General features: G+C 36.0%; 1 protein-coding gene across 2 annotated transcripts; it reads left to right on the top strand.

Moving 5' to 3' along the window:
* Window positions 1-35,575: 35,575 nt before the first annotated feature.
* On the top strand, window positions 35,576-70,173 carry PI15 (peptidase inhibitor 15). Of its 2 annotated transcripts, none has more exons than XM_082719813.1 (6): window positions 35,576-35,705; window positions 36,267-36,579; window positions 59,081-59,199; window positions 60,154-60,286; window positions 60,407-60,522; window positions 64,177-70,173. In XM_082719813.1, exons 2-6 carry the CDS (start codon window positions 36,307-36,309, stop codon window positions 64,310-64,312), a joined length of 777 nt encoding a protein of 258 aa, XP_082575939.1. In that variant the 5' UTR covers window positions 35,576-35,705; window positions 36,267-36,306; the 3' UTR covers window positions 64,313-70,173. The 2 variants fall into 2 exon arrangements, with proteins under 2 accessions (XP_082575939.1, XP_082575938.1); XM_082719812.1 differs by having other exon boundaries at window positions 36,239-36,579.
* Window positions 70,174-72,089: the final 1,916 nt, after the last annotated feature.

The following is a 72,089-nucleotide window of genomic DNA, read 5'->3' as shown; positions in this document are numbered from 1 at the left end:
TTATATGGAACCAGAAAAGACCCTAAATAGCCAGAGGAATGTTGAAAAAGAAGCCAAAGTTGGTGGCATCCCAATTCCAGACTTCAAGCTCTATTGCAAAGCTGTAATCCTCAAGACAGTACAGTAATGGCACAAAAACAGATACATAGATCAATGGAATGGAATAGCCCAGAAATGGACCCTTAACTCTATGGTCAACTAATCTTTGACAAAGCAGGAAAGAATGTCCAATGGAAAAAAGACAGCCTCTTCAACAAACTGTTGCAAGAATTGGACAGCCACAAGCAGAAGAATGAAACCGGACCATTTCCTACACCACACACAAAAATAGACTCAAAATGGATGAAAGACCTCAATGTGAGACAGGAATCCATCAAAATCCTTGAGGGGAATACAGGCAGCAACCTCTTTGACCTCAGCCACAGCTACTTCTTCCTAGAAACATCACCAAAGGCAAGGAAGCAAGGGCAAAAATGAACTATCAGGACTTCATCAAGATCAAAAGCTTTTGCACAGCAAAGGAAACAGTCAACAAACCTAAAACAACTGACAGAATGGGAGAAGATATTTGCAAATGATGTATCGGATAAAGGGCTAATATCCAGAATCTACAAAGAACTTACCAAACTCAACACCCAAAGAACAAATAATCCAATCAAGGAATGGGCAGAAGACATGAACAGATATTTCTGCAAAGAAGACATCCAAATGGCCGAAAGACACATGAAAAAGTGCTCCACATCACTCACCATCAGGGAAATACAAATCAAAACTACAGTGAGATACAACCACACTCCAGTCAGAATGACTAAAATTAACAAGTCAGGAATGACAGATGTTGGTGAGGATCTGAAGAAAGGGGAACCCTCCTAAACTGTTGATGGTGATGCAAGCTGGTACAGCCACTCTGAAAACAGTACGGAGGTTCCTCAAAAAGTTGAAAATAGAGCTACCCTAGGACCCACCAATAGCACTACTGGGTATTTACCCTAAAGATACAAATGTAGTGATCCAAAGGGGCATGTGCATACTCATGTTTATAGCAGCAATGTCCACAACTGCCAAACTATGGAAAGAACCTAGATGTTCATCAACAGATGAATGAATAAAGAGGTGGTATGTATATGTGATGGAATACTATGCAACCATCAAAAATTGAAATCTTGCCATTTGCAACAAGGTGGATGGAACTAGAGGGTATTATGCTAAACGAAATAAGTCAATCAGAGAAAGACAATTATCGTATGATGTCTCTAATATGAGGAATTTGAGAGTCAGGGCTGGGGGTTGTGGGTGATAAGGAGGGATAAAATAAAACAAGATGGTATCAGGAGGGAGAAAAACCATAAAAGACTTTAAATCTATGGAAAGAAAATGAGGATTCCTGCAGGGTGGGTGGGGAGGGATAGGGTGACTGGATTATGGACATTGGAGAGGGTATGTGCTATGGTGAGTGCTGTTAATTGTGTAAGACTGATAATTCACAGACCTGTACCCCTGAAGTAAATAATACATTATATGTTAATTTAAATTTTTTTTAAAGATTATATTGGGAAGAAAGAAATAGAATCTTAAAGAAAGCTAGAGGACCCCATGGAGGACCCTCCCACCATTGGAAAACAGGTGGGAGTAAGAGAGGCTGGGCTACAGCCAGGACCATAAATGAGGCTGTAAATGACAGCAGTACAGCTGCAACTGCCCAGAGCTGAACGGCCACCACTACCCACTTTTTATTATTCTGTATATTATGGAACCACTTCCAAAAAGGATTCATCTTTTGTTTTGTCAGCTCACTCGACAGAGTCCAGAGCAGGTACCTCTGACTGACTAAGGTAAGACTATGAATTCTATATCCTCCATGAGAAGGTGACTGTAAAAATAAAGATTCAGCATTTTCGGTTTTTTTGAGTGGGTAAAATTTGTCTCCCGCAAAGATTCATGAACTCTGAAAAACAATCTGAGGGTTTTGAAGGGGCGAGGGGTGGGAGGTTGGGGTACGAGGTGGTGGGTATTTTATTTTATTATTTTTTTTAAAGATTTTATTTATTTATTTGACAGACAAGAGATCACAAGTAGGCAGAGAGGCAGGCAGAGAGAGACAGAGAAGCAGGCTCCCTGCCGAGCAGAGAGCCCGATGTGGGGCTCGATCCCAGGACCCTGGGATCATGACCTGAGCCGAAGGCAGAGGATTTAACCCACTGAGCCACCCAGGTGCCCCATGGGTGGTGGGTATTTTAGAGGGCATGGATTGCATGGAGCACTGGGTGTGATGCAAAAATAATGAATACTGTTATGCTGAAAATAAAAAATAAATTTAAAAAAAAAGATTCATGAAGTGAGAAATTTACCATGTGTAGAAAGAGGGTTCAGATATTTGACAACCAGAACTTAAGGACTTAGGATCATAGACTTCTAGAAGAGAATCAAAAGAAAACGCCTCTACTTAGTTCAATTAAGAGTTTCCCTTCCAATCAGAAAGCTCTAGAACATAAATAATCTCATACTTAGCTTTGGTGAGTGCTGTGAAGTGTGTAAACCTGGTGATTCACAGACCTGTACCCCTGGGGATAAAAATATATGTTTATAAAAAATAAAAAGTTAAAAAATGACAAATAAAAAAAAAATAATCTCATAGCCTTTGCTTTAATTTTCAAATGATGAGGAAATTTTCACACAGCCATATAATATGTTCTATCCTTTACAATTCTTGTCCAAGGATTTATTTTGATTTCTGACTCCTGAAATAATTTTTTTGGTTTCCTTGACTATACAGTTTGCCTTTATATGGATGTGTTGTAGTTTCTAAATGTCCTGCTTATTCTTTGGCACTCAGACGTGACAACAGTATTCTCCACATAGGCTGGAAATGCAGAGACTATTTATTTCATTAACTTAACCTGAGCTTGTGTTGGCTCTTTTAGGCAACCATAGAATAATGACTCATAGTAAGCTAAAACATCTAGATGTTTTCATGTGAAGAGCTAGTCCTGTAACTGGTCTTTCAAACTTACTCATTTAAAAGAACAAACTGAGGTTTTTACATTTATCTTTCCTGCTTTCACTTTTTTTTTTTTTTTTAAGTACACTAGTCTGGTTTATTGAGGTAATTTGGGGTTTTAAGTATTTTATTGTTTATAATAGTAGGGTTTCTTTCCAGGATTTTTAATTTGTTTGGCACATCCTCTATATTTTCATACAGGTTATTGATGAAGTATTGAATGGGAAAAGATTGTAATAGAGCACTGTGACATTCCAATTTTTCCTCCAGATTGACACTGGGACATTGAGCAAAATTTTTTTTGAATCTCACTGCTCATCCATCTTGAAATAAAACTGGTCATGCCAATATCCTGCATAAAAATTGTCTCATGGCTTCTCCTTGCCTTTCACATGTAAATTACATCCTTCATATGGCTCATAGTCATGGCATTGTTTGGTCTTTCTTTCTTCACCTTTTTCTGGGGCCACTCCCCCTTATTTTTGTGTTTTAGCCACAAGGCATTGTATATGGAATATTCCTCCCCTGCTCTTTACCAGCTCAGTCTTTGGGTCTCAGCTGAAGCACATTTCCAAAGGAAGCCTTCTCTAGAACCATATATTTTATCAGTTTCCTATCTTAATTCTTTTTATGGAATAAAATTCCATTTCATTAAAAGTTCCTGTTTGCAATCATATACTTTTTAATATAATAATTTGATCTGCCCCCCCACAAGACTTAAGTTCTACAAGGACTTAGACACAGTCTGTGTTTGCTCGTGATTATTTGATCTTTGTCTGAAACATTACAGGTTCTAGAAAACATCTTGTTGGATGAGTGATAGAAACCCAACAAATAATGTGACCATTGATCCTACTGAAGCTGTGGGGTAGCAGATGAGTGGAACAGCTTTAGGAAGTAAATCCTCCAATTTTCTATCCTGTTTTATGACCTCTACCTCAGAGTCTCTTGTTCTTGGCACTGTTGTCATTTGGACTAGATAATTCTTTGTTGGGGGATTAGGAGCGTATCTTCATGCACTGTAAAATGTTTAGCCGCATCCCTGGCTTCTATACATTAAATTACTACAATGTCAACCCATCTAATTATAACAATGAAAAGTGTCTTCAGACATTGCCAAATGTCTTGGAATAGGTCAGGGGTAGAGGAGAACAATATCACCCTTGTTGAGAACACTGCTCTAACTGTAAGAACTTTAATAAATTGTCACAACAAGGACACATCATTTGTTTAATTGTAATTATAAAACATGTGTATGTGAAAGACTTTTACAAGCCATATAAATTAAGTGATACACTTCACTATTTCATTGGCAAGGAGGTAACCAGAAGTGTTCACTCACTATTACAACGATGAAAATTTCCATGACTACTCAAGTCCAAAAGGACCTTCCAATTCAGCCTCCTAGAAAATCACTAAATTTGACAGTTAGCAGAGAAATGTTTTATTTGAATTAGGATCCTATCTGTATTTCATTAAGTAAGCAGAATTTTCTAGGATGTTATATGAATCCAGAGGCTCCTTTAGAGAGTTAGATGACTAACAGCATGTTTGACATTGAGTTGCAGATTTTAGACTATGGTAGTCAGTCCTCAAGATGGCCTTCAACATCCCACACTGACTTGTGTGATCAAAAAACTAATCAGACTTCTGTGAAAATGAGGCAACTAAATGTTCTTTGGATATTCTGTTGGGGTGTGTGTGTGTGTGTGTGTGTGTGTGTGTGATTTGGGGAATGAGATGGTAAATGATATAAGGTCTGGAAGTATAATAGACTAAGGAGGGTTTTAAAATTTTTACAATATCCCCTCCCTTCAATTTTTCTTACCACTAGCTGAGCTAATGCAATCATAACATGATATTTATCACTCTATATGTTAGATATAATTGGGAAGCATCAGATTTTAATCAATAGATTCCCAGCCCTCATTATTGTGAGAGACAATATTTATTACATATTAAGCATTACAAAAGCATGTTGGCCATCCATGATTACATGTAGAAAGGAAATGATATGTATATGACAGAGGAACAAAAAGAGTTACTGGTAATATCCAGTTAAGCCAACTAAAAACCAGGAGCATTTTCATTATTTTACTTTCTGGCCTTTCCTGGAGGTATTCCTCATCAAGGGCAGCATTTTCTCACTGAAATAACAAGAGCAACAATGCTGGCACCATGATTTAATTATGTCTAATGCATTTAGTGAGTTTATTCTTCCAAGAAAAAGTTGGGAAGGTAGAAAATTTAGTGCCACCATTCTAACATATCCAATTATACTAACAAGGAAAAAAAATCTTACATCTTAAGTTTTAATCTTTGTGTTGATTGGCCATAGGCCATTAGAATGAACTCAGAGATGCATGTAATTTCTAGGCACAAATTTTGAATTTATATCCTGAATTTAAAGTACAGAGATTACAGAGAGAAGAAAACCAATCACTTCAAAAATAATAAGAGTTCTAGGTCTCCCTAGCATAGATAAAATATGGAATATTAGAAAAATTCATAAAGAGGCCTATAATTCAAGGCAAACATGAAGATAGCCATTGTCTTGGCAAATATTTTGCTTTATTAATTGGTCAATCCTTATCAAACCATTCCACAAGTCTTGGGGAAAAAGAAAAAAAAAAAACATCCATGCCAACATCCTCCTTTCAAATGTGAAAAGCTGAACAAAACCTTTAACCCTTTGCTACTAAAATAAACTGGCAAGGAGCTTTTGCACTTCCTGGATGATGCAGTATGTACTAAAACTGAAACAGACCCAATCAGATTCCTGTCAGAAAGGATAATTCCTAAATGTCCATCACACTAATCCTGGAAGTTAGTGGTGAGTTCATGACCTTTATCCAAAAGTCATGCTTGGTGATATTACCATAGTAATAATTGCTTAAAATCAAATCACTACTGTGAATACTTAAGTCATGATTCCATGGACTAGGAAACCAAACTAGTGAAGAAAATAGTTCTTCATACTTATTACATCAAAGAATACAGTTTTTGCTTTCACAGCAAAGAGAAGAGAAATTCTCTGTAATTGAGCCACACAAATTGTATTATAACCTAATTGATTGGTCCACTGGGAGAGAAAAAAAGCCAATTCCTCAAAGCAATAGAAATGATGGTTTTTAAAAATGGAATTGACTTGCTCACTAAACGGGTTAATTAAATAAACTTTCTCTTTTTCATTGTTAGAATGGTTTATAAGACCAAAGACCATGATATAGGGAGATACAAAGAAAAAAATTAAGAAAAAACATAATTTAATCAATGATATCATGCTTATTCTCCTGGTATACACCTGACCAACTATTTTTTGCTTTGGAATAATACTAGTAGTGAGCACACTGAAGTTATGGCAGAGGAAGGGAAAGAAATAAAAATGTTCATGTGGAAACCTTCCAGGAAAGTTTTTGCATCTTTTTGGGCTATTTCAACTAGTGTAACCTCTACAGTTATTTTCTTGGATAAATCTGGGACATTAAACAAAAGCAGTATCAATAATAATATTGAGCTCCTGCTTTGAAGTTTCCTGCCAGGTGGTTTATATAACATTTTATCCTGAAAATAAGTTAGGTGAACATCATTACCCAAATTTTACAGATAAGCAAAGTAAGGCTAAGAAGGTTAAAAAGCCTGCCCAACATCAGTAATTAGTAAGTAATGGAGCTAAGACTCAATACTAGATCATCTCATTATACAAGCTACACTACCTTGATCTGCTTTATTGAAATACACACACACACACGTTTATGTGCATATATGTATGTACATAGACATATTTATATATGTATAGATGTGTTCATGTATGTATATACATATATTTGTACATGCAGTTTTATGAACATAATGTTCTAAAGGCAGATGAGCGCTATAGCTCTGATGCTAATTTACCATATGATCTTTTATATCTTTGGTTTTTAGTTTCTTCAAGTTTTCAAAATTGGAATAACTTGTCACCAAATAATATTTAAACTATTTGAGATTGTTGGCTTAGAGTAACTGTCAAATTAGAGAACAAATCAAGGCCAATGGAAAAACACTCCCCAGGAAGGAGAAAAGTTTCTAAAAGCTGAGAAAAGGAGTCAAGGGGCCTGTGCATATTTCTATAGCCATGGCAGAAACTTTTGAATAGTAAAAGAAAAGATATCTCCGTTTCATTTGCTTTGTTCTGCATTGTTTAGTGTTAACAAAGCAGAGCTTGATGACAAAGGTCTTTCTGGCTGTACCCGTCTTTCCTTTCTCTACCAAATTTTTAGTAAAACCAATATCTTGGAAACCAGTCTGTGAAACTCAAAGGTCCTACTTAAAAATAAATGGACATAGTCACTAAATGTATTCAAGGAGGGTCCTTGAATGTATTTACTTATGATGATGCTTTCTAAAGCATTAGAAAGAAACTCTTTACACTGAGACCACCAAGGCATTCTGTTTTCTAAAGGCAAGCAGTCTTGACATTTGTCTTTATTTCCCTATTCTCAGTTGAGATGAAATCCAGACACTTGGGGGCTTGGGAAAATACTCTGTGTGGTTTGTTTTGATACATGCTGCTCTAGGATTCTGTTGCCAGCCTGTAAAGCTGTCCCCTTCCTTCCCCCACCTTTATCCCTCCCCATGCATGTACACGGTGACCAGAGAGCCAAATACTATGAGCCAAAAGTATTTTCAATAGAAATACCAGGAAAATGTTGTTTCTAGTGGCATAGAAAAATCAAATAGAATGAAGGCCAACTTTATGGCAATCTCAAATCTAGACCTCTGAAGAAGGAAGGTGTAAGCACAGCAGAGTACAGTAGGAAGAACATTCCTGCTTTCCAACAGGAAAAGTATAAGGTAATGTCTCTTTCCATGTTTTTAAAATGAAGTATGTCACATTTAATATTTTAAAAATGAATACCTTCAAAGAAACATATCAGAAATCATATTGTCATGAATAAATATGTGAATATTTTAACCTCTTTGTCCAAAAACCAGTTACTATTTGCCTGTTTATATGAGGTATTACTGCAGGTATAGAGGGGTTACTCCTTTCTGCTCTATAGGATCATCCTATTATTGTGTCTCTGGGTACACATGTGACTTTTCTATTAGATAAGGCTTCATTCGAGACAAAGAAGGGCCCATTCCACTTACTGTTTCCCTAACCCAAAACATTTTCATCGGTTTTTAAAGCCCCAGATTCCAGGGATTTACCATCAAGTAAGAGAATTAAATATCTGTGTTAATGAGCTTTAAACTAGTTATAAAATATTGACCCATGTTAGTGGTGTGGTCTATCTGTGATATTGCGGTTCAGATATGGATGCTCCACTGGGGATCATGGGGGATCAGGAAATGTTCAAAAGGAAGGGATGCTTACACTGGCACTCAGAGAAACAGGTGGGATGTCCACAGGTATAAGAAGCATTAATAAGAAACTGGAATAAGGGGGCACCTGGGTGGCTCAGTGGGTTAGGCCTCTGCTTTCGGCTCAGGTCATGATCTCAGGGTCCTGGGATCGAGCCCCGCATCGGGCTCTCTGCTCAGCAGGGAGCCTGCTTCCCCCTCTCTCTCTCTGCCTGCCTCTCTGCCTACCTGTGATCTTTCTATCAAATAAATAAAAATCTTTAAAAAAAAAAAAAAGAAACTGGAATAAGGAAAGGGAAGAGGAAATGGAAAATTAACCCTGTTCTGTGAGATGAACTCTTCATCAAGTTCAATTCTAAGCATGATTTGAAGGGGCATGTTATAGGGCAATAACCAGTGTTTAAATCAGATGGATACAGCTTTTAAGCCTGGCATGAGCTCTTAGATACACTGTTTACCCTTTGTGAGTTGACATCTCTGGCTATATAATGAGATTTTGGGTACTCTGTTAACTTATTATATCCCCGCTGCCTTCAATATTGCTTTTTATAGAGAAAGAACGTAAAAATAAATATTTAGTGAATGGACGGTCATCAAGGCAACAAAAATTAAATAAGAGAACACAGAAGTGCCAAGTACATCATATGCACTCAATAAATATTGGTTCTGTAGCTTTCTCCTTTCTCTTTGCTGTTCAGAAAACTTTGTTGTCTTTGCATGGCCTAATCAAGCTTTCATTTACCTTTCCAAATGCATTTCCTATTATTTGTCTATAAAGAGCTTACATTTCCACTAAGTATATCAGGCGTGTTTACAGTTACCTGTATATTATCTATATATTTATTAACTTAAATATCCCCTTTCCCATATTATTCTTTTCCTTCATTATCCATATGTCTAAAAACTTGCCAATCTTTAAAGGTTCACCTGAGACACCAGGATCACAAAGAATTCCCTGATTCTTGAAAGCCAGGTAAATCTTTCTTTTCTCAGAAATTCCTTAGCAGTGTACATTTTCCTTTGTGACATGTAATATTTACACATCTGAAATATGAGGAAAAAAACTGCCAAATTCATTCCAGTGGAAGATTTTAGCATGTTTTTTTTTAAAAGATTTTATTTATTAATTTGACAGACAGAGATCACAAGTAGGCAGAGAGAGAGGAAGGGAAGCAGGTTCCCCGATGAGCAGAGAGCCCGATGCAGGGCTTGATCCCAGGACCCTGGGACCATGACCTGAGCCAAAGGTAGAGGCTTCAACCCACTTAGTCATCCAGGCACCCCTTTAGCATGTATTTTTAATCTACTACTGATCAAGGAGCAAAAATTGACACAGAATCCAGCCTCCTGGAGTAGGGGATTAGCAAACCCAGGAACCAACAAGGCTCAAGTTGTCTTCATCCCCTAAGAGGAATGAGCTTGTTAGTCAGGACCACAAGATAAGAACTGTGCCCTGAGTCAAAAGTGGAGTGGAAAGAAGTCATTCAGAATCCTGAGACCTAGGGATAGAGCTGGAAACTAGAATTCATCATCATGGGCAACAAGATCTAATTTCAAGACCCATTAGATACGGAATGTGAGTTCTTATATATGTACTACTCCAGTCTGGAATGCATATGGGTCCATAGACAGAACTGAAAACTAGAGCCTACTGAGGGGACCTGGCTAGGGAAAGAAAGGAAACATGGCAGGGGCTAGCAATGCAGAGAAGGGAGTGAAGAGGGGAAAGAGTCTTAGGAAGGTCGAAGATAACGAAATATGTGTAACAGACTCTCCTCTCCTAAAACTAAAAGTCCACAATTTCTAGAAATTAAGAAGTTAGAGAACTGTTTTTGATCCTATATTTTATTGCTTTATTATTTAAATAAAATACTCCTGGCTGTGAATTCAAACAGAAAAGCTGGGTCTTTCCCCTAGTATTGTTATAATCATTTTTAAGCACAATATTAAGAGATAGAATAAGATAAACAATGTTTTTTGAACAGATGTTTTTTGCTACTCTGCCTGGGAACAGCTGATATATATGAAGGTCTAGTCTAAGACCCAGTTCAAAAATAATATTTTAGTTGGACCAAGTACTCTTGTGATTTACACCTAACATTGCCCTTAACTCTGACTAAAAGCCAAATTTTAGGAACCAAAAGAAAACTAGTGTAATTTCCTGGTTCTGAGAAGCATTGAAAAGCTTACAAGGACACTAATCTAAGATCCAAGAGAACTTTCCCATCTTGTCGTCAGATGTCTGTGGGTTGATAAACTCTGGTTGCGACTCTTTAAAATCTATGGCCAAAGTTTCCCATGTGCATTGCTAATCCACTTATGATAAGTAACTCAGCTAAAAGACTGTATTATTTATCCCCTTTTATGAATCCTTTGTGCCTTTTTAGTAACTCAGAAGAAGTTGAGCAAGCTAGATTTTGAAAATATTAAACAATTCCTACTCTTCTTGATTCCCTATTTTCTCTGATTCCTTGAGGTTTCATGTACTTTCCTGGAATACTAGACTCTATTCTATACTTTACAGGCTATAGTTTCTCTTTGGTTTTCTCTCTGAATTCTCTTCCTAATTTCAAGGTTTGTTCTTTGAAAGCTTCTGCAACCACCATTTTCTCAAATTTTCACTTTCAACTCAGATACATGAACTTACTGGGCAGATTTTTATTTCTTTTCTTTTTTTTAAGATTTTATTTATTTATTTGACAGACAGAGATTAAAAGTAGGCAGAGAGGCAGGCAGAGAGAGAGAGGAGGAAGCAAGCTCTCTACGGAGCAGAGAGCCTGATGTGGGGCTCGATCCCAGGATCCTGATATCATGACTTGAGCTGAAGGCAACTTTAACCCACTGAGTCACCCAGATGCCCCTGGGTATATTTTTCTATGTGAAAATCTGAGATCTTTATTTTGGCTTATCCTATTTAGGAAGCAAATATTCATTGTAACTAATTGCATAAGAAACAAAATTGAGAAAATAAGCCTTTTACCCCCCCAAATCCCCAAAACAAAGAACAAGTGTAAATAATTAACTCACTGCAAAGAGACAGTCTTCTCTTTACCTTATTACTTTTTCAAGGAGATAAGTAAGAAATTAACAATTTTTTAACAATACAAGTAACTACAATAATTTTTGTACTAGTCACTGTTTAGATTAGCTATACTATCTCTCATTTCTATTATGTATGCCAGAATTAAATATATTGCATTATGTCTCTGAGGAAATATATGATTCTCCCTTCAGGAAAATTGATGTACATCTTCAACTCTTTCTGAATCACATGTATTTGAGGAAAGTATTTCTTAGAGAATTCTTAAAGTTGCTGAATTGACTTTGGAATAGGAAGAAGTACACCCTTCCCCCAAGTGCTCCCAGAATGCTGTGTCAGAAGTGTGAAAAGAAAGTCAACTGAAGGGGAAAAAGAGGGAAAGAGACAGGGAAATGGTTGGAAGAGTCAGATGCAGGATACATTTTAATGCTCACATAACATACTGATGATAACCACACATGAGTCTATGTTATTAGAACATCAGTTTAAGCAAGTGTAGCATTGATCTTTCCTATATTTCATTAGGGTTTTTTGTTTTGTTCTTTTTTAAGAGTTGAATCATCTGGTTATTCAGGTACGAAAATGGTTTGGAATGTGAGGAAATATTTATTGGCCAACCATTTATTTTCTCATAGTCATTTATTCTTGTAGTCTCTATATTACATTTTTTTAAAAAATTCAATTTTGATTTTCCTAAATCAGTTTGGTCTTCAGAATCCATAGAAAACAACTCATGAACTGATCAACTTGATGCATCTAAACAACTGTGATAAGCTTGATTATATATATATATATATATATATATATATAGTGATTTTTGAGGCAAGTTTGGTCGCCTGGTCATTATGTTTGCTTTTTAGACACTGAACTCATTACTATCATAGATTCTGTTGAATATAATGACCATCAATTCTTTAAAAGATCTTATGTTTCATTTAGACCATATTGTAAAGTTGGTGAAATTATTCCTTATAAATTATAAATGTTTATCCTTAATGTTTTATTTCTAATCCCCTACAGAATTAACCTTACACAGAAATTTCGGACTAAATTAATTGTAAATGTTCCCAGTACTTCACAATTTATTTATATATTTTTTAAGCTGGTAATAATTATTTATCAAACACGTAATGTTGACCAGTAGGTTTTCCAGGACAACCAGTATAGTGTGACCTTGCCATTTTCTGTGTTTGTGATCACAAACAAAAAAACACAGTTGGGAGATGCAGCTTCCCAATAGCAGAGATTTAAGATTAGTGGTATCCAGAGTTCTAAAGATGGTTTGGAATACATTTACAGGCAAGGTTCTCATACTTATCTAAAACATATCAAAACAGTCCCTTTTTTGGCCTCAAAAAAGACCTAGCCATCTAAAAAAGTTTTGAAGTTATACTCAATCCAGCAGAGCATAATCAAAAAAAGGACTGGACTTGGAGTCAAAAGAATTTGGCTGGAATCCCAGCTTCAAATTTATTAGCTTATTTAATCTTTGACAAGTTAATTTACCTTTTGAAACCTTAGTATATTGGAATATAAAATTAGGATAATACTACTTACCTTAAAGTGTGATTTTCCGAGTGTACCTTGTTGATAAACCTAGCCTGTATTCGACGCTCAATATACATGTTAGATCAGTCTTAGTCTGATGCTAAATTGACACAATGGAAATATCCAGTAAGACTGATAATAGGCAATCTCATTTTTTATGTACTATGATTCTTTACTTTGAGTCATCTGGAATATTAAATTTCATAAAAATAAACATATCCCAGATTATTTTTATTCCAAAATTAACATTATTCATGTTTGATTTGTAGAATTAAGGATGATCAACATTGATCTGATCTTTATCTAAATCCATGGGTTTCAGATAGATGACTAATTACCTCTAGTGTTCTAAACATTTCCATTACCTTTTCCAGAATTCTAGAAGCTTTTAAGTAATCTTTGTTTCTTATATCTATGTTGTTGAAAGAAAAAAATGGACCAGTCTTATTAATAAGATAATTATATGAAATCATAAAGTGAGAACCATGATTTGTCACATTGCTAACAGCCAGATAGCATTTGGCCAGTTTTATTTATTGAGACAGAAAAGAAGGAATAGACATTTTAAAAGACCATAGTTCCAGGCCTACATAAGAAGCAAATGGGAAAATTTTACTAACTTGATATCTATTCAGATATTTGTGTTTTCCTCTCTATGCATTTCACCCTGCTCTTCCTTCTTTGTCTCAAAAATTTCAATATCACTCCTCTGTACTAAAAGAAGAATAATTATAAGGAAGCCAATTAACCAAACTCCAAATATTGTTCAATGTTATTACTCTCTGCCCTCCTCCCTTTTGCTAATTTTCAGTTTCTTCTAATGCTTCAATAATAAATACACAGACAATCCTACACTGCGTTGACTTTAGAGCATATGCTTCTTTCAAATTCTTTATTTTCACTTATGTTCATTCCTTAGGGCCACTCAACTTTGGGCCTTCATTGGTTTACTCTTTTTACAGAATGGACTAAATCTTTTGCTATTAGTACCATGTGAGTGTCAGAGACAACAAAATTAAGAATATGTGGTTTTATCAATCTGTTTAGTCTGATAGAGAAATTAAAACACATTACACAAAAAGCCTTGTGTATTTGTCAGGATTCTTCAGAGAAACAAAACCAATAGTGTGTGTGTGTGTGTGTGTGTGTGTGTGTGTCTGTCTGTACACTTAGCATTTGGTCTCATGTTTTTGTGTATTACTGCATTATTATTTCATGTTTGTTAGTTTTGTTCCTCTTAAATGCAATGTCTATGTATTATACTTAATAATATACATAAATACTTAATAAAAGTCTAGTTTAAGTGGTGAAAATGCTCACTCTACTTTTTCAATATAAAATATCAGAGACTTTTCCAAAGATAATTTCAGACTTTTGGACTGTGGTACTTGTGTTATTTTAAACTTTTTAGTATTCTGCTCCCAAAATATAATACTTTAGCGGGAAATGACCTACAGTATCTGTGTATATAGCTCATGAGTCAGGGAAGGCATGAGGTAATTTCCCAGTGGAGGGAGAACAAGACTAAATATCCACATCTGGGATTTAGTTAGTAAATGAAAGAGAGAAGAAAGGTGGGAAAAACAACTACACACCTTATACATTCTGCTTTCTATCCAAGGTGTCCAGATGAAATAGAGTGTTATATAGATATTCCCAACTTGTGGGAAATATCAGAGGTTTTATGATATATTTTATATCCTAAAACTTTTCTAAATGAACAATTTTCTAAAATGAATCAAAAGTATAAGCAATGCAGAAAAAATGGCATGAAATCCTGACTAATCAAACTTGTGGGACTAGGCTGAGGATTTCCCATTTAATTTGAAGGAGATAATTAGCAAGTGAACTTGAGTTCCTGGGCAATTACTGCATCATGAAAACCACCTGCTTTGGTAGGCTTGCTAAAGTATAAGATGAACCTTTTCACCCAACAAAGATCTTTCTACTAAACTGTCTAAACAAAATTCAAATATAACCTGCCTTTCCTGTTAAAAGTATGTGTGGTGAATCAATGAAACAAGATGGAATTGGGACAAACCATAAGTGACTCTTAATCTTACAAAACAAACTAAGGGTTGCTGGGGGGAGGGGGCTTGGGAGAAGTGGGTGGGATTATGGACATTGGGGAGGGTATGTGCTGTGGTGAGTGCTGTGAAGTGTGTAAACCTGGTGATTCACAGACCTGTATCCCTGGGGATAAAAATATATGTTTATAAAAAATTAAAAATTTAAAAAAAGTATGTGTGGTGGTTTTTGAAGTTTGTTCTAAGATATTCATTTTTTTTTTTAAAGATTGTATTTATTGACTTGACAGCAAAAGAGACACCCTAGGAGGGGAATACAAGCAGGGGGAGTGGGAGAAGAAGGCTCCCCGCTGAGCAGGGAGTCCAAAGCAGGTCTTGATCACTGGACCCTGGGATCATGACCTGAGCTGAAGGCAGACATTTAACTGACCGAGTCACCCAGGAGCCCCTCACGTTTTGTTTTAATAATAATTAATATTGGGGTGCCTGCATCAGTCATTTAAGTGTCCAACTCTTGATTTTGGCTCAGGTCATGATCTCAATCAGGGTTGTGAGATGGAGCCCCATTTCAGACTCCACACTTGATGCAGATTCTGCTTGTGATTCTCTCTATTCCCTTCCCTCTGCCCCTCCCCCCACTCATGCTCTAAATAAATAAATAAATAAAATCTTTAAAAAACAATAATAACTAATATTTTTGGTTATCTCTATTAGTATTACTTCTCTAGCTTGATAATTAAAGAACTATTATTGTTAGACACCCTTCACAATTTATGCATATGAGGTTCCGTGATTAGTAAATAGACTATTCAGTGAGCAGATTTTCCTTTTCCCATGCACTAATGAAGTAGTAATATAAATTTAAAGTTTAAATTATAAAATAAAAAGTCTAAAGTCTAAAGTTTAAAGTATAAAATTTAATTATTAATTTAATAATTTAATCACTAATTTAATAAATTAGTAATGATTTATTATTATAAATTATAAAAATTATAAATTATAAACTTGTATTTTTTAATTATAATAATAAATTAAAAATAAATTTAATTACTCATTTAATAATAAATTAGAAAGTTTAATTACATTAGTACATTGTACATATCTACTTTAGTACATAATACATTCCAGCATACATAGAACATATAATCCTCCTTTGTAATTATGTGGTGGGTATGTATGAGTTGATTAGGATAGACTGTAGACTGCAATAGTCAGCAATAAGATGAAGTGGTTTGATTGAGTAGAAATTCAGAAAGCTGTAAATAAGTGGTATGACCCATTTATTCTAAGTATCAAGAGCTATTTAAATTGCTTCCTTAATGGTCACTATACCATTGCGGACAACTTTTGCACTCACTTCAAAGTAGAAATATTTGCAGTTGTCCTTGTGCAGGGCCTGGGCTTTTCCTATAGCCTCTTGACAGTCACTTGGGTTAATCTTATTACCCAAAGACCACAAAATAAAATACCTTACAGTCTTTAACATTTACATAATGTATGAATTATTTCCTTTGGTTGCCTGAATCCTGGAAACTTTGAATATAATCTACACTGAAGTTATGAAGGCAATAGCCAGATCCTCTAATACTGTTCTTGGGCTTCTGAATCATTTTGGTCAGCTTTGTCCCAATCTGTCTAGAGAGAAATGCCCATCTACTTTTTAATCTCTATTTTAAAACTTCATACTTATTTTGTGGAACATCTGCATATCAAATTTACTTGTCACATATATATTCATAACAGAATCTTTCTACTCCTGAGAACTACTTTCAGTAGAACTACTTTCTACTCCTAAAATTGTTTGAAAATGTATGTTTGTCACAAGATCTTAACTCCAGAACCATATAGAACATACCCAAGCTTTTTAATCCCCTCCTATGGATCTAAGATTGCACTGGTAATTCCACTGGTAATTTCTCTTTATTTTGAAGAACTTTTTTTAGTACTGCTCATCGTGCAGGTTCACGAGTGCTGGATTTTCTCGTTTCTTTGATCTGAAAATGTCTTTATTTCCTCCTTTATATATGAAGGATGACTACATTAGATATAAAATTCTGGGTTGATAATCTTTTATTCCCAGCACTTATAAGATGTCATTTCTTATTTTTTGGTCTGTTAATATTGTTGCTTTCCCCTTTAAGTAATGTATTTCTTTCCTCTCTGGCTGCGTTTAAGGTTTTTCTCCTTAACTTTGTTTTTCATCAGTTGATGTTATGACTATGTGTGGTACTCTTAATATTGATCCTTCCTGGGGTCCTTTGATGTTGGAGTTCTTCGAATTCACATTCTCACATTTAGGTACCTTCCTTCAGATAATCAGTAGGATGTTCTTAGTCCAAAACTGTGTTCCAGAATTAGCCACAAAAGTAGCTTCATACTAATAAATAATAGTAACAATGAAAATACTAATAATTTTAAATTACTGAATAGGTAGAACTTAATATTTCTCTGGCTGGACATAATGCCATTCACAGCTCCATCCAAGGTCATTAGCTTTATTTTCCTGGCAACACTTTTTTTCCATACAATTTAAGGTCTTATTACATAACCTGTAGTCACAAAATGGGATGTTAGAGATTAAGATTTTTGACATGCAATTGACAAGATTCAAAATGTGACTCTGGGAATGGGGGTGGGGGATGTTGTAGAATATGGAATGAAGGTGAAATTTGCTAAAGTCACAGAGTATAGATACCAAGTTTAGTGAAGATTCTTTACAAAGTAAAAATTCTAGGACAACTCTATGAAATGTAGATTTCTAGTATGATATCCTCTAGTATGATAGCAGAAATTTGAACAGAAAGAGAGGCAATGCAAGTAGCAATTTCTCAGTGACTGAGAATGAGTTACCAGGAGGTCAGAACATGGTAGTGATGAAGGGAGAAGCCAAGCATTTTTTGTTTTTGAATCAAATAAACTTCTATCACTAGGTTTCAACAATTTCTTTATTAAGTGATTTACTCAAAGTATTTATTGGAAATCCTTTAAGAGTAATTTATTCTATTTTTCCTCCTTCTATAGACCATTTTCTTTGTCCTGTAATAATTCCCTTCTCTTCTATACTTAGCAAAGTTGCATTTTTTAAAATTTAAATTCAATTAGGCCAAGTATAGCACATCATTAGTACTTGATATAATTAATGTTCAATGATCAGTTGTTGAGTATATCACCCAGTGCTCATTATATCACATGCCCTTTTTAACGCCCATCACCCAGTTACCCTATCCCCTCACCCACCTCCTTTTCCACGACCCTCAGTTTGCTTCCCAGAGTCAAGTCTCATATGGTTTGTCTCCCTCACTGATTTTTTTCCCCATTCATTCCCCCCACCCCTATTGTCCTCTGCATTATTCCTTATGTCCCACATACGAGTGAAGCCATATAATAATTATGTTTCTCTGACTGACTTATTTCACTTAACATAATACCCTCCAGTTCCATCCATATCAATGTAACTGGTAGATATTCATCCTTTCTGATGGCAGAGTAATATTTCATTGTATATATGAACCACGTCAACTTTATCCATTCATCCATTGAGGCTTTATATCCATCTTGGATCCTTCCACATTTTGGCTATTGTGGACTTTGCTACTGTGAACATTGGGATGTTATGTGTATCACTATATCTGTATCTTTGAGGTAAATACCCAGTAGTACAATTGCTTCATTGTAGGTTAGCTCTTTTTTTAATGTCCCGAGGACCTGATTTCATGTTAAGTAGCATGGATATGCTGAGAATTTATGTGTGACTTTCATATCCAGTTCTAATCCAATAATCTGCTTTGTATTTTTTGTATACTGACACTATAGCAATCATTTATTTCCATCTGGTAGCATCCCATTCCACACTCTAGAACAACAATCAGCAATTTATTATTCACTAATCATTATTTGTTTTCCATCCATCTAGGTCCTAAATATGCTGTCTTCCCTTTAACTTATCACTAAATTTTCTTTAATTCCCTAACCTGAAAGGTATAAATTAACATCCTTCCTAAAATATTCCTAGTGTAAAATTCAGCATCATATGACATCAAACAGATTCTGATTACTCAAATTCATCTAGTTTCCTCTTAGCACCTTGGTCTCCATTTTCTCAGGTCACACTGTTTTGTCTAAAGCTCCCTTATTTTATTTTATTTATTTACTTATTTTTAGCGTGCATGACTTGAGGTTTTCTTCTATCCTTTTTCAGCCAGCATGTTCACTGATGCCTTCTTATTCATGCTCCATCTATAGATAAAAATAGAACAAACATCTGTGTTGATCGCCCCCATTTATTAGCATTATTAAGCATGCATTGCATGCAGCTTTTTTTGAGACAGATTTAAACTGAATTGAGTAGAGATGTTCCTTTGTCTGTTTTCCCAAGTAAAATGAGGTAGAATAATTTCCAAGATAATTTCAAGCTCTCACATATAATTGTTTAAGGTGACTGCAAAGTAAATTTCCTCTCTTTTTCTCTGAAAGTATAGTAATTTATCAGTTTTAATTTCATGCAAGCAAACTCAATAGCATCAGCTAAGTGATTATTATTTTGATACTGCTATCTTCCTGAACTCATTATTGTCTGGACTAATTTTACTTCTTTCATTTTTGTCTGACCTCATTGGTTTTTCTAATACTTTCTAATACAAAAGTGTAAAATGTAGAATAAAAATATTTTATAACCCAAAATTGACACTTAGTAATTGTTAGTAAAATTTCTGAACTAGTGGTATTTAAGAACAGTTAGAGATTCTGTTTGCTCACATTGAAAAAAAGAGTATGAGTAGGACTATTAGACATCATCTTAATATACCAAAAGAAAAAAAATGCCACTTTAGGCCCTCCTTCCTCCTTTTAACTTTTTCTATTTCCTTCCCTCATAACTAGATCTTGGTAATTTTCTCCCTCAAAACCATTATAGATAGAACAGTATATACAAGCAAAAAGAAATCAACATCCCTTTATAGTTATCATTGCTCACCTAGTTCCTCTGGTTACATTTCCAGATGTGCATAACCATGAACACAACCCCATCTGGCTAAAATCTTATTAGAGATCACTTTTGACATGAGACCTAACCTCAGCCAGAAGAACTGATTTGGGACACTTCCAGGGATTATCTTGTCATTTGAATATTGAGGAAAGAGAGGCTGGGTGACCCAAGACTCTGGAACTCCTTACACATCCTAGAACTCACGATCTCAGAGCTTTGGCTCAGAACATCTGCCAGAGTGAAGTTGTGGTTCTCTGAGAGATGGGGTCATTGTTATTATTCTTCCAGTCTCCAAGGCAAAATACATCGTATGGCCAGCTACGTAGGTAATGCCAAAAACCACCTGGAAAAGACCCACAGTTGTCACAGGGCCACGTTGAAATGTGAATCATTGAAACTGCTGACCACTACAAAACCATGACAATTTTGTTTTTTACCCTTCACCAGATGATGGTTAACTAAAAGGACCAAAGAGGAGGCATTTAAAGGAAGAATTCAGCTTGCTCAAAGTGACATTTATTTTCTTCTGACTTACTATGGCCCACATGATGTTATTCTAACTGACCTATTTAGAAACACTTAAGAGTAATATAACAAGCAGTTGGTGGAGGATTGGCAATTTTCTTAAGCTGGTTCATGCGTCACTCTGCTTTTGTTTGTCCAGCTGCCAGTATAAATTATGATCTGTTGAAGTGGATCTTGCTTGGCACCCTCTGGAGTTGGCCTGAACTTTTGGATAGTCATATGTATCTCTTTCTGAACAAGTGCATCATTCAGTGGACTCATGTAGCTCAGATGATGCACAGATATGCTGTGAGCACAGAGGTCATCAGTATTGGTGGGAAAATAGAACAAGGGGAAAGGCAAAAGGACCTTTGAATTTGTTCTGTTCTAAATGTTACTCAATGTGCTAGAACAGTGTGACACCAACTCCTTATTGGTGGTCCAGCCATCTGGGTTTTCCCAGACATTCTGACTGAATCACTTTACTGCTGGTTACAGTCCATGTGTTCTACACATTCTTTTTCACTCTCTTCCTCAGTTCCTTCCTCTAGTTTCTCAATCCAAACCTTCTTCAGGATTTGTTGAAGCAGCTAGTCTGCTTTGTTGTATAGCAGCTAGTCTGAATACCTTACAACTGAGGCTGAGAAAAGAACGGCACTTATGAGCAGGGTGGGACACTGGGTCCCTAAGTTATAGTTGTTTCCTTTTACCCTCTTTCTTCTCCTTTTCATTACATTAAATTCACACTTTAAATTCACATATGTTAAATTAAAATTTAAATTCTATCACTCTATGATTATCTTATCAACTCTGTACCTCTTAAAGAAAATTAGAATATTGTAAGAACGTGTTTCCTTTTTCCTTTTATCAATAATCTAGACACTGTCCTTCCTTTTCTCTCTTGTCTACCTCCCCAGTTCCACATTTTCCTCCCTCTTCCCAGGACATAGGCAAAGATGCCCTAAATGTGCTTTGTAGTGTGTGTGTGTGTGTGTGTGTGTGTGTGTGTGTGTGTGAGAGAGAGAGAGAGAGAGAGAGAATTTGTGTGAAGTGTCTTCCATATGTTACTTCTTTTAATTCTCACAGCTGTGTGAGATAGGTTATTATCCCTTCTTTAAGAAGAAAAAGGTTTGGACTTAAGAAAGGTTGGGTAATTTGCTGACCATTCAAGAGCTGGGAAGTAGTAGTGTGGGATATGTGCTGAAGAGCAACTACGTATATCCAGGGTACGTGCTCTCTGCTGCCCTGCTATATCACTTCTCATTTTCTCCCCATAGAATATGAAAAAACTTAACAGTAAATGTGAGTCTTGTGCTTGTACAAACTTTTGTATTTTAGAACTAGGAAGAAATAAGGAAGAAGACTCATTACATGTCTTATGGATTAATTCCCACTATTTTCTGGGAAAGAAAAACGTTTTGTGTTATAGGGTTATTACAACTTCTGGGTACCACTTGTTACTTTTCAGATCCTTAAGAAGTTGGCTGGACAATGTGGCCCTCTGCCAAGAGCACAAACTTGGAGGAGTTAAAGGACTACATGGCTGACGTTACACTGTGGTGGGAGTATGTACACATCAAAACATTGTTTAATAAGCAACTGAAAATTGCAAGAAAAGTGAGTATTACAGGATGATTTTCCCACCACAATGTTGGGAAATTGTTCTCTTTGCTTTAGTTACTGTTAGTAAAAGATAAAGATTGTACATAGTGGCTTGTGTAAGACAATTGCACTTCAAATGTTAAAGTGCAGTCTTTTTTTTTTTTTTTCTAAAGGTAACTTTTAAAAGTTTAAAGGCTTATATGAATCACAATTCAAACTTTTTTGTATAGTTTTCTTCCACTCATAGTATGATCTGTACTTTTCGTTAAGGTAAGATGCATCCCTTTTAACCTTTAGGTGTATAAATAACAGCCAAAAAATAGTTGTTGAGTTCATATATGTACTAATACATTTCTAGATTTTCTTTGTAGTATGGAGCTATAGATGATACAGTCCTTGTCCAAAAGAAATTTATAATTGTGTGACAGTTTAAAGATTAATTCTACCCATGACAGAGAAGGAATAATAAAACATATAATCAAATACAGAATAAAATATCAGTGACAGGTGAGATAAATGTTGGTTTGTACTTCTCCATTTTGTCTCCCAAAGAATTTGAGATAAAGGACTTGAGACAATTTGTAGAAGTGATCTAGAAAGCCCATAGGGAAGATATGCAGAGGGAAGAAGAAGTAGGTTTATGCTGCTGAGGACACATCCTAAGCAAAGCCACCACGGTTGTGATAGGCATCATCATCTATGGAGGCAACTGACCTTACTAGCCTAGTATTAATGGGAAATGGGAAGAGATAGCATGACAAAGAAGAACTTATGTTTGTGGAATAAGAGTCTTTTGGAACTTCAAACAAAGGAATAACAAGATAAGGGTGTTTATGAAATTCTGGTAAATAATGAGTTAGTTATGTAGGAATTGGGAAAAAAACTGAAGTCAAGTTAGTTAATTGAACATGTATTTTGGCATCCCATGTCCTGATTGCCTAAGATAAGATGATCAAAGTTCAAATGGAGAGAGAAAAATGGATATACAGCTATTTCAAGGTGGAAGTGGTAAGTTTGGGCTACATTACATACTAAGAATAGGCATTCAATGGTGACATGAATAGAGACTGAGAAGCTGACAGAAAATATTTTGTGAAGTACATAATAATCATTCTGGTATTGTTGAGTTTTGAGTTATCTAATAGAAAGTAGTGGAGAGTATGAAGTTGTGATTTAAGTGAGAGGTACAGTTTGAAGGCAAAGACCTCTGCACAGCCTTCTTGATGAGGTACATGAAGTGATAAAGGACCCAGGGCCGGGGACTGAAGACATACCAAAGTTACAAGGTAAATGCGGAGGGAAGATGAGTGGACTAGAGCATTAGAAAATAATATTCAAAAACTGTTCTAGAATAAGCAGGGCATGTATAAATTTTGAATCAGGGAATGGTAAACAAGTAGAGACAAAATACTGAGATCCTGGAAAGAGAAGGAATAATTGCAGAAGTGTTTTATTTCTACATTTATCCCTTCTAGAAATGGAGGAAATAAAGTTCACAAGTTTGAAGATTTAAGTTTTGAGAGAAGAGGTAGTTTCTTATTCTAAGTATGGGTGTGTGGGGAATACTAAATTAGAAGATAGGCATACACATTAAAAAAAAAAAAAAACCTTGAGAGATAGAAATGAGGGTTAATCTGTCCATTCTGTCCATGTTTACTATTGTACTGGATAGTATCTCTGCCCAGTGGGAGTTCAGAGATAAACAAAGAGACAGTCTTCTCTTTACCTTATTACTTTTTCAAGGAGATAAGTAAGAAATTAACAATTTTTTAACAATACAAGGTACTACAATCTTCTTCTAAGTCATAGTGTTCGTAGTTCCTAGACCAGCAGTATTACCATGACCCGAGAATATATTAGAAAAGCAAATTCTTGATCCTGCTCTCATCCTGGCCCAGCCATCTGTGTTTAACTTGTTCTCCAGATGATTCTGATAATGCTAAAGTTTGAGAAGCTCCGCTTTAAGAGAATTAGGAAGGTAAGGTGAATGAGAAGCTGTGAGTGGGTCGGGTGGGGTTTGGGAGGTCGTTGGTGTAGGCCATCTATGCCTTTCAAGGGGAATATGGCAAAATCAACTTATGATATCAGTGTACTGATAGGGATAAAAGATTAAAAAGTTGCTCTTACATATCACAAATCAATGTTACCATTGACATTTTGTACACATTTGTCTTGCATTTGTTGCCCATTTCATTAGAGACTCTCATGTGGACAACCACATCAGAGAAGGCATATGGGGTTCCACCATAATACATAGTGGTAAGTATCAAGTGGTAAGTAGATGCTTCAAATTTTTTCAAAACACATGTTATAATCAGTAGTTTACATGTACATGGAACACCAGGTCTACACAATGACACCTTCAAATTAATCAAGGCCTTTATTTTCTATAATACTACATTGTATGGCTTGTATTTACTAATTTTTATATAATCTTTAAATGCAGATAAATTAGGGTGAAACATGATGTGTATGATCGTAGTTGGAAGAAAACCAGAATAATTCCTTCTTCTTCTCCTTGTCTTAATCATTCTTTCATCTCTTTTCTTTGATTTTTATTCTTTTACTTTTAACACGTATCGTTATCCGAAGACTGTTCTCTGACCTTTTTCTCTGAACCAACCTTACTTTAAGTAACTAGTACAATTTCAAGGATCTCACTTGCATCTCTATTTTGAAGATTATATTTATTTCTAGTCTTCTCAGAGTATCTTGAAAGTCTAGTGCTATTTTTGCAATCACAGTCTACTAAATTTTATGGAATTTAGTCTTTGTTTACTTCCAGGTGTATACGCTCTTATCTAATCACCCATCTATACCTAACAACATATAGCTTAGGCTTCAAATGAGAGAGTGTATGTTCTGGTTCCCTCCCTACCACCACCAAGATCTTTTCCACCTCTTTTTCTCATTTATATAACCTTCTCAACCTTTACACCTGCTCCCTTGCCTGGACTAAGATGAGTTACTTATTCACATATTAACTAATTCTCTAGTGTTTATTGGTTTCTGGGCAGAACCTGGCCTGCAGTATATTCTGTGTCCAGTACTCATCTATGCCAGTGTGATACATCCTGACCATTACCACTTCCTCACAGCTTGATATTTCCAAGTGGATATCATTTCAGACTCAACACATGCAACACATGCAAACTAACTTCCCATTTATTCCTCAAATGGGATTTTGTTAGTCAGACGTTTTCCCCAAGCTTCTAGGCTTAGAATTTTCGAGGCATGTAAACCTTATTAGTGATTCACTTATGAAACCTTATTCCTTGACTACAATCTAATCACTTTATGTCATAAAATTGTTCTTGTCATTTTTGTCCATGTGCCTAATTTCTACCTATTCCCTTCTGTGGAAGGCTCTGTCTTCCCCTCCATCAATTTTATTCTTAACCATACTTTATATGGTTATTTTCATTTCTTGATAAGAAATCCCCAATTAACATAATATTGGATCTTTTCCTCCACTTAAACATTTCCAGATGACTTTCTTTTATTATTTAGTTTGTGAGCAAATTTAGTTACAAATTCCCTTCTATAATTTTTTTCTATAATTTATACTTAAGACCCTAGGAATGCAGGGTGACTTACTATTTTATTTCTATTGTGATTGCTAGTGCCCAACAGAAGCTTGAAAATGAGTAAATAATTCATAGTTGTTTAATAATTGATAATTCATTTATATAAATCTCATTTTCCTCCAAAATGGTGGCATACTATAGCAACTAAGAGATCAGCCTCTGCCTTCAGAAAGATATAGGTTTGTATCCTAGCTTGAACCCTTTCTTTTCTTTTTAAATGGGACCAGCTCAAGCATTTTCTAGTTTTGTGAACTTGAGTAAATTGCCTAGTTTCATTAAACTGTTTTCTCAGCAGTAAAATAAAGATGTGTGGGAACTTTTCCATAGGTTATAGATTTTGTGAGGATTAAACTTATCTTTTAAGAGTTCCTACTATAAGAAGTCTCAATATGTCATGGCAATTATTATTTGCTATTATGAAAGAGTATTTAATCTAATCTAACTTAATTTAATCTAATCTAATATTTATCCATTTAAAGCTAGATAAGAAGAGGGTGCCTGGGTGGCTCAGTGGGTTAAAGCTTCTACCTTTGGCTCAGGTCCTGGAATCAAGCCCCACATCAGGCTCTCAGCTCAGCAGGGAACCTGCTTCCCCCTTTCTCTCTGCCTGCCTCTCTGCCTACTTGTGATCTCTCTGTCAAATAAATAAATAAAATCTTTAAAAATAGATAAGAACAATGTTAAAATAAAAATCATGGCTGGCAAAAATACAAATAGACCAGGAATATAAAAACAGGTGGATATGTAGATATGCAATTCTAGAGTCAACAGCAGACACTGAAATAGACTGTCAGGTTCTGTTAACCTAAGCAGAAAAGGAAATACAATGAATTACAAGGTTTGAAACTCTCCAAAGGAAAAACATACAAATTCTGGTGCAGAAATATTTTTTTGCTATTATCTATAAGAAACAGACTTTTCATACTAAGACTTCTGATGGAAACACTAGATGTGGTTGACAACATGTTTAACAATATCCCTAGAATTACTGAGATAGCACCATTCCTCTTTCAGTTAGCACTCTTACACCTGAGGCTCAGTATCAATGTTTAAGACAGGTGAAGCATTATTGCAGCAGGTTCAAAGGAATGTGGTCCAAATTTGTGGCTCTCTGTTGACAATTGGCTTAATCCAGAGATAACATCTGGACAGTCTAGGTAGATCTTCCAAACAATCTGATGTAAACATCTACAGCATATTTCAAAGTTTATGTGTCACAATTCAAGACAGTTCCAAAAGCAGTTTAGCTCTTTTCTTTTCCTTAATCTCCAAAAGCCTTCACTGCTAGGTAGTTGCATTTGGGGGCAAATAGATCCTCCAGTTTGCTAAAAGAGGGAATTTCACATTCTCACAGGTTAACTCAATCTCTTTTGAGTAAATACTCAGTAGTTTAGGGTTTCTCCTCCATCCTGACCATGAGGACATAAGGGATGGAGGAAATCTTAGGTAATTTCATGATGATAGAGCTTTTTGTTTTTACTAGATTTTATCAGCTCTCCTGGTATTACAGGTCTTCAGAATTTCAATCAGGTTGTTCTTTGTCACTCTTAGTTTGGCTTCTCAACCTCCGCTTGCAGCCTCTGATACAAGGTTACCTCATTCTGCATTGTTGTCCCTCTTCTGTCCTCCAATCTCTCTACCACTAGAGCATGCTGAAAATTGCTTTCTGTGATATCTATGATCAGAGAGAGATTTGGCATATATCACAGTTTCTCCTCTGCTCAATTATGCCATGCTCTCAATGACACTCCTCCATCCAGTGGAAATTTCATACTGGTATGGGGGCACCCTGCAATGTGCTTTCTTTCTAAAAGCTCAAATTGGAAGTGAGTCAATGTCTTTCTACTGTTGGCCTTCTGCTCTGTGTATATGAAATATCTACTTTTTGCCATCCATGCTTCATGTGCCAGGAATGCAAGCTGAAATTATAACTGTGGCATTTGTCTTCCCGGTTTTCTTCTTATGTTCCCTGGAACAAGAACGTTCTTTTTATTCCTTTCTGTCTAGAAAAGACTTCTATTATATGAAAGCTCCTTATCCTTGAAGTATCATTAACCCATTCCCTTCCTTGGGATCATAGTGGCAGGCAGGCAGGCTTTGTAGGAACATGATTTAAGGGAGGAATAATCATTCTTGCAGCTTTTCATTTTTGGAATATTAACCCTTTATGTATAATTTTACTCAGAAGAATTTTCCAAAACTGTTGATTACCAGATAGTCTGAGATTATTATCAAATGTCTGGAATGGCACATATTTAATTCTCTTTCTGTGACTCTTCATTCAAGCTGCCCTATTGCACACCTCTAATCATGGTATGTGTGAATGACAAATGATGGATTTTGTGATATATAATCTGACTAATGGCTCCACACAGCCTAATATAACCATCCCATATGTTCATTTCTAAATTTTTACTGGGCAGCTAACAAGACTTTCCCACAAAGTTTATCCAGACCTTCTTCATAGTGAGTGAAAGGACCAAGGAGAATTGATGACTCTGGCTGGAGTGCAGATGACTGTTGGAAAGCCCAAGTTTTTTCTGGCTGTGTGCTGAGGTCTTGGATTAAGAAAAGGCCATGCTGATATAGCATTTGTTTATTTATCAAATTTAACAAACATCTTTTGAATACCCACTATAGGCAACGTCTGAAATCATGCCATGGAAAAGTGCGTTAAAATCTCTCAGTCTACTTGACCACAACATGAACCTCTTGGGTTTTATTTTGATATATTCTTGGCAAGCAGAAAATAAATATCTTATCTTTGGTTCATCGTGCTGTTGTTCTTTTCTAGCAACAACTTCCTAAACATTAGGGAATGGAAATATATATATATATATATACACACACATACACACACACACACACACATATATATGTGTATATATATAATATTTATATATTAAAGGCTATAATATATATTGTGTATGTATGTATATATACCTGTATGTGTGTGTACACATATATATCAAATATATGTATTAGAATAGAACTTCAGGGATTTTCATCTCTGTAGGATAACCATACAATTTCTATATGATCCTAACACCTGACTCCTTTTTCCTTTCACAAAATAACAAACACCCACACCCCAACTCCAACTATCTGCCTTTAAGTACTTTGGATTCTTCATGTGTTTTACCAGATATAACCAATATTTCATGCCAGAATTTACCACTGTAACTATATCTTTTATCTACTCACCATGAATGTTTTTTATATACCTCCTGGAGCCAAATAGTTACAAGTTCGATTTTACCACCCTTCATACTCATTAAAGTCTAATGTATCTAGAAACCTCTTAGTGGAGAATGACCCAGCTCTCCTGCTGGTTGTTTTGTAGATACCAACACAAACATACTGGCTGTTTGAAGAGCTCCTTCATGCCTGTCCTCCTTCAAGGCTGTCAAAGTCCATAAATTTATGAAGGCCAGTTAAGCTATGAGATTTTTCTTTTCTTTATCCACCAGACACATTGGTCTTAAAAGCCTTGAGATTATTATCCAAGATTTCTGAAGGATGTCTATGGGAGGCAGGGAAAAGTATGTGCCTGTTTTAAAGATTGATTAGAAAACTGAAAGAGTGCCTTTGTCTTTTATAGACCTTGAAGGAACCATAGGCCATGGTGTTCATACATTTTGTTTTAAAGCATTAAAACAATCCCTGAGATGAGTGAAATCTAACCTGTCTTATTCCAGGCCCATGAAATATCCACAGTAGCAACTACTACATACATGTTCATTCAGGACACCATTTCTTCCATGAATTATAGAAAGCTGAAAGCCTAGCCTTAAATTCAGTAGGACAAAAAAGGTAGACAAGGATCCTCTAAAACAGTAGAGTTTTTCTAGGAGTGTAGATAAATTTTTAAGATAAGTGGCTCTAGTCTGTTAGAAGTTCCTATAACAGAATCAAACCCAATGAGAGAGATTCTAAGCAAACTCAAATGTGGCTTCCCTTTTATCTACATTCCCAGTTTTACATGTTTATTAGTTCAGTGAACATACTTTGATCTGTGCTGTTTACCAAATTAATTTTTATCAATAAATTAATGTATTTTATTCTAATTCCATAAAATTAAAATAAAAAATACAATAGTCCTCTGTTCTTCATTTTCACCTACATTTGTTCTCCCCAGAAGCTATGATTTTCACAACTATTTCCAGTGGGAAACCTCAGGTTTGGTTATACTTAAAATTGTTAATTTTTACGGTTTTTTTCTGTATTTTAATACAGAACACCTAAAATTTTTTTTCCTTGAAGAAAAATAAAATGATTATTTGAATAATCATAAATAAATGATTATTTGAATATCATTATGTTACATTTAGTTCCTAATTACTTTTTGTTAGGAAGATTAAAAAAAAGATAAAAGAATATTTTTAAAAAGAGAGAATGGTAAATTAAAATGCAAAACCTTGAATCTGGCTTCACAGTACTGAATAATATAGTAAAATAAATGATACTATATAGAGATAGTATTATGTATATTTTACAAAATTTATCAAATACTTTGAAAATGCAGTATTTTTGTATTATGCATCATAATTATATATATTATTATATAATATGTAAAATTTGTGTAAGTATATGACATATAAACTATATATTTTATATATATGGTATTAAACAAAGAGCTCAAAATTTGAGAATATTTTGTATGTTTATTCTGCGCATTTTCTGAACCAATAAATTCATGATCCTCTACATTATAAATGGAAGTACATATTAGACACCAAAACCCTGTCATTTTTTTTTCTTAAAGATTTTATTTATTTATTTGACAGCGAGGGAGGGAACACAAGCAGAGCGAGTGGTAGAGGGAGAAGCAGGCTTCCCACTGAGCAGGGAGCACGATGCAGGGCTTGATGCAGTGTTCGATCCTAGGGCCCTGGGATCATGACCCGAGCTCAAGGCAGATGCTTAGCTACTGAGCCTCCCAGGTGTCCCCAAACTCTATCATTCTTACAAGTCCTCTACCCTTCATCAGTTACCTGCTGTGTGTGTATATATATATTTGTGTTCAGTTAGCCAGCATATAGTAAACCATAAGTTTTTGTTGTAGTGTTCAACGATTTATTAGTTGCATATAACACCCAGTGCTCATCACAACACGTGCCCTCCTTAATGCCCATCACCCAGTTACACCATCTCCCTACCACTCTCCCTTCTGTAACCCTCAGTTTGGTTCCTGGAGTCCAGAGTCTCTCATGGTTTTTCTTCCTCTCTGACTTCTTCCCATTCAGTTTTCCCTCCTTCCCCCACGGTTCTTCACTCTATTCCTTATGTTCCACATATCAGTGAAACCATATAATAATTGTGTTTCTCTGCTTGACTTATCTCTTAACATAATACCCTCCAGTTCCATCTATGTCAATGCAAATGGTGGATATTCATCCTCTCCGATGGCTGAGTAACATTGCATTGTACATTCAGACCACATCGTCTTTATCCATTCATCTGTTGAAGGGCATCTTGGCTCCTTCCACAGTTTAGCTATTGTGGTCATGGCTGCTATGAACATTGGGGTGCATGTGCCCCTTCCTTTTACTGCATATGTATCTAGGGTAGCTCTATTTTTAACATCTTGATAAAACTTCTTACTATTTTCCAGAGTGTCTGTACAAGCTTGCATTCCTACCAACAGTGTAGAAGGGTTCCCCTTTCTCCACACCTCACCAACACTTGTTTCCTTTCTTGTTAATTTTTGCCATTGTAACTGGTTTAAATTGGTATTTCATCATGGTAAGGTGGTATTTCATTGTGGTTTTGATTTGTATTTCCCTGATGACTAGTGATATTGAACATATTTTCATGTGTCTGTTAGGCATTTGTATGTATTCTTTGGAGAAGTGTCTTCATGTCTTCTGCCCATTCTTGACTGGGTTATTTGTTTTTTTGGTGCTGAGTATGCTAAGTTCTTTACAGATCTTGGATATCAGCCCTTTATGTGAAATATCATAAATTGATTAGTAATTATTAATGGTTAATCTGGTGAAAAAGTTTGCAAACCTCAGTTAGACATCTGTAAATATTGATGGCTCTAGAATGCAATTGAGACTTGTAATTGAGTAAGAAAATATTTTAATAAAGAGAAGTTAATATACTGTTTATGCAGTTATCTTATAGTTTGCTGAGCTTTTTTAATAATAACATATTGATCTATACTCTCAAGCCCCCTGTACATTCAAGGCACTTGGACTTGATCTTATGGGCAATGGGCAGCCAAAAGTGTTACATGTAAGTGAGAGAAATTATTCTGTTTGCTTTTCAAGAATGAAAAGCAATGTGACTAGTGAATGAGAGGAGAGACACTAGAGTAATCCTAGAAAAAGATAATGGGATTAACTTTAAGAAGTCATAATAATGATTTAGAGAGAGAGAGAGAGGAACCAAGAAACAGACTCTTAGCTGTAGAGAACAAACTGTTGGTTACCAGGGGGAAGTGGATAGGGGATGCATGAAATAGGTGATGGGAATTAAGGAGTGCACTTATCATAATGAGCACCGGGTGATGTATGGAACTGTTGAATCACTATTTTGTACACCTGAAACTACTATAATATTGTATATTAACTAGCTGGAGTTAAAGTAAAAAAAAAAAAACTAACTGAATAAATAAATAAGTAAACAAACAAATAAAGCTAAGTAAAGACTAAATAAAAATAAATAAATAAGTAGAGAAAGTTTTTAAAAAGACATAATAATACTATTACAAAAAGGGTAGTTTGGTGAGACATCTCAGAGATAAAATACACAACAGTTGGTTGCCATGGGAAATAGGATGGGAGCTTGGGTAAAACTGAAGGGGAGTAGAAAATACAGGCTTCCAGCTATGAAATGAATAAGTCATGAGAATAAAAGTTACAGCATAAGGAATATAGTAAGTGATATTGTAAGAGTGATGATATAATGGGACAGATGGTAGCTACACTTGTAGTGAACAGAGAAAAATGTATAAATTTGTCAAATCAAGTTGTACACGTGAAACTAATGTAACATTGTGTGTCAACAATGCTCAAATAAAAACAAAATAAATCCACATGTTGTACAAAGCCAGTGGATATATGAAACAAGGGGAGAATGAGTGAGGAGCAAAGGATGATTGGGGTTTCTGTCCTGGGGGTGAGAGAATACAATTATAGTTTCTATTTATACAGCACATCACAATTCACTAAGCACTTTCTGGGATATTTATATCTTATTTCATTTTAAGAATCATAAGCATTTTCTCACAGGTTTCAAGGTAGAAAGTAATTGTTACCAATTGTATATGTCATATGTGTGTTTTCTTTTCTTTCTTTCTTTTTTTTCCAGTACAATAGCTATATTTCATTTCTGTCACTGTTGGCAAGCATTCCCCTAAGGTTTCTAAACATGTTAGTGGTCTTTTTCAAGAAGATATCTTATAAAGAACCACCTCATTGTTAGTTGTTCATTAATAGTTCTCTTACTGGCAATTTGGATGTATGCCCCTTAATTTTGCAAGTATTTTAAAATTAAAATTACTTTCAAAGCATTTCAAATACTCCTGGCAATAACGTCTGCTTGGAGGCAGAATTTTTAATTCTCCTCCCACAGGTCTTTCCTTTTATGATTCCATAGCCTTGTGGGTTTCCTTAATAGTCTGAAATTCCACAATATAATCCATGTGTGTTGAAAGACATCTGAAATCATTGACATGCCTCAGGGTCTCAGGATGAAGCAACTATCAGCTCTGTCTTCATGTATTTGACTCAAAGAGGTAATCTCCCATTTAGGTCCAACTCAGAAATTCCTTCCTTCTCTTTCTCCTCCTCTAGCCCTCTATTTCCTTTTAGAGGAAACTCATTTGTGGTCCAGACACATTACTCAAGTAATACATTTTTATCCCCATGGAAGTCCCTTAGTTTGAACCTCAGTAGAGGGACAATATCTCTTAGTGGACATGACAAAGAGGTAACCTTGGAAGTAGTGGTTAATTTTTATGAGACTCTAAGCAAGAGCTCAGCCACCCTGGAGAAAGAAAAGCTCATCTCTGCTGTTTAGCTAATAAAAGTGCCTTAGTCCCATTTAGGCCAGAAAGCTATGTGAGATATATTGAAAGATAAAGGCTAATCAGTGCTAGCACTAAATTCTCAAATGTCCTGGGATCTTTGAACTGGATGGCCACAGACAGGATGTTGCCTAACTTCCTATTCAATTCAGGAATCCTTAACACTGTTTTCTTGAGATTCATTCAAGGTGCCATGAGTACCTTCTGAAGAGGTGAGACCCTTGCTGGACAGCTCCAGTTGTTAAACATCTGTAACTGTGGACAGCCACGTGCATTCTCTCAAGCTGCTCTAATGTTTTATACTCTTCCTGTTCACCTCCTGTGCTTTTGTGTTCTTGTCTTTCCAGTTCTCCAGTGCTAATTAATTCCTGTTTACAACTTGCAGTATTATACGGTAAGCTCTTCTAAAATGACTTGACTTGAATTAGGAGCTTAAATCTCATTAAAATCTGGTGACACTTGACCCTTGTTAACATCTAAGACTGCATCTCATCACTGTACTTTAAAATTCAGAGAAACTTCTGGTTTCAAATGCCTTACTGCTCTCTTAAGGAATTGGAAGTTGTAGATCTCACCATGAGATATGTACCTTTTTCCTCCCAGTTTTGGCTGCACCAGTGAAGAGTTAAACAGTACGCATCAGGCCACACATAGTGCTGAAGACCCAACTGGGAATATAGCCCAGGAAACTTGGCTCCCAGTCTGGTGTATTTCTAACCACATGACCGTCATTTCTGATGACTGTAAATTCACATAGTACTCTTCCTGCTGAAATATGCAGGAGACAATCACATTGGTAAACTAGACAAGTCAGTGCATGTAAGTAAGTTCTTAAACGGAATAGTGTGTATTCTCCAGGATTCCTATTGCCACTGACTGAGAATGGTCCACATTTTACTAGTGATATCATGACACATGGCATTTTTGAGGGTCCTTTCATTGTAGATTGCCCTAACATTCGCATTCTTGGCTCTTGTTCTTGCTGGACACAGATTTTGCTCCACTGCCATCTTTCTGAGAAAGCACTTTTTACTGTTGGCAGCTGGCTGCTGCTGTTAAATTCTTCATGGCCTCTATGCTATGCCCTTCAGTATGCTTCCTGAGAGTCTGAACCCCCCTCTCTGCTTAGATTTCAACTATATGCTTTTAAACCTGAAACAGATGTTATCTTGGCTACCGTCATTTGTCCTGAGCTTCTCTATTCACATTGTAATGTGAAAAGGCAGGTAAAAGGCAGGTAATTTGCTGCCTTCCTCTGTGGAGAAAGAAAAAAAAAAATGGAGAGAGGGTGAAACAAGACAAAGGGAGAGAATAAATATATAAACTAGAAGAATAAAGCCACATGGAGACAGAAAGTACAACCACTTGAACATCTATTATCCTAATATCATATGCTATAGTTTGGCTACTACTGATCTGCCTGGCATCCCTCTTGAGTCATATTTGTGGCCACCCAGATTAATGATGTGAGCTGATCTCTTGATTTAATATCAGCTTGCTCTTTCAGCTCCCATGTCATTTACTGTCTTATAAAAAATGTACTGCTTGTTACTCAGCCGTCTGTGTTTCAAGAACTCAATCTTTTTTTTTTTTTTCCTCCTTTTTGTATGGGAACCAGGAACTAGAAAGCTTTAAATAAGGAAAATTAACCACTCACAGAAAAGGTGGAAGCCCAGAGAAAAGGGGTTTGTCTTTTATGGTTTGTACTTCGTAAGCTGTGGGTGTGACTCAATTTCCTCACCACCCACATAAAAAGGTTGCCACCCAATCACTGTTTTTTCTATCCAAAACCCCTCCCCTTTGATTTTGGCTAAGAAAGACCCTAAGAAAGACTGCCCTTTCTGGAAGTTGCAGACTGTGACATATAAAAGCTGTTAGCTGCTCCTGCAGCCAACAGCATTCAAACCTTGCAGAGTTTTGCTCTCTGAGAGCTTGTAATAAGACACACTCTTATAAGAGTTCATGCTACAACCTAGCAAAGAACTTTAAATTTTTGGAAGAACAATATATTCATTTTGGCATTCTGCAGAGGTAAGCTCTTTAGCTCAACAAGTTTATTTTGCATGCATTGGTTTTATACTAGCTTACATTTTTATTCTTATTTTTTTAGAAATGAGATTGGCTTTAATATAACTTTTTTTGGGTTTGTATTCTATCCCTTGGTGTCCATATATGTCTGGGACACATTATCAGAACATTCTCTGTTGTTACCTGTGATGCATTTTTCCTTCTCACTCTCAAGATTAATTTCAATTCCTAAAGTTTTCCCTCTGAAAATATGCAGTAATGTATTACATGGTTCAGGCATTTGGGGCAAATGGCCCACATTCATTTTAGGGTTAGTAATCATGTTGTTTATTTTTCTCTAGCTATAGGAAGTTTCTTTTAGGAATCTGCCTCATAACACACAGGGAAATGTATAACAACTACTGTAGGTTGTTTCCTAGACTTGAGTTCAATATTTTGAATTTTTCAGAGAAAATCAAATCCAGCGATGCCCCCAATGATAACTTTGTAAATTCATATTCACTGCCACCCCCCACTGTTTTTTTCTTTTCTCATAGGTACTAACTCTATCTTTCTGCTTTAAAGCAAAGTACACTTGGTGGCCTCTCCTCCTCCATTCCTCAAAATGATAGCAGTCTCTGCAGTCAGCAGTGCACTCCTGTTCTCCCTTCTCTGTGAAGCAAGTGCCGTGGTCTTACTCAATTCCACTGACTCATCCCCGCCAACCAATAATTTCACTGATATTGAAGCAGCACTGAAAGCACAACTAGATTCTGCGGATATCCCCAAAGCCAGGCGGAAGCGCTACATTTCGCAGAATGACATGATCGCCATTCTTGATTACCATAATCAAGTTCGGGGCAAGGTGTTCCCACCGGCAGCAAACATGGAATATATGGTAAGAGGAATTTGTTTTCTCTGAGTTCCGAGTGAGGATGCTGGATTTAAATTGTTCGTTGAAGAACCTAAAGAGTGTTTATATGTTAAGGGATATGGAGCTCTGCTATACATTTTTTTTAAAGATTTTATTTATTTATTTGACAGAGAGAGAGAGAAAGAGATCACAAGTAGGCAGAGAGGCAGGCAGAGAGAGGGGGAAGCAGGCTCCCTGCTGAGGGGAGAACCCCATGTGGGGCTCCATCCCAGGACCCTGAGATCATGACCTGAGCTGAAAGCAGAGGCTTTAACCCACTGAGCCACCCAGGTGTCCCTCTGCTATACATTTTAAGTTAGGAAAGGTTCTTATATGCCTAGTAAGCTTAAATTTTGTTGCATCATAGAATTAAAGGGAGGGGAGGTTCTCATTTTGTTTTGTGAGTTCCGTAACCACTGATGAATCTGGTCTTACATAAGAAACAGAGATAGAGAATGGGGTGAGTTGACTGACCACATTTGAAAGACACACTTTTTAAAAAATATTCACATGGAAATATTTCTGTGTTTGTGTAACTAATAGTCATATTTTTCAGCTAAAACATTTCTTGAAAAAATTTTTTTAAGTTATAGGTTTTGTGTACATAATTTATCTTTGGGTAGGTGTCTCTTCCCTTTCTGGGACAAAGCTCTTCCTGATGCTAATCTATTTGTGTTTTCAGAGAACATGCTGACTTTTTCCTCTTTGTGATTTAATGCTTTGTCGTTCAGATAACAGTGAAGCCAGCACACTTGCACGCTGTTCCAACTTGCCATGAACACATTCTTTGCTCTTTTAAAAATAGGCACTCTATGTTTAAATCACTCTACTTAAGAATACTTAGGAAGTAAAAAATAAAACAAAACCCTTCAGTTGATACTGAAAGGATAGCTGTGCTTTTTTAAGTTGCTTTATTTTGTGTTTTGTATTTATGTAAGCTTATGGTTTAGAGTCCAGTACCTTCTAAGAGCACAGCTTGACACTCCTTTAAGGCAATGATGATCACAGCCTGGTTTTTCTAAGTTGGGGAGAGGAGGTGGTACCACTAACAACTTTTTATAAGTGACCTAAAATTTGGTATTTTTCTCAGTTTCTCAATTCATCTCTTCTACTTAAATAAGCTTTTTAAGTTTGACTGATGGCAGAAGTCAAAGTTAGAGGGAAAATAGACTTGCCAAAAGTAAGAGAGTCATAGTTCATAGAAGTACAATTTAGATTCTATGAAAATGCAATTTCCTAGGAGTTTTCTGTAAAGGAATTGGAAGAGGAGATATAATCAGTCCTGGTTTAGGAATAGCATTATACCCTCATGGTAAAGAAATGGACTTTGGAATCTAAATGTTTGCGTTCAAACCTCAGTCCTGAAATACAACCTGTATGAACATTTCATTTCATTTTCATCATCTTTTATATGAGGATAAACATAGTACCTGCCATATAGGGTTGTAATCAGGAAAGTATGAGTTGAAGGACTGAGCAAGTAGATCAGAGCCTAACAAAATAGACCTCCAATAAACAGCACTTTCTAGAAGGTGATATATGGATATAGAAAAAAGAACAAATAAGTTTTTTAGTTACCATAAATTAGAAGAGAAATATATATAAGATTCTAAATGAGATTAGAAAAGTATAATATATAGACTGTAGGTTTAGGAAATAATTCCTGGTGCCAATCACAACACTATGTAGACAAAAGTAGGGTGAAGACAGCTGAAGTGTTTTAGAGGTGAGCTCTTCTGCGTTCAAACCCTAACACTGTTGCTTACTTTGTGACTTTGGACAAGTTACTTAATGTGTGTGAGATTCCATTTCCTTATCTTTAAAATATTACAATATTTTATAATATAGATAATAACCAACCTATATATAATGCAATTCACTATTCTAATGATATTGAAGGCAGAGGGATCATCATGAGTAAAGGTGGGGTACAACACAGTATAAATGGTTGAAATAGCCACATCCTTTCTGGCTATATTTTCCCCCACTGATCTAGTATTCATTCATTCCACACGCATTTATTTAATTTTTTTCTATGTGTCAATGACTTGGCTAATTGTTTCTGTAGATGATCTCATTTGATAGCTCACATTCTCCCTATGATGTTGAGATTGTGATCTTCATTTTACAATCAAAATCATGTAGACCTAGAAAAGTTAATGAGTAGGCCAAGGTGGCATGGACAGTGAATGGTATTAATGGAGTTAGAATTTAGATCTATGGAATTTCAAAGCCAATGCTTGTGTTGGAAAGCATCTTTCCATTGGCTAAGTTTATTAAATGCTCCACTGGGGGGAGCCCCTGAAGGTGTCAGGGTATCTTTGTTCCTCCTTTAAAATGCCAGGTGTCAGGGTATCTTTGTTCCTCCTTTAAAATGCCTTCTGAAATCTTGTAGTATTTATATTCTATTCTATTCTTATTTCTCAATATAGGAGCTAAGATATGATTTATTTTGTAAGAACCAGATACAGTGCTGGTTATGTCAGTAGATGTTTTATAAATCCTCCTTCACTCAGTTAAGGTAATGAGAAGTAGTAATTGGAACAGTAAGTTCTATAAAATTAAATATAACTGTATCAAATTGTCATGTAAATACTGCATATTTGCCCATGTACTTACTCATTTATTATTTATTGAGCACTTACTATATGTCAGACACTATTCTAAACACTGGGTTACATTCATGAATAAAATAGACAGTTCTTGGCTTCCTGGGTAGAAAACCAGACAATAAATAAGATAAATTTTAAAAGTACATAGTACATTAGAAGGTGATAAGGTTGTTAAGAAAAATAAAGTAGGTTGTGGTGAGATTGTGAAATTTAATAGGATGGCCAGGAAAGGCCTCACTAAGAGTGTCCTGGAGAGAGGTGAGGGAGTCCACCACACTGATAGATGAGCGAAGAACTTGCCAGGTAGAGGGAAGAGCAATGGAAAAGGCCCTGAGAAGGACAAAACTGATTAGTTTGGTTAGAAAACTGTGTTCAATTTAATGAAATTGTAAGTTAGAAAGACTGAATAAATGAAGTCATTGAAATAAGTCACATGGTCTATGGCCATACCACCCTGAACGCGCCCGATCTCGTCTGAAATAAGTCACATGGATCCTTCATGAAGACTCATTGAGGGAACTACAATGTAAGAGGCTACTTGGAGGTTGGAGCACAAACCGTAAATGACTAATCTCTAGGCCAGGCGAAAAATATAGATCTCAATTTACCACATACCTGTTCAGCATTGATTTGGACTGTGAGCAGTCGGAAAGTGAGCTCCATTCCTAACACTTATTATGTAAATTAAACACTTAGGACCCTTAGCTCACCAGGACCACTAGCCACGTGTTTAAGTCCTCATCAGTGTGTGATAGTAGCTGCGGGAACCTCCTTGAAGATGGTCTTTAGCTCAGGGCTTTTGTTAAACGTGCTGGCAAGATGGGGATTCCTTTCATCCGCAACTTTTCTCTCTGAACCTTCTTTCCAGGCTGTCTCTCTTCATCTTTCTCTTCCTTAACTTATTTCATGATTTACAACCCTGACCTTCAAGTTTTGTCAGAATGCTATATCCTTTATTGATTTTTTTTTTACCCTCACGACCATATTCAATTTTTCCTTTTTTTTTTTTTTTAAAGGGGGAAGGACAGAGGGAGACAGAATCTTAAACAGGCTCCACACCCCAAGCAGGGAGCCCTATTGGAGGCTCAATCTCAGGACCCTGAGATCATGACCTGAGCCAAAATCAACAGTCCGTCACTTAACTAACTAAGCCATGCAGGCACCTCATCAATTTCTTGTTCTTTTAACTGCTATAAATAACCCTTCATGTCTGCTATTTTGCTCTTATCAATATCAAAATCTATACTTATTTCTTTAGTTCTTGCAAGATTTTTGGGTGCTAAATCTATTTTTATTCACCTTTGTATCTCTATTTGTTTTGAACCAGTTCTTGAGTATAGACAGTGATCAACATGTATTTGATGATTTAATTGAAGTCTCTATGAATCATTATATGTTTACAAGTAGCATCAATTTTGATATATATTTTAATGGAAATTTTATTATCATGTATAATGATATTTTATCACATTCACCTAAAGTTTAAAACAAAAATTTTTCCTAAATTCTAAAATAATCCCTCAAAATTAAATGATTTTATCTCCTTTTAAGTACTTGGTTATTTCAGTGTACCTTTGACTAAATAAAGTAGAAATAATTTAAATGGAGTGTTGACATTTATGTTACAGTTATATAATATTTTTTTGGATATTTTGTCCATGATTTTAGTAAAAAATACATATTTAAAATATCTAATTTTCTAAACACAGTATCTTTAAAAAAATAGTAATACAATAGATAGGGCTTAAGATATGCAAGTCAAACTTCTTTACTCTTGGCTTCTGTTCCACAATTAGTTTATTGACAAATTTCCAGAGCTTCTTGGACACCAGCTGTTTTTCATTCTTCTAAGGGCAGCTTAAACCATGACTCTAAACCACAAACCACACTAGTTTCTTAGAATAAGAATTATCTCCCCCAAAGAATGAAATTGCAAGACTCACACATAGAGTAGAATTTGTAAGATATTCCTTGAATACAGGTCAATTGAATAAATTGATCTTAAAAATGTTGAGTTCCTTCCATAAGAGGATGAGATCCATTGATAACAGAAATCTTTGTCTTTAGAGTAATAAACAAAACCATGAGAAACCAAAAAAAGAAAGAAAACACTAAGCATATAATTCAGCATTATACTGAATATAATGCACTGTTGTGTAGGATTGATGTAATCAGTGAGGTACAGATAAATATCATGGAGAAATCAAAGAAAGAAGTGATAATCTCTTATTGGCAAAATCAAGAAAGGTTCTTTGGAGGAGGGACATTTGAGATAGATGTCCAAGAAGCGGAAGCGTTGACTGATAGCAGATAAAGCAATGCATGCACAAAATCACCAGAGGAGGAGGAGTATAATGTGTTAGCCATATTTTTGAGGAGTTTGAGAAAATACTGAGAATCACTTCATAGAAAAGTGATTAAGGAGGCTATCGAAGTTTTAGAGTAGCGTCAGAGCTGCATTTTGGAAAGATGGCCCTAGAAGTTGATGTATTTCAAATTGTCAATGAAGTTGACTGGGGAAATGGCAATCACTGAGTTAACAGTGCCACTTCTTTAGGTAAGAAGGAGTCAGACACCTGCCTCTATGCAACAACAGGTATGAACAGCTAACTGAAGCATGGCGTGTGGAATCAGTCTTTGTAGTCGGTGTACAAAATGGAAAAAGAGGTGAGGGACAATGAAAAGATAATGACAGGGACGCCTGGGTGGCTCAGTTGGTTAAGCAGCTGCCTTCGGCTCAGGTCATGATCCCAGCGTCCTGGGATCGAGTCCCACATCGGGCTCCTTGCTCGGCAGGGAGCCTGCTTCTCCCTCTGCCTCTGCCTGCCATTCTGTCTGCCTGTGCTCGCTTTCTCCCTCTCTCTCTCTCTGATAAATAAATAAAATCTTTAAAAAAAAAATAATGACAGATATGAACCAAGAAACTTAAAGCTGAGAAAGTGTAACATAATTTGACTCTGTTGATAATGTGATCCATTTCATTTGTTTGGTGTCTGCAAGTATCATTTGCAGAGCTAAAAGGACTTAAGGCTTCTTAGACTTTTCTGAAAAAGAAAAAAGTACTAGTTACCAAGTCATGGCAGGTAGTAAAGTAACAGAAAGCATGACTCCAATGAATGAATGGAGAATAGATTAATCCATCCTTGGAAATAGCCAAAAAACTATTTGCTTACTATAATTTATGACTCAGGCAGGAATAATGAAAATGCTGATTTTGTTCATTTGGGCCTTATGTGGAAGAGAATGTTGATGATGTTAAACTCCTTTTTTTTTCTTTATTCAGTAGTTTACCAAGCATTTGTGATGTCTATCCTTGTCTTTTTTTTTTTTTTTTAATGAAACCCTATATTGTCCCAGATGGCACATTTTCCTCTCATTTGGGAAGGATAGCTCAATTTTCTTGTTATAAACATGAGAAATTTGATGTGTCTAACCTAAATCTTTTCGATGAATGCTTTTATGACTACTAGAAAGCTACTACTAGAAAGCCTCCTGAGACCTGTTTGCCAGCCAGCAGTGAACTGAGAAAGACTGCTGACAGTCTTTCTCATAGCTTTTGGAACTCCATAGCTTTTGGAACTCCACATTCCTGTTCTCATAGATGTAGAGCCTTTTAAGTGTCTTGGCTTCTAACAGAGACTGGGCACATTTTGTAGGAATTTTCTTCCAAGGTGCATGTTGCTTAATATTACTTACTGTTACTTATATATGAATGTTCAACTCTTCATGTATGGAGCCAGCTGAAGGTTGAGAACATTTTCTTTGTGACCATTCTGAATTCAATCTCTAAAGTGCAAATGGAAACATTAACACAGTATGATTCAGAACCTTACCTTACCTTAGGTGGTAGACAGAAAAGCCGTGAATCTCATGAAGTCCATACATATATGTCAACTATATTTCCTAGTATTACAACACTGCTTTTTTTTTTAATTATTTATTTAACAGACAGAGATCACAAGCAGGCAGAGAGGCAGGCAGAGAGAGAGGAAAGGAAGCAGGCTCCCTGCCAAGCAGAGAGCCGGATGCGGGGCTCCATCCCAGGACCCTGGGATCATGACCTGAGCTGAAGGCAGAGGCTTCAACCCACTGAGCCACCCAGGTGCCCCACAACACTGCTTTTTTGAGGGCAAATGATATTTGACCACATACAACAGTGTAGAAAAATAAATCTATTGTATTCTTGCTGAGTATTTGTAGAACCTAGCTTCATATCTGTTCCACAGAGAAGACTCAATAAATATTTGTGGAACACCTGAATGAAGTCTTCTAACATTTTCTGGGCATTCAGACCACTATAGCCACATGTAAAGAACATGTGGCTATAGTGGTCTGATGGGCAAGAGTCATTCATTATTCTATCCTTCATTCCACAATATTTACTCTTGTGCCTGGCACTGGGCTGGGGCATTCAATGGGGAGCAGAAAGACACTCTTTTTAGGAAGAACTGTGAGCAGATAAGTAAGTGCAAATGCTGTGAGTTAGGTGCTAAAGTAGGAAAATATACAGGGTGTTCTGGGATTACAAGAAACATATTTAGCCCAGACTTAAGCTGAAGGTGTTGAAGTAGGGAAGGTAGAGTAGGTGTGGTAGGGTGCTCTAAGAGGTGAATGGTACATTGAAGGCAAGGGTAAAAATTCAGTATGACTTGGATGTTGTGTATGAGAGAAAAAAAATGATGTTTGATAAGACTGGAGAAGGCAGGCAAAAACTTGTTTAGTTTTATTATAAAATCAAGGGAAGTTACTGAATATTTTAAGCAGGAAGGTTATATAATTCATTTGAATTTCAGAGAGTTTGTTCTGGCTTCAAGGTGAAGGACAGCTGGGTTTCTCAGATTGAAGAACACAAAATCAAGAGCAGTTTTCAGGTAGTCATTCAGTGGCTGGAGGTTTATTATCCAGGGTACACCTCTACAAAGGTTAGGAAAAGTAGCTAGTTTGTGGGAGGGAACATTCTTCTACTATAAACATTTTTGGATAGGAGTATACTTTGGTAATCAACATGAACCACTTTGCATAATAGGGGTAAGGTAGTGTCACAGAGGCAGTATGGATGGATGATTTTATGTCTGGGAATATACTCAAGAGTCTTTATAAGAAAGTTTCATGTACTTTTTTTTTTTTTTTTTAATAAGTGCTGAGGCTTAAATCCACACAAATCCAAATCTGTTTCAGGGGCCTGGGTAAGACCAAGCCCACCTTGTTCATTGGATATGCTCAGGATAAGGTTTTTTGAAAGCTAATCAGAGGATTTCAGAATAATAGGGGTTGACTAGTCTGGCTCTGGGCTGGTGTCTTGAACTTAACATATCTATTTTTTTTTAATGTTTTAATTTTTTAATTTTTGTAACATTCACAGAACTTAACATATCTAAAAAGCATGTACTAGTCAGTGGCCATTAAATAGTTATGAACATGAGATGTTTAATAGTCTATGAGAATTTCTGAAGAATGGTGTAGTTAGGGGTTAGAGAAAAATCAAGACTAACAGCTTAAACTGGTCAAGGAAAATGCTTGGCATAAAATATATCACAGACTTGAGGCATGAGGTTCAAACGTTTCCAGCCTGTTATCCATAGTGTCTACATCAGGTACCAAACATTTTTTTTTTTTTAGGTGAATATGGAATAATGCCCAACAAGTTGTGTTTTTAGAATAAACTTTTCATGACTCTTAAAATTTCACACCACATACTCCAAACTGAAACAGTTGAGAAATGTTGCTTCAGGACACAATTATTTTTCTCTCCTAAAAAGTGCATCAAATTCATGTCTTATAATTTCATTAAATGTGAACGTTCTACCAAATCTCTCTCTCTGCATTCCAGCGAGATCATGTTTTCTGCAGGCAGTAGGTAGGCGGAAAGGCATTTGAATTCTTCTGACCACGTGGTCACTGGCAAGATGTGAGCTATGCCTGTGTATCACAGGATAGTTTAACAATCAAGAAATCAGTTTTTAGATTATTGCGACACTGAGTTGGTGAAAAAAATTAGCCACACATTGAAATGTCTTCCTGGCTCATATTTCCAGTATTAAGTAGTAGGTGATGGATATTATATTTCCGTGGGAAGGAGAATTCTTACTAGAATCCATCAACAAATGATCTTAAAATTTAAAGATAAAACATATATTAAAGAGGGATTTAAGGAGGGGAATTAGTAAGTTTTAAGATATCTAAAATATTCTCTAATTTTTATCTTTCACCGTCTGATGTTAATTCCTCTGAAAGCAAACTCCTTATTATCTATATGCAATTCTGTTTCTGATTATTTAGTTGCTTCAGGGTTTATCTGTTTTCACTTTATCTGATGCCTGCTTTGTTGAGATTAAAGCTTGGAGTCTCTTAAACTTTAGGCTGCCAGATAACATGATCAAAAGCGCACTTTACACTGCTTCACATTTTAGGTAGCCTTCTAGTTCACTCGTCATCACCACCATTCCAGTGCCTGCATCCCCAGTGATAATAATGTCTACCATTAACTACACCATTGTCCTCCTAGGGCTGTGTTAATAGTCTTCCTGTCATGATCTTGTCTAACCATCAAAGAAGTCTTGAAATATGAAGACAATTTTTCTCATTTAGAAACAGGAAACTTTGAACTTGGAGAGTATAAATAACTTTCCCAACATTACCCAGCAGGTAAACCGAAACGATGAGAAGGAGTTCTATAGGACAAAAAAGCCCATGCTTTGAAAGGCCATATGTTACATGCTCCCCTTCCTGTATGCATCTCCTGCTCTTGAGACCACTGGCTAAGGTATTTCTCTACATATATTTGATCTGAGGACCTCATTGAATATTAGAAAGTATTTCTGCACATGGAATCAAATCTTATTCCCAGTATTCTTTCTACCCTTGGTAACCATATAGGAAAACTCTGCATTGTGATAGTGCGTCAAGTCTTTGAGAACTGTGAACATTGATGTCTCAGACCCTTAACCTCAAATCACCCAGCTTTTTTTTAGCCGTTAGCTGCTTTGTGTTAAGTATCTATATATGCCTCCTCTTGCATGCAGAGTATGGCCAACATAGCCTATCAGGGAAGGTTGCAAAGAGATATTTGCCTTCTAAAAATACTGAAAAAGGTAAGAATCGTACTATCGTACTATTAAATAAATAGAAAATCAGTGTACTCCCCTCACACTTTTTACTCCATGCTGTTTTACATACACACATGAATGGTGTCCATTAAATTGTTTTGGGAAATGGAAGCAGAGTGGCTCTGAGCAAGGAATGTCCTTTCATCCTGTTGTCATTCCAGTTGGGTTCCAATACATATGTGCTCTTCTTACAGTGAGGTGCCTAGAATTTATGTGATCTGAGAAGTGCAGAGTAGCAATGACAAATCGTTCTCCATTTATTCTACTTCTGTGAATGCATCCTAAAGTTAAGTTTGCAGAATTGGCAGGCACCTTCTGCTGATTTGAATCATAATCTTTTATCCTCATGAATTGCATATTGGTCACATCTATGTGTTTTAAATTCAGGTTCAGTGTCATTATAGTGGAAAGTGATTGCCTTTTTATTTTATTTTATTTTTTTAACAACATAAAATTCGTGATGTTTGACATCAAAAGTATCAGACATATAAGGAAGCAGAAAAATAGGATATGTAGCAAAGATAAATCAGACAATAGAAACACAAATGATGGTATTAGCAGAAGAGAAAGTTGTGTTTTTTTAAAGATTTTATGTATTTATTTGATAGAGAGAGACAGTGAAAGCATGGGTAGATAGAAAGACAGATACGATGCGGGAGAGCTAGGTTCTTGACCTGCAGAGTCAACGAATGAATCTCGCAGACAAAGGAGAGTGAATAAAGCGATAGAAGTTTATTATGTGAAGATACAGAAAAAGTTCTCAAGAGTGAAAGGGGTCCCCATAGGGTTGACAGTAAGGGCCTTTAGGGTTGGTCTTTTATAGAAAGCTAACCAGGGTACTTAAATCCTTTTAAACATTTCTATTGATATCACCATTGAGCACCTTAAATGGTTTACTTCCTTTTTAGGGTCTGGTTAGTTATTCCTTGCTGGTCACAGATTATCATAAAAAGACACCCACCCCACAGGCCTAGGGCAGGGTCTTTTTTTTTTTTTTTTTTTTTTTTAGATTTTTATTTATTTATTTGACAGACAGAGATCACAAGTAGGCAGAGAGGCAGGCAGAGAGAGAGGAGGAAGCAGGCTCCCCGCCGAGCAGAGAGAGGGGCAGGATCTTTTTAAATTTTGTATCTTTTTCTTTAAGGTTTTAGATTTTCAGAAAGTTCTGTATATTTTTCTTCCCATGTTATTTGTAATATCTTAGTAATAAAGCCACTTAGATTTCCCATGATGTCTAAATAAGCTCTGTGAATACCATGTTATTTCTGTGTTCATATCCAGGTAACCACAGAATACATGTTCTTGTCTTCTGAAATTGTCACTCTCAGAGCAAATGATGTTAGCACATTTGTATAGCAACATACACAATGATCTCTCTCTCTCTCTCTCCAATAATTCTGTGTTCCTTGACTACACATTATAAATATTCTCATGGAGTTTAACATCTAGCATCTGTGACAGTGAGGCATATTCAGGACAAAATGTTATTTTTAATTTTTTTTTTTTTTTTTAAATTTATTTTTTATTTTCAGCATAACAGTATTCATTATTTTTCACCACACCCAGTGCTCCATGCAATTCGTGCCCTTTATAATACCCACCACCTAGTACCCCAACCTCCCACCCCCCACCCCTTCAAAACCCTCAGATTGTTTTTCAGAGTCCATAGTCTCTCATGGTTCACCTCACCCTCCAATTTCCCCCAACTCCCTTCTCCTCTCTAACTCCCCATGTCCTCCATGCTATTTGTTATGCTCCACAAATAAGTGAAACCATATGATAATTGACTCTCTCTGCTTGACTTATTTCACTCAGCATAATAATCTCTTCCAGTCCCGTCCATGTTGCTACAAAAGTTGGGTATTGGTCCTTTCTTTTTTTTTTTTTTTTTTTTTTCAGTCAATAACAGACTAGAGTATAGAAGAAGGACACTGATATAAGTGCTTACATGTGAAAATTAATAAATGTTAACTATCAGAAACATGCCCTTCTTCTTGAGCATTCCATGTGGTGTGGCAGGGGGTGAGTAGGAACAGGAGAGGAGAGGGGAGGCCCAAAGTTTTCTGCAATCAAAATGCCTTTCCAGCAAAAAGGCTTTAGCTAATTATTTCTAATCAGAAGAGAACAGAACTATTTTGTAAGCACACATTTAAGATCCCCAGTCTTAATATTGATTTGATAAGTCCAGGATTGTGCTAAGCATCTATCTTCTTGAAAGTTTCCCAGAAGATCCTGGAGTAATTTCCCAAGTGGTAAATTTCTTCAATCATGGTTTAGGACACAAAACTGAGCTGAGGAAAATATTACGTGGTTTAAATATCCACTTGTTTGTCAAGAGACTGTACATTGAACAAATTAATGGGTTAACCCAAAGGAAAAATTATCCCAGTGATAATTCTACACTATCACAAAATTTCACTTGAAATTATTCCATACCTGGTTTCACAAAATATCATGTGGGCCCTCTGGGTCTGCAACATGAAATCATGCTCACTTGGGAATATACTTGATTGACTAAGGGAACTTTAAAAGAAGCAAACTTTTAAGTAGCACATGATTCTTCTGGAGCTTTTTAATATAATGTATTACATACATTGTATATATGTATAATTTGTTATATAATAATGTATTTTTGTGATGTATTACAGTTGGCAATTATTCATTTATTTGTTTGCTAGTGTTTTTTGTTATCTGTCTCTTCCCTAAACTTTAAGATAAAGTCCATGTTTGCCCTACTGACTGTTGAATTCACAGTACCCAAGACCTCCCAATGAATATTCATTTACTGGCTGTCTAGATGAATGCATTACCTGGGGTCCTATTGGTTAATCTGAAAATATGTGTTTCTTGCATTTTCCATTGTTGAGGACAAAACAGCAGCCCATGTGTGGTAAGTCTGCTGTAGGAGGTTTGGGGCAAATGTGGCTCCAGAACACTTTCCTGCCACCATCTGTGGGTATTAGGAAGGAAGATGCCACATCCATGTGAGTGTAATTATGAAAATAATACCTTACATTAGAATTCATAAACTGTAGGTCCATCAACCATTCTAATTAGTGGGCATATTCAATTTGCTCTGCATGATATTGAACTGTACAGAATTTTACATTTTTAAAAATCATTTGTCAAATGTGAAAGTTGATACATTTTACATATACATCTGTATTTCCAGATTATCCTCAAGAGGGGAAAGTTCTAGAGACATTAAGCCCACTTCCTACTTGGAAGCAATTGGTTAGAGAGGAGTAGCCTCTTTGGGTGGGGCAGATTTGTTCATTTATGAGTCTATTTTTTCCCCATGTAACTGTCCTCTGGACATGCAACTTTTCCATCTTACAATCAATACTACTTTATTCATTTTCCTTACTAGACCGTCCCCCCAACACGGTCATTTGAATACGACTATATTTATACAGAGCTCTAATATTTTCAAAGCACTTAAGTCAAGTACAATTTCACAGCGCAGATTTAGCCATACATAGATTTAAAGCACTGGAACTTTCTTTCCTAAACGCTAGTCATATTTAAGTACTTTTACTTCAAATTCTGAATGTATTATTATCTTTTATCCATGCCCTCATTAATTTATATATTGAGGTTTCAAGGCTACGAAGCACTTCTTCAGTTAGGAGTTTCTTGCAGTAACCCAGATAACAAATTATGTTGGCTTTGACAGAGGGGTAGCAGTAACAGTGATGAGCAGTTGGTTGTATTCGGAATGTACAGTATTTTGAAGGGAATTGCTGATGGAACAGATTAAGATTATGAAGCAAAGAAAGAGTAAAGATGACCACTTAGATTTTTGGCCAGAGCAACTACAACAGCAGTTGGTAAATTTCTTCTGTAGTCATTTCTTCAAGTAGTAAATATGGCGTATGTTGCAACCACTCAGCTCTGCTTTTATAGCACAACAGCAGCGGTAGACTAATGTAACAGTGTAGCAGGACAGAATTGGTGATTCCTGAATGAGAAGATGGGCAATGCCATTTACTGGCAGAAGGAACACTACAGGAATAGCCGGTGAGGGGCTAGGAAGTGAAGCGGGGTTGTGACTCTCTGGAGCTCAGTTTGTGGTATGTTGAGTAGAGACTGAAAGTAGTCTGGAATTCAACTACTGCAGATAAAATGTGGAACCATACCACCAGCATATAAATGGTATTTCAATCTGTGAGATTGGATGAGATTTCTGAAGCCTTGAATATAGATGAACCAAAGGGGGAGAAAAAGAGAAATAGATGTGGCCCGAGTCCTGAGAACCCTCCAGCACACAGAGGTTGGAGAAATGAAGAGGAGTCAGCATGCATAAGGAGAAGCAGTCACCTGAAGAAATCAAGACAAATGTAGGGTCCTGAAACCAAGAGATGGGGTGTGACCAGGAAGAGTAGGTGGTCAGGCATTCCAAACACTGCCGCTAGAACAAGTAAAATGGTGACCAAGAAATGACCACTGATGACATTGATAAGAGCAGCTTAGGTGCGGTGGAGGTGGGGTGGGAGTGTGCAGTTGTGGACTCAAGAGAGAAGGGAGGAAGAGAAACTGGGAATTCTCAGTTAAGACAACTCTCAGGGAATTTAATTGCAAGAGAAAGGAGAATGATGGTTGATTGGAAGATGAAAAGGGGTCAAGAGAGGCCTTTTTTACTTTCTTGTTAATAAATTTATGTCATTGGCAATGATCCTCTCTAAAAAAAAAGAGTCCACTTTACATCATCTTTTTATAGAAATTTTTCTCTCCCACCTACATGAAAGGTAGTTCTCATTTTACCTGAGGGAAGTCTTCATTATCTTCTTTCAAGCATTTTTTTAAAAATATTTTATTTATGTATTTGAGAGAGAGAGATCACAAGAAGGCAGATGGGGTAGGGAAAGCAGGCTCCCCGCTGAGCAGAGACCCCCTCAGATGCGGGGCTCGATCCCAGGACACTGGGATCATGACCCGAGCCAAAAGCAGAGGCCTTAGCACACTGAGCCACCCAAGCTATCTTCTTTTAAGCATTAAAAAAAAAAAAAAAATGGGTGCCTGGGTGGCTCAGTGGGTTAAGCCGCTGCCTTCGGCTCAGGTTGTGATCCCAGGGTCCTGGGATCGAGTCCCGCATTGGGCTCTCTGCTCAGCGGGGAGCCTGCTTCCTCCTCTCTCTCTCTCTCTCTGCCTTCCTCTCTGCCTACTTGTGATCCCTCTCTGTGTCAAATAAATAAATAAATAAATAAATTTTTAAAAAAAAGCTTCAGACCTTACTTTGGTATTTTGTAATGTAATGTGTTTCCATATTTTGTAGTTATTTTTGAGGGTTGAGGGAATTTTTTTAATCAAATTCCTTTAACTATCTACTTCTATAAAGTAGAATCAGTTTCATTAGTTTAACCAATGCCCAGCATTTATCATAAGAAGGCATTTTCTCTTCTTCTGCCCCACCCAACCAGACCTCAACCCCTCCCTCTCTAGTCTTACCAAAGCTCATTTCTACCCTCCTGCCTGGTTTAACACTGGGTCTCTATATTCCACTTTCAGTGTCCTTTATGGGCACATTTCTACCTAACAGGGAAAAACCAACCAATTTCAAATCAGAACCACAATCATGCGTGTGAAGCTTTTTAAAAGCTTTTGGCTGCCCTCAGAGGAAATAATTTTATCATCACTTAACTTCTTTGTAATGGTTCTTTCTCACTTTCGTAAGCCAGTACCCCTTTTCCAATTTGACTAACCTAGGAAAAGATCAAACAGTCTTAGATGAGTTATTTCTTTAAAACCTCAAAGCATGTCTGTCTAAATTAACTTTACATTTTTTCAAAATATACAAGAAATGGCAACATAATTATGGGACACGCCAAACTCTCTCCAATGGCATTGTCACCATAGTATCTATGACAATAACCAATTTAGAAATGTGTCTCTGGGGGTTCCTGGGTGGCTCAGTGGGTTAAGCCTCTGCCTTCGGCTCAGGTCATGATCCCAGGGTCCTGGGATCGAGCCCCACATCGGGCTCTCTGCTCAGCAGGAAGCCTGCTTCCCTTTCTCTCTCTGCCTGCCTCTCTGCCTGCTTGTGATCTCTCTCTCTCTGTGTCAAATAAATAAAATCTTAAAAAAAAAAAAAAGAAATGTGCCTCTGAAAATTCAAAGTGTGTTATTTTTATTTTTAGCATTTTATGTCTTCAAAGATAGTATCCATGAGCAGAATAGATTCTTTCAAGAGGCCAAAATTAGTATTCCTGGTTCTTCCTTAATTTAGTCACAATTCATTAATCTTTTGTCCTATTTATAAATCTAGGATTCTGACAGACACATTTATTTAATATTTATTACCAGCAGATTTAATTAATTAAATTTCCTAAGCCGCATGTATACATTTCATTTATCTGGGTTTTAAAAGTATTTCCATTGATTTGTTGAAAATTATTTTCATACATTTAAGTATCTTTTTTAAAAAAATATTTACTTATTTATTTATTTGACAGAGAGAGAAAGATAGGGAGAAACAGCATGAACAGGGTGGGGGGCAAGAGAAGGAGGAAAAGCAGGCTTCCTGCTGAGTGGGGAGCCTGACATGTAGCTCGGCCCTATGACCTGAGCAGGAGGAAGACAGCCAACCAACTGAGCCACCCAGGTTCCCCTTAAAGGATCTTAAAAGTCTAAGAAATACAGTGACTCTTCAGTTTTAAATTGTGCGGTGCTATTTTAAAAATTTAAAATTTTTCAAATATTTTTCAACTTAAAAACACGTTAAATAATTACTCACTGATGTACTTATGTTGAAATTAAAAGTCTAACCTGTTGCTTTAATAGGCACATTTTCTTAACCTTTACAGATTTTTAATATCAAGTACACACAGGTTCCTTAGCCAGAAATTCTTTCCTAATACCTTAAATTTGATTCTTTCAAACAGTCCTACATTTAAATCTTATGTGTGGATTTAAAATATCTTACCCATTTTTTAAAAAGCACTATTTCATTTCAAACAATGTCAAAGATGTGAGGATGTATTCCCAAGTAATTTTTAGGGATGCCTTCTAGTCTGAGTACACTTCTTGTCCAAGATGTTGATTGTGATGGATACTTCAGATGTCAATGTGCTTCATGATTCTGGCTGTCAGTGTGTTGTGGATACCAAAACTCATGGATGGCTGGCAAAACAACCTTATCCCTGGCTGGATCATGTCACTACTCAATTCTTCTGTCTGCTTATGAAAGTCAGCAAACTTCTCCCATACTGCAACATTCTTTGATTTGACTTGGTATTTCTTTGGCTCAAGCTCTAAAGACTTCTAAACTTGATGAGAATCTACATTCTTTTCATACCCCTCCTATTTCTTGGAGCCACAACTCTTGCAGATATTTAAATGACATCAGTTTGAATTTGGGATATCTCTTAGGGCTTAGTCCAACTATGTGGTTGCCGCAGACAAGATGCTAACTTTTATTTACAAGTAGAATAGTTCATGATGAATATTTTAGTACAAAGATAAATCAGTCCTTTTATAGGCCAACCAACTAAATGGCTCTAACAACAAGGATTGGAAGAAAAGCATTTGGAGCAATAAGACACACCTCACACTGTTTTAAGCCATCTTTACTTTGTGAACTAATTTAATCATAATATCTAATTTCTAGCATGTCCTGTAAATGTTTTTAAGTATCCATGCATAATATTTTTTTAAAAAAAGGTTTTATTCATTTATTTCTTCAACAGAGAGATAGAGAGAGAGAGCATAAGTAGGCAGAGCAGCAGGCAGAGGTAGAGGGAGAAGCAGGCTCTCCGCTGAGCAGGGAGCCCGATGTGGGGCTCAATCCCAGAACCCTGGGATTATAACCTGAGCCAAAGGCAGATGCTTAACCGACTGAGCCACCCAGGTTCCTCCATGCATAATATTCTTAATTTTTGCCTCACTTTTAGGAGGCAAGATCAAATTTTAAGTGTTTACAACTTAATTTATTGTGAACTCATCTTACCTATTTAGAAGGGCAAAACCCAAAAATACAGTATGTTCAACCTGGTTGAATAAAATCCAGGTATCAGATATCTAGTTTTTCCAACGAAAGGTAACAAATAGTATGTTACATATTTACTAGACATTCCATAGAATGCACATGTGTGCTCTTTTCTGTTGCTGTATTTGCAGGATCCAATATTGAAATTATTTCTGATTGCCTGGGTGGCTGAGTCAGTTTGTTGTCTGCCTTAGGCTCTGGTCATGATCCCTAGGTGCTGGGATTGAGTCCCACATTGGTCTCCCTGCTTTGCTGTTCTCTCTCTCTCTCTGTCTTTCTGTCAAATAAATAAATAAAATCTTTTAAAAAATAAAATAATTTCAAATAAATGCTGCACCTACTTAGAAAAATTCAGCAGATATATTACCCATCAAGCATCCAGAAACCTATATGTTAAGTTACATGCTTAAGCAATTTACATCTTCATTTCCTGAACTTCGTAAGTTGTAGGAGTTCTTTCACATGGTTGCGCTTGGCCACATTCAATATAATTTAGACATTCTGGATAGGAAAAAGAAGATCATACTGGACCACTCCCTATAGCCACAATTTTTTTGTTGAAATCTCCTACTGTTATTAAATAAAGTTATTGTTGCTTGCTATTTTCAAACCTCGAAGACCTCTCATCATATTAATAAATTTAAATACCACTGGATCTTAAGGGGATAAATAATGTACCCATTTACTCCTGGAAGCTGTAACTCAAGAAGAAAGACAGATAGCAAACATAGATCTTAACTTCACCAGTTGACGTGGTTGATGTAATTCTTAAATTTCAGAGCTCCCTACTCAAGCTGGATCTTCCCTTCTCTATAGAATGAGTGTGAGCCTTATTTGAGGACAAAGAGGCAAGAAAAAGTATAGTCCCTTGACTTCTCCTGCAGTGGGTATGTCTGGACCATGTTTCCCAAGGGGAGTCAAAATGACCAGCTCTCTGGGGGGGTGGGATGAAGTCCATGCCTATCAGTCTCTCTAGCATCTTCCTTCAGGAGCATAGAGACAGGCAGAAATCCCTCCCATCAGTTCCTTCAAAGTAAATATGGAGAGAGAAGAAAGTGATTATCCCTTCTCCTCCATAACCATCTTCCCCAAAATTTTTATTGTAATATTTATACATAGAAACTCATGCCTAAAAATGTAGGCATCAGTAATGCTAAATACATTGTCTTCTTAATCAAAATCCCTTATCATGTTTAATAAGGTTTGTACATGTAAGATATTTTTTGGGAATGAACTTTGTGGTTCATTCCCCCCCAACTGTTACCAACATTCTAATAAAGTAAAAATGCTTTTAGCCATACATAAAGGATTCATCTGTATATCCAAACTGATGTTTTGAGTGGAAATATTTCAGATAAATACAGATTTTGACATATAAAATATGAAGTTTATTTTTTTTAAGATTTTTTAAATTTATCTATTTGACAGAGAGAGACACAGTGAGAGAGGAAACAGAAGGAGGGGGAGGAGGAGAGGGAGAAGCAGGCTTCCCACCGAGCAGGGAACCCGATGCAGGGCTGGGTCCCGGGACCCTGGGATCAAGACCCGAGCCAAAGACAGACGCTTAATGACTGAGCCACCCAGGCGCCCCTAAAATAGTTTTTTAAAATATATGAATGAGTATAAAGATAGACTTATACATGGTAAATTACTTCTAAATTCTTAACAGCTTTAAATATTGTTAATTATTTTGAAAAAAATCTGGTTTTATCCTCTCTATGGAATGGAAAGGGCTAGAATTGAGCAAGTTGTAGACCAGTATAACATACATCTTACTGGCTTTGATGCTGGTGCTACTCAGGCATATTAAATCATGAGAAGTGGAGATGAAAGGTTCCCCAGAAATGACCTCATCCAATCTTATTTTACAGATGAGGTAAATGGGAGAAAATAATTGACATGTCTTCACCATAATTGATCTTAGTAGTATAATTAGGGTTAGAACACAATATTTTTATTTTCAGGTCAGTGTTATCTGTGCCATGCTGTGCTTATATTTTAGGCTAAAACTATAGGAAAGTGTTCTTAGCAGTTCTTGATCTGAGTATATATTGTAGTTCAATATGTAAATAATACTTAGATGCATTTTTTCCCCAAGTGATTACAATTAATTAAGAACCCATCAGGGGACATAATTTTTTGATGCCATGCCATCTGGAATTCCTTTGTGAATTAATTATGCTATTTTGTAGTTCAGTGAACTATAATCCATATTTGATTGAGAAAACTTCAAAAGAATAAATACTAGATAAATCCAATATCAGCCTAACAAATACTTTTTTATAAAGATTTTATTTATTTGTTTGTTTGTTTGTTTATTTTTAATATTTTATTTATTTATTTGACAGACAGAGATCACAGGTAAGTGGAGAGGCTGGCAGAGAGAGAGAGAGAGGGAAGCAGGCTCACTACTGAGCAGAGAGCCCAATGTGGGGCTCGATCCCAGGACCCCGAGATCATGACCTGAGCCGAAGGCAGTGGCTTAGCCCACTGAGCCACCCAGGCGCCCTATTTATTTATTTTAGAGAGGATAGAAAGAGAGTGGGGAAGAAGGGAAGAGCAGGAGAGAGAGTGTGGAGCCTGACTTGGAGTTTGATCTCAAGACCCTGAGATCGTGACCTGAGCTGAAATCAAGAGTCCTATGCTCAAATGACTGTGCTACCCAGGCACCCCAATGTTTTTAAAAGTTAATTCCAGTCCTTAGATCTTGTGACTTTAATTATAAATTTATTTCACATTGTTGATACACTTTGCCCAAATTTTTACAGATAAGACAAAGGAGGAGTTTGAAACAGTAATTCATAAAACTTATCTCTGACCTAAGTAACTGTGAAAACTGTAGTACAAAGTTTCTCATGATAGAGTGTTTTCAGTTTTTGATACTGTATATATCATTGATTGCTCACTGACTAAAATGGCATTATGTAATGTTTTTCCACATTTAATTTAATCTTCAAAATTGGCAGATGATATTCTAGAAAAGTGTGTCTTGTTATAGTTCCTTAAGATGTGGCCATTGTCACTATAGAATTGCTCCAGATTCTTTCTAAATACTTCTCATTTTATACAAACCTTATGTTTACCTTAATGTAATTCTAGAAATGTAAGATGACATTGCTTTCCTAATTTAAAACAACTTCAGAGTAACTAACAAATTTCTTTTGAAGGTGGCCTCATGGGATGAAAGTGTCCCTGGAAAAGTTCATCCATTATTTTGATTTTTGCCTGTTTTATTTCAAAGTCACTAAAATAAGTTCTCTTCCCTTAAATACATTGTTATCTTAACTAAATATATGTATCCCATCATCCTTGTGTAAAATTAAGCCTCCCTGTGTCCTAGTCAAGCAGTCTCATGAGTTTCTTGAAAGCTTATAACTCAAAGTGAACTCATGACCATCAACCCTAATGTAGGTGAGTCTTACTAAACTCCATACAACCTGGTGAAGGAGAAAGTCATCAAAGAATGATAAAATAAGGGAGACAATGAAAAACAGAAAAATAATGATCAGTAGAAGAACATCTATACACTTTCCTATGGGGAGCTCCATGTGAATTTGAGTAATCATAAAATTGACATGTATTTTTTTCATGCAAGTTCTTACCTTCTAACATATGCTACTATCTAGTCAAAATTCGGACAAATTTTTTTCAGAGCGCTAGAATAATATTTAAATATTTAAATAACTTAGGAAATAATGTCATGATACAAACTATCAACTTCAATTAAAACCATTCTACAGAGAAGAAAAATACTTTACTAAATTATATTTTTACTAGGGAAAATGTTTGAATGCATTTTTTGTATATTGAGTTACAAGAATTATAAATATTCTCTATTTTGTGTTTTTGTACCTAGAAGCATCTAATAAAATAGATTACCATTTTAGGTTGATTTATAATTGGCAGGTCCACAAATTCTTGCTTTCATTTCCCCATACAGTTTTAGAAATGAAAATATCAATCTATATGGTAACTAATATAAATATCTATTAAATCTAAGGCTCATTCAATTTTGTCCCACAGGTTTTTTTAATTAAATAAAAGTTATTATATGTCAATAACACCCTTATCAATGTAAACAACTTCCTTTTTTGAGAACAATTACTATTTTTCTTAATTGAATTATAATATACTATATTTTCAAAGAAGTCTTATGTGGCATAGTTCAAATTATTCTTGACCATAATTTGTTTCCAGTTCATACACACTAAAATTTAGTTCTCATACTATTATTACTACCAAAGATTCAAATGTTGTAAAATATGAAAGCTCCTTGGGAATTGTTACACAACAATATAGTTTGACCTTTAAAAATTGCGGTATAATGTTAGACATTATTAATTTGGGTAGATCCATTTGAATAAATAATTTGATGATATTAGTTTTTAAGATACATTAATAACATCGCTCCTCGTTGTTATGAAGATGACATCTAAGGAAAATCAGTCGACTCAGGTGAATTAAAAATTCAGTAGTCAGTATGATGTGTCCCCAAGCTACATCTAGATGGATGTGGTATTTTTGTTAGTCCCTCCGTTAATAAAACTGATATTTGGACTTCAGATTTGGATGACACTGTAAGAACAGTAATGTTTTCTGTGATATAATCATATTACATTATAGAACTTTTAATATCAATGGTCTGAATTTGCTTTCTTTAGTGAAAATAGTCTAAGAAACCAGAATTGAAAGAACTTTAGGAAATCGTAGTACCATTTCTTCCTCTTAACTTTTGTCAGTTACTGGCAAAACTGGTAAAGCTCAAGGTTTTTTCCCCTTCACAGGTTTGGGATGAAAATCTTGCAAAATCTGCAGAGGCGTGGGCAGCTACTTGCATTTGGGACCATGGACCTTCTTATTTACTGAGATTTTTGGGCCAAAACCTTTCTGTACGAACTGGAAGGTAGGAAGCAGTTTCACTGATACTGTTCATCCACACATTTTATTACTTAGGGACCCCAAGGGGGAGTGATACCACCTTCAAGTAATATCAGCAAATACTTACTGAGTGCTCACTATGTGTCAGGCAATGATGCTTGGCCTGGGACTGTTTCAGATGTCTTCAAGGATTATTTAATTGGTTAAAAGGTCCTAGTAAGACCAGTTTCCCCTTTCACTCTTGGAACACCCTCTCTTAGCCTGTATTCTTTGCTTACGTCACAGAATCTTTGAAAGGATTAGGCATATGTTATAGCCTATACCCTAACTCTCCCACCTCAGAAAATTTTTTTTCAGTGTGGCAGAAACCATTCTTGTGTCTATGAAACTTTCCCATGGTTGCATATATCTATACTCATATATGTCTGTTCAACTATGGGAAAGTCTGTTCCCAGTGATAGGATAACTTTTCCATCACCAAGAAATGTCATTATCCAAGATTCCAAAGACCCATTCTCTTCTATATACAAGAGAAAAATCAGGTGTGCTATTATTAAAATTAAAGTGAATCAAGTTTAAGGGAAAAAACACATTTAGTTCTAGTTCCACAACTACAATTTATTTATCTAATTTTTAATTGTATATATGATTCTGGTGAAGAAATTTTTAACAATATAAAACAAGATAAAGATGAAGATTCCTGAAATTCGCATTTTTCTTTTTGAAACAACGAGACATATACTTAAACGAATATAGTCTCACTTGCTTTAGTCCCGAGCATTTTCAAGCTTGGCCCTACTTGGAGGAATAGGTGATGGTGGTAATTATGAGGTATGGGTTTGCTACTGAGTCATCATGAATAATCTGCAAAATGAACTATTAACTTACAACTTAACATGAGTCCACAATAAATTACGATGCTATACTCTAAGTTCTCTCACTCTCTTTTTCTCTCTTTTTTTTTTTTCTTGGTATCTAGATATCGCTCTATTCTCCAGTTGGTCAAGCCGTGGTATGATGAGGTGAAAGATTATGCTTTCCCATATCCTCAGGATTGCAACCCCAGATGTCCTATGAGATGTTTTGGCCCCATGTGCACACATTATACACAGGTTATTTCAATTGTCTTGTTAATTTTTGATTCATAGTTTCAACAATGCTCTTACTCTTTTGGGGAATATGCATTTTCTTAGCTTTAGCTTCAATAATGATGTATTGGTTTATTTTTGCAGATGGTTTGGGCCACCTCCAATCGGGTAGGATGTGCAATTCATACTTGTCAAAACATGAATGTCTGGGGAGCGGTGTGGCGACGTGCAGTTTACCTGGTATGCAACTATGCCCCAAAGTAAGTACTAGGCTGGCTTCTACTTCTTGGAACTTTTAATGATATTAAATATCTCCAGTCTGCTAGTTATTTTAATGTGAATAAGATTGAATTATAATAGCCTCTAATCCTCAAGTCTCCCGTGACCTCATACACCTGAAAAATAATGAGATGAACAGTTATTTTTCACAGATAGGTATTTCTATCTAAAATTGTGGGCAAAATAATTTGAGATACAGAAACTCACTAAATTCCCTTCACCCGTTTTTTAGTCATGATAATTGTAAAATAAATACTGTACTTTCAGGCTTTTGACTGTTCTTTAAAAAAAAGAGAAGAATCTTTTAGGAAATTTATCAGTACTGCACTATTCCCAGCTATCAGTACTAGAATGTTGGCTTATTTTTTTCACTGGGAAAGCAAAACAGAGTCCTTCTTCCTTTAAGAGTAAAACTAAAAATTATAGTTTACTAATTTTATAGTTGGCTAAGGAGTCATTCACTGCCTGAAGGGAAAATTTAAATGCTGTGACTTCTTTTTAAATTAAAGCTTTGCCATGATTTAAGTTTCAGTATTGAAAATTTAGAATTTTCTCATTGGGGGTGCCTGGGAGACTCAGTTGAGTTAGAATCCCCCTCTTGATTTCAGGTCTGGTCATGGTCTCAGGGTAAGACTCCACTCAGTAGGGAGTCTGCTTGAGATTAGCTCTGTCCCTCTACCTCTGCCCCTCCCCCTCTCCTGTATGCATGTGTGCACTCTCTCTGTCTCTATCTCAAATAAATAAATCTAAAGAAAAATAAAACACAATTTTTTCATTAGTTATATTTTATGGCATACATAAAAGTGTATTGTGAAAATTGATCAAAGATTGTAAAATATAGCCATATTTATAAATATTCTTTATAAGATGAGTATAAATAAGCATTTGTTAACATTTGATAAAATGCCTTCCTGATAACAATAACTCTTGAGACGATAAAACCTTCCAATATTTATACATGAGTCTGTTCCCATTTGGAGTAAATAGCAAAATGTGCAAAAGGATTTATGACACTCTTGGTGTCTTCCAAAGTAAGTCCCAAACAAAGATTTTCTCCAGCTTTGCCAATATGGGGAGGGAATGAGAAAACGTTTCACAAATAACTGCATTACTCATTTATATGGTAAAATGCCAGTGTCAGTGTTTTTGCAAAGTTAGAAAAATAGCGATTTTCCCCATGGTGCCCCTTCATAATTATTGGAATAATTAGGTTTGGAAAGTAGAATGTGTTTGCATTACCAAAAACATTGAAACTGTGCATTTGCTTGATATTTTCAGTTTCACACTTTATATTTTCCTATTAAGACTTTTCTTCTTGACATAAATAGGCCAAGGAGTACTCAAATGGTGAAAGAGATTTTTATTTCATTTGTTTAGCTGTTTTGTTTTTAAACATTGATTCGACTTTTCTAATATTATTATTGATGGGATATCGGATTGTTTTCAATGAGAGATTAAGATATTGTGTTAAAACGCTTAATTTGTTGTAAAAAAAAAAGCCATTATTTTGAAACCTAGGCAATGAAAGAAGTTTTAAAATCTTGACTGTTATTTGAATGTGAATTTTCCAATGCCAATATAAAGCTATCTCAAGTCTGTTTTTTAGGGGGGAAAAAAGAGAGAGGTGGAGGGAGGGAAGGAGTGAAAGAAGGGAATTTTAATTAGATGGAATACAACAAAAAATGGAAGGATAAATAATATAAGTTCATTGGTTGACGGATTTACTTCTGAATGTAATTGTCCTCTATTCAGTAAAAATCTGTGATTTATGTAAAAGTTTGTAATATGTAATACTTTTGACGCATAATAAAATGTATTTCTAAGCTTATGTTACAAAAAATATGTGCTGTGTAATTTCAAAAAGTTATGTAGAATAAATAGAAAAATATGACATTAAAAGAGCATAGGTTGGCCGATATGCACTTATGGGCTTTGGATAAAGATATAGAGGGAAATGAGATTATTAATATAGAATAGGAGAGATTAGGATAAAGGAGTGAGTTACACTCAAGAGAAGGGGCCTCCTCGAGTGTTTTGGAGTAAGCACGTGTCATTATCCAAATTATACTCAAGGAATCTTATCCGGAGGGCAGAGTATACAATAAACTAAATGGAGGTGGGTGTTCTTGGAATCTGATGACATTTTGTGGTATGAATCACTAATCAGCATGTATTTCATTTTTATAGGTAACTTTTCCTCCATAAATATTTTGTAGATCAAAGCCTGAATTTTTATAAAGATTTTATTTATGTGTGTATTTATTTATTTGGGAGACAGAAAGTGAGTGTGGGAGAGACAGAAAGAAGCGGGAGGGGCAGGTGGAAGGAGAGGGATGAGCAGGGAGCCCAGTGCAGGACTCAGTCCCAGGACCCTGACCCGAGCCAAAGGCAGATGCTTCACCCACTGAGCCACCCGGGCATCCCAAATCCTGAATTTTTAAACTGACTGATGTCAGCAGATATTTTATGTAGATTCACTTTAAGAGTCGCTGTTTGGGCTTCTTCAGGTTGTAAAGAAGATGAGAACCACCTGTTTCATATTTTAGGCTCTTTCTTACAGTTGTCTTATCTTCAACCCTGACTTTTTTTACTACTGACAAAGAAATTTCCTCCTGACCATTCAGTTTCCTTCAAAATATGGCTATGTTGCTATTTTTAGGGCTAATCACCGTGCTATTGAAAATACATCTATTACCTCCCTCATAATTGAAAAGTAAGACATTGTAGCTACTTCTGACTATTGTAAATGATGAATTTGATGTAGTATTATGATCATGGCCATCAATACAGATGAAAAGATTGACAACACAGTGTTTAACATTATCAAAAAACAAATAGTATTACTAAAAACAAAAGCTATGAGTTTACACATAGGTAAAGGTTTTGAAATCACCTTTAATTGCTTCCCTGAGCCCTTAATCTCTTACCATGACAACTTCTTGCTTATCTCATCATTTCTAAGCCTCCCAGAAAATAGTAAGTGCATATATATATTACCATTCTTAGCATTAGCAGGAGTTTAGAAATGGGAGTGTGTCCTGCCAACATGCTCTAGAAGGCAGTTACAGGGCAGACACAGATGTGGTGACTGAGTGAGTATCGAGCCTGGCATCAGATGACTAATGATGTCATCATTCATTGTAGTGCTTCACGTCTTATCTGTAAATTAAGATAATACTAAGTGTTGCAGAGAGAAATATTTAAGAAGTAAGATATGATAGAAAAATAAGTTACTGTGTAAATAAGAAATGGAGGGATGCCTGGGTGGTTCAGTGGGTTAAGCGTCTACCTTGGGCTCAGGGCATAGTCTCAGGTCCTGGGATCCAGCCTGGGGCTCCCTGCTCCCTGGAGAATCTACTGGTCCCTCTCCTTTTGCGCCACACCTCCTCCACCTCAGGCTCACTCCCAGTCTCTCCCTCTCTCAAGTAAATAAATGAAATCTTAAAAAAAAAAGAAAGAAAGAAAGAAAGAAAGAAATGGATATCATTTTCAGTGACTTTCTAAACTGACAAACTTCTCAAAAAGATCATTACATGTCAATCCATGCAGACATATGCTTAAGGACAAGCACATTTCTTTAAATGAGCACTAATAGAGCACTAATGTTATCTTTGTACTTTTTTTCTTTTTTTTAGGGGCAATTGGATTGGAGAAGCACCCTATAAAGTAGGAGTACCATGTTCTGCTTGCCCTCCAAGTTACGGAGGCTCTTGTACTGATAATCTTTGTTTTCCAGGAGTAACATCAAACTACCTATACTGGTTTAAATAAGCTTATCTTTTCCTCCAGGAAACAGAATGTTTTCTGGGACTAATAGGCATATATATATATTGAGTTTTGCACATATTATACATATTTTATAATAATCTTGTTTTCCTTTTATTATTCCTTGTATAAATTAGTGTTTGTCTAGTTTGTTTGTTTCATCTTTGAGGTAATCAAAACATCCATTTCTATCTTCTGACCTCTAAGCCCAAGTTAGAATGGTGTCTATGTAGTATTGACATAGTTGAGGCATCCAGTTCTAAAACTTACTTTCCAAAAAGAAGATGTTACATTTGTGAGGAATAAAATATATATATTTGACCTGTAATTCATGTGTATGTATGTAGATATACATATACACATAGGTGTATATGTATATTTACATGCAGAGACATGTAATAGATGATGTAATACAGGCAATAATGTAATTCAGTAGTTAACTTGAGGGAAATTTAAAATTACACTATTCTAAAAATATATATGAGGTGCTGGGACATCTTCAGCTCCCATTCCTATAATACCTACAAAGTGATAATTTACGAGATAACATTCAGTGATCTCTGGGCTTAATAATTTAATTAAGCAACCAAGGATTTTATTCTGGAGGTATCTTGTCTTATTTGGGTTCACCAAAGGATATGCTCAACTTATGTAAGGTCACGTCATGCATTTTGCTTAATCTCTTTTATTGAATTAGTAATCATGTGTTGAGTGCTTCCTATGTGCAAGGCACTCTGTTAGTTATGTTCTGATAATGTAAAAATCATGAGATACGGTTCCTGCCTTCAAGAAGCTCACAAAAAAATATTCAGGAAACAATGCAAGATTTCGCTGCAAAATTACAGTTTTTTTTAACAAACTGATGTCAGTGTAAGTTTGAGGAACTAGATGCCACAATGGTCACCTATAGGTGAAACAGGTAATGAGAACACTGTAATATGAAAGGCTTCTGATTAGCAGGAAAATGTAGCTACACCACTTGGAACTAAAAGAGTCTGAACTGCCCAGGGATTACTGTACCAGAGTAAGTAGTTGTGAATTCAGAAGGCGGAGGCAAGACGCTGAAAAACCTGACAAAGCCCAGGAGAATTAAGATTTAGGAGACAGGTATGAAAAGTGACAGAGACCGGGTCACTGCACAAAAAATTACAGGTGAGAGCTTCAGAAGGGCTTATCCGGAGAGTCTTGTATATCCTGAGGCCTGTCAGCAGGGGTGAAGGGTGCCAGAGACATGTGAGATGCCAAGGACATTTGCATCTCTTCACATCATTATTTGGTGAGCATCCCTCCAATCATCATAAAGATCCTGCATGCACAGCATGGTTAGGGTTTGGCAAAGTGGCCCTCTTCAGATGATTTGCTAAGGACTACTTAGCAAAGCTTAATTCCGTGTCCACGTAGAAGAATAATTTTTCAGTTCTCCATTAAGTTGGATTGTGGAAATCAAATCAAAGTCACTGTGACAATTTCACTCATGTGGTTTGGAAATACAATGTTTCCTCCTTCAGAAATTTGCTATTAGAGAGAAAAATTCAACATCTGGGTCGAGACATCTTATATTATGGTGTGTGTGTATGTATGTGTGTGTGTGTGTGTGTGTGTGTGTGTGTGTTTTCACAAGTTCTGTAATGCTTCCATAGAATTACAGCATAAGCAAACAGGGTTAGTTCCAGAGTGCAAATAACAGAAGGAAGCTACTTGTTTAAAATTCTCTACACATTTGCAGTTTTTTAGGGCGGAGGCACTGAAAGTTGACAATTAAATCCAGTCAACGAGGGAAAAATCCACCATCTGGAGTTCTGGGTTTGCATGATGACAACCAATTGGTCTGATTCCTTTTTACAAATTGAATGTGGTGACCAAAAGTTTTTGATATCAAACTACTCTGCTTTTGTGGGCACATACATAGACTGTATTAAAAATAAATGTTTTTGGAGACTATACTGGAGAGCAGAAGTAGTTGTAAGTAAGATTCAAGCCCCAGTCTAACTTTTATCTAGCTATGGGCAATTGGAGAGAAAGCTAATTAGTGGGAGGTTTACATGCTTTCTCTACAAAGTATTTCCAACTTACATTTCCCTAGAGTTCTTCTATAGAAGTAGCAAAAGTACTATTAAACAAAGATGACTGTTCTCAGTTCCAGTCCTGTTGCTGGATTGCTTGTGTGGCTTGGTTTTTCAGTTCTGAAAAAGAATAATGATATTTGCTACATATTTCACAGAGGTTCCTATGAGACTAAAGTTACCATATTAATAGAAAATTTATGAATAGTAAAAGCATCATTAATATTGTGAAACTTATTGGAAAAAATTAAGTTTTATGAGCTTCTCTTTGGCAGAAACTGTCTGATTCTCATCCCAACTTCTTATAGAGTGCCTATAATGCAGTAAGTGTTTAATAAATGTGTCTATGAATATATTTTTAGAATTAACTATAAAGTTAGAAGTATTCTATAAACTAGAATTGCAACAATTTAAGGGATTCCCTCCTTTCTGTATTTTATTAAGACAAAAAATGTCTTAAATATAAAGCTCTGGATGCATCAGAAATCCAGATAAGTCATCAAACATACCAGATTAAGACCTAGGATCTAGGCATGAATAACTTACACCACAATTCTTTCCAAATCATAACTAGAGCTATGCATTTATTTGTAACTTAACAACTCAGCTGAAAATATAACGGGTATTTTTGTTATGCTATGTGTACTTTTTAAAGTGAGTAGCGTAAGGTAGGCAAGTGAAATGTTTCATTTTCCAGGCAAAAGCAAATGAAAATTTGCTGATATCCACAGTGTGCTCTGTTTTTCACAGCATTCAACCATGGTGCTAAGATGGCTCCTTCTTCCTGTAATTCCCAGGAGCAGAAAGAGTCTGGGTATCGGATATTTCTTAAGAGCAGCTTTAAACAGTCAATGTTGAGGTTTTCATTTCCAAACATATCACTCAAAAGAAAGAGTATTCTCCATATTCCACAGTACAGATCCTCTCTCTATGGCAAAGAGTTTTCAGATCACCCTTTATACAGTAAAAAAGAAAACACTCTGTCACAATACAGGACTTTTTTTTTTTTTTTTTTTTTGCTTCCATGTCATCAGGAAAAATGACAATTTTAACTCTTAAACTGATGGATTTCTTTACAGAATTGTATTTAAGTCGTGTAGGCACAATCTTAATGTTGCTGGTTATGACAGATAAGTTTGCTTTTAAAATGTGGTGGAAACAATTTTTATTAGTACCATTTTTGCTTCTGTTCAGTAGTCTAAGCGTCATGATTTCTGTGGTCCATCAGGGTTTCCCCTACCAGCTTCACTTGGCAGCGCCATAGCGTTCACTTGAAACCTTCGTGGAAACATTCATTCGAAAGATCCGTGCAGCTCTAGCACAGAGCTGACCAAACACGAAGGCAAGTTGACCCAGTACGATTTACTCAGACTATTTGGACTGAAACAGCGTGCATTTTTCTCATTAATACATGCTTGTATTAAATCAACTTATAACATCTACAGAAGCAAACCTGATACACATTTAGACCAGCTGAAGTGCTTTATCTTCATACCCTGCTAGTAAATGAATATATAAGCTACACAGGCAATTTGATTGTGTCCAGGAAGGAAAAGTAACAGCCTGTGCTCTGTGTTCTCCCCTTTGTAAAACACCATTCCCTGTCTTCCTCAGTATCAAAGGATGCAAATTTTGACATAAATGGAAGCTTTTACCTACCAAAGTGTTTAGGGAGAGTAAAGTTAGATTTCTATCAGTGCCTAACAGTATATTTGATATATATAGTTTCTATAAACAGTATATATATATATATATATATATATATATATATATATATATATAATATTGTCATTATTTGTGTGGAGAGAGACATATTTAAACACATGCAAAATTATTTTTAAAAATTATGCCATGATATAATTTTGTCTTATGAGAGGTCAATCAAAAGTTTACAAAGTTTAACAGTTCACTCGTTAATGCTGCTGAAATGCATTAAAACCACCATATACTTGTTACCATTTTAAGGTTCTTTTCAGTTAAAGTTTTTACTAAGTGTGAACTATCGATATTGATTATTGATTCTGGTGCTAAATACGTGGTGCTAAATGAATTGTTAGTGTTAATAGTTTTAGTAATGCTCTTTTTATTCATTGTTAAAAGTGATATCCGTTCAATTCCTGATTCAGAAATATTAATAAGATCCTGTTAAATTAATGTTACCCAGAAATGGCCAGTGAACTCTCTTATTTATCTAATAATACAACATTACCTAGATGTTACAGAATGTAAATATAATTTTTTAGAAGTTATCAATTTCCTTTTTTTAAAGTCATTTTTAGCTTGGCAGTGTCCAAATTCAAGTATCACCTGAAGGTTGGAGTACACCTACACCAGTCGTGCTGCGGACACTGGCGCCCTCTGGTGATTGTGAAAATAGATTTTTGGTGGCTGCTTGGGTTGCAAAAAGAGCAGTTTCTTTTGTTCAAAAAAATTTAAGTTCCTCAATATTGGAACTCTTGGGTACTCTTTAAATCTGACAGCATTTGAAAATGCTTGGCTGTATTGATAATTTTCGAAGAGGATAAGAGAGAGACTATGTCTTGGCATCCACTTTCTTAAATAATAATGTTTTGTAATGATATTTTAGTTCTAAGGTGCTCATCGAAGTGTTTTTTTTTTTTAACTAAGTATTACTAAAGTATGTTTTTCACTTGGTTTACAACATAAATACAATTAGAGTTAAAGTTAGGGAACAGAATTATAAGTATGTCTCATTTTCAGAAGTGATTATTTTTATTTAACGTAGTATGTAAGATTAAAAGGAGATATGTTAAAATAATTCATTTCATAAAAAAGGATTACCTCTCTATTTTTACTTGTTGGTCTAAAATCTGATAACGTTCTCTGGTCATAGTATTTAGCTAATGATAAAATTGTATTATTCCATTCAAAGTCCTTCTAGCCTAACAGATGTATATAAAAACTTAGAATTATATCACTTGATATAACTAATGAAGACAAAAGTCTTTTGTAAACTTCCAGTTGAGGTTGTCATTGACATTATGTGTAGGTACCACACAATTGTGAGAACCTGTTCGGACAGGAATGTTTCTTAGACTATGTTAGCATAACCGAATGAAATATATTTTGAAGCAGTTTTCCACAGTAGTATTTTCAAACTTATTTTAAAGCAAAAGAACACTTTTTATGATCTCAATTATATATAAAACTCTAACATATACTGCATACAAAATGGATCTGCTCAAACTCCAAACTTTCCCCAGTGAGCAGAATGGTTGTTCGTAGAGCCCAAGAATTCCATTAAACAGAAAAACATGATCTAAAACATCCAGTTCCCCCCTATTTTTCTCTAAAACAATCAGGTAATTAAAATAAGAAAAAATTTGAGGCACTGAATTATTTCAATACCCACTTCACTTTACTGGTGTGATGAAGAATCAAATGTTAACTTTGGTGTTTGCAGATAACTTACAGGATCTCATGTTTTGTTGTTGGACAAACAGAATTTTGGTACCATTGTAGTTTGGGAATTGGAGATAATTGTGGTGCACATATGAAAACAATGTATTTTTTAAATATCTAAACATTTTGAATATGTACATAATCCTAAAATATACCATATCGGTTTACATTTTTTTAAAGACTAATTTGGATAAGTTTTATTCGTTACCTAACACTGTGGCAGTGAAAGGTGCTTTGATTTTGTGATATAATGTCATGAATGTGTACATACATAAAACCTGTGTAAACCTCTGTTCTTATAAAGCATAACAAGTGTAGCTTTTTGAACTCTGCTATATTTTCTTTCTTTCAATAAAATACTATAATTGTTTTGTTTTAAAAGTATATCTGTTTTCTTGTTTTCAGAAGATTTTTCAAATAGACTTAGAACTAGATGGCATGATAATTTTGATAAGGTATGATGAGGTACATCTCTAAAGCAACAATGATTTTATCTTTAATGCATCACTGAAATATACCAATAATCTTCTGTTTTCCTTTTTTCCCCTTTCTTTCTTCTCTTCCCTGACTCAGTCTTTCCTTCTTCCCTTCTTTTTCTACTCAATTCCAAATAATATTTTGAAGTAAAAATATAAAAGACATTTCCATGGAGGAAGAGGAAAAGATCAATGTTCATCAAGAAGTTCTGGCTGCGGAAAATTGTAATAGTTGAACTCAAATATATTTATGCTTCCCCACATAGAAAGCCTGAAGAGAAACCGTAAATGTTCCTGGGGAAGAGGCACACCTCAGGCCACTAGTTGGTCCAAAGATAGTGATTCCTAGGGTGGCTCTACCTTATAGAAGAGTAACTCCTTTCTGGCGAAATGTACATCTCACAGGCCAGGACGCTGAGAAGTATCTGAATCTAGGACTTTAAAATTCTCCTTATTATATGTGATATTGTGATTTATTATAAGAAATACATATTTGTTCTTCCTCTGATTTCTGACTCAGAGCTTCCCAAATCCTTGGAATTCCTAAGTGTTGACAGAGAGTGAGAAAGGTGTGTTATGTTAATGAGGTGACTTTTAGAAAGCAGGTAAGAATGTGGGCTGGTTGTCAATGGAACCAACCCTGTGATTAGAGGCTTGGAAATTTCAGTCCCACCCCCTGATGTCCCAGGAGGGGAGAGGGGCTGGAATTTGAATCAATAGCCAATGATCAATGATATAATCAATCATGCCTCTCTTGCAGCCTCCATAGATAAAGAAAAACCACAGAGTTCTGAGAGCTTTGGGGTTGGTGAACACAAGGAAGTTTAGGGAGAGGGCACCAGGAGGGGCATGGAAGTCCTTGTCCTTCCCACATTCCTTGCTTGGCCCACCTCTTCCATCTGTCTGTTCCTGAGTTACATCCTTTTATCATAAACTGGTAATCTAGTAAGTAAAATGTTTCTCTGAGTTCTGTGAGCTGCTCTAGCAAATTCATGGAGTCCAAAGGAAGTGGTGGGAATCTCTGATTTATAGCCAGTTGCTCCGAAGTACAGGTAAAACCTAGACCTGTGACTGGCATCTGAACTCCAAAAAGGAAGTCCTGGGAACCCCAATTCATAGCTGGTGGTAAGCATAGGTAATAACCTGGGCATGTGCCAGTCATCTGAGGTGGAGAGCAGTCTTGTAGGAATGAATCTTGACCTGTGGGAACTGATGTTATCTCTGAGTAGATAGTGTCAGAATCGAGTTAAATTCCTAGACACCCCGGACGCCTGTGTGGCTCAGTGGGTTAAAGCCTCTGCCTTGGGCTCAGGTCATGATCTCAGGGTCCTGGGATGGAGCCCCACATCGTTGGGCTCTCCGCTCAGCCGGGAACCTGCTTACCTTCCTCTCTCTCTGCCTACCTTTCTGCCTACTTGTGATCTCTGTCTGTCAAATAAATAAATAAAAATCTTTAAAAAAAAATTCCTAGACACCCTGCCTGTGTCTGAGAATTGCTTGGTGATATGTGGGAAGTCGCCTAGCCTCTCTCTCTCTCTCTCTCTCTCTCTCACACACACACACACACACACACACACTGGAATTGCTGCCACAACCAATGAACCATATTTCACCCAAGCCTCACTAACCTGAATCCTTTCAGAGACTCTCTCCAGGAGCCCTGTGGCTCTCTGTCAACTGATTCTTTTTCTCCTGCTAGTCTTCCCTTTTCACTTCACTCCCTCATCTTTCAAGCCTCCAGTTCCCTATCCACATGTTTGAAAGTTACAAAGAGAATTGCCTGAATGGTATGTCCACATAGGGGAATACTATGCAAATGAA

Source organism: Mustela nivalis (assembly GCF_964662115.1).
Source record: "Mustela nivalis genome assembly, chromosome: 2".
Lineage (NCBI taxonomy): Eukaryota > Metazoa > Chordata > Mammalia > Carnivora > Mustelidae > Mustela > Mustela nivalis.
This window is presented reverse-complemented; position numbering and strand designations above follow the sequence as displayed.

Excerpts from the sequence above, each read along its gene's own strand:
- PI15 (XM_082719813.1), top strand. The coding sequence starts at position 36,307 with ATGATAGCAGTCTCTGCAGTCAGCAGTGCACTCCTGTTCTCCCTTCTC. Across the intron at positions 36,580-59,080 it reads CAGCAAACATGGAATATATG|GTTTGGGATGAAAATCTTGC; the intron begins GTAAGAGGAATT and ends TCCCCTTCACAG. Across the intron at positions 60,523-64,176 it reads GTATGCAACTATGCCCCAAA|GGGCAATTGGATTGGAGAAG; the intron begins GTAAGTACTAGG and ends TCTTTTTTTTAG.